Source organism: Haliotis asinina, chromosome 13 (genome assembly GCF_037392515.1).
Source record: "Haliotis asinina isolate JCU_RB_2024 chromosome 13, JCU_Hal_asi_v2, whole genome shotgun sequence".
Classification (NCBI taxonomy): domain Eukaryota; kingdom Metazoa; phylum Mollusca; class Gastropoda; order Lepetellida; family Haliotidae; genus Haliotis; species Haliotis asinina.
The window spans coordinates 27,316,131-27,379,527 of NC_090292.1; the positions used below are offsets into that span (position 1 = coordinate 27,316,131).

Here is a 63,397-nt window from a genome sequence, read left to right on the forward strand (position 1 = left end):
GCATTGATCTGCGCAATTGGGAACCGATGACCACCCGATCCTGTTAGTCGCCTTTTATGGCAAGCAAGGGTTGCTGAAGGCCTGTTGTACTCCGGGACCATCACGGATCTGCCAATTTTGAGCTGTGTTCAAGTGAAAATGTGGCGTTGGTTCCGCGTTCAGAGACTGAGGATATGTTGCGTAAAACTCTCGATTATGACGACTGGGCTATTGCTGTTTGGGGAGCACATGCAGTGGATAGATCTGCATCATGCTACAATAACAACTTGCCATGTATTAATTCCAGATTGTACAACCCAGGATGTGCGATTGTAGTTTGTTTCACAGTCAGCTGGAGTGATGTGTTTAAAGGAGAATACGAGTGAATTGCAATAATTCGGTGACTGAAAGATATAGTAATCATAAACATATTCAGAAATTTTCAACTTGAAAATTCGCATACTTTTGTTTTAATCGCGAAATCAGTTTCAGTGATTGTGAGCTCCGGCGATTATGCATATTTCGCGAGTGCTCACGTGACCTTTCCGCCCGTGACGTCATATGTGACTACAGTCCGCCATATTGTCAAAGATCAAGCGCTTGAGAAGTAAGAATCGTCTCGTGTCTGTCCTGTTTTTAAGTGGTACAATGGTGTACTGCGTCGCCTGGGGGTGTACTGCGTCATCAAATAATGGGAAGAACCAACATTTCTTCAGATTTCCAAGTGAAAAGACCGATTTAGACAGGAGAAAGGTTTGGATTCATAGGTTTCAACGTGGTGAGAAAAACTGGAAACCAAGCAAAAATGCAGTTCTGTGTTCGGATCATTTCGAGTCCGATGCATATGAAAGAGACCCGTTTCGCCTTGCACAAATGGGATATGAAAATCCAAAAGCTCGGCTAAAGAAAGATGCAGTGCCCACGAGATTCAGGACAAAGAATTTCATGGATGGATTGCCTAGTGTTACACGGGGAGCTTTCAGGAAACGACGAACGGACGAGGTAAGTAATTTTCCATAAGCATAGTGTTGCGGTGAAAATAGTTGACCGGAGGTTTCCTTCTAGAATATTTAGTTAATTATGCAACATGACATGTTATAATTAACTTACTGTAACTGGTGTGTGTGACACGCAGATCTTCACTTTTCAAACCTTTATTTAAATCAATAAATGTGCGCTTGAATATAAATTTACCTGTTACTGAAATAAGTAAGTTGCTTCCCATTTAATCATGATCATGATGATATAACATCCACTTTATGTAAACTTATCGTGTTCACTTTAACTGAATGATATATCATAATTATATTCTTTCCAGTAAACTACTTTGTCATTAAAGTAGGGGTAGTTTTTAAGACCTTACATTTACTGGTATGTATGAAGAGTTTAGCTACTTAGGTAAAATTAAGTAGTTGAAACAATACAGTAAATTGTTCATAAATATGATATTTAATGTTGTGCTTTTTATGAACATCTTGAGTGTTTTTTGTCTATCTTTTGCAGATCCTGAAAGATATCTTGAATGATGAACAAACCATTGAAACGAATCCGCCGAATGCCTTTGATAGAGACAGAAATGAACCTTATGAAATAGAAAACGTAAGGCAACATGAAGAGTTTCCAGGACAAGATTCTACATCAACTAATGACATACTCACTGGACCGTCTGCTTCATATGTAAACAAAAGTTCACATTTTGTCAACCAGAAAACTCAGACTATTTCACAGCAGTGTAGTATATCACAACGAACAAGGAGGATTCAAGTTACAAGTCCTTGCCAGTGCAAGCCAGTCACTACCATCTCCAAAGAAGTTCAGTGTGATCTTGCGCCACTTCCACCTCTAGAGCTATTTTCAGCTGAAAATGCATCTATATCACAAGGTAGTTCTAAGCAGCATGAGGTATACAGTGTCATCGAAGCAGTGGAGGACATTGATGCTTGTGAGGACACAATTCTTACAAGTGATGAGGAATACATGCCTTCTGAATACTCAGAATTGGATGACAGTGAAACTGACTGTGATACAGATACTGATAACAATACTGAATCATTTCTCTACTTGTCAGCAAATCCCCAGACTGAAAGACAGTTTCTTGTCTCTGAAACTTCACTTGCTAAACTATTCAAGTATTGCTCACATCAGTCTGGTTCAACTTCAAGTTCACTGTGTGGCATGACTTGTGAAGTGAAACTGGTGCAACATCAAGGCATCATGATAACTGTGGAGGCAGAGTGCTTGAAGGGGCACACAAAAAGATGGCAGAGTCAGTCAATGCACGGGACAATGCCTTGGGGCAATCTTCTGTGTGCCAGCAGTATTCTTTTGAGTGGGGGATGTGCCTCCCAAGTACTGCGAATGTTCAAATTCATGAAAATGCCTATCTTTAGCATGGATACTTTCATCAACATACAACGATGTTATACTGTACCATCTTGTCTAAAAGTTTGGCATGAGCATCAGTCAAGCTTGTTGGAGTGTGTTGGTGAGAATCCACTTGTTTTGGGAGGTGATGGGAGATGTGACACGCCAGGACATTGTGCGAAGTAAGGCACATACACCTTGATGGATCTTCGAGACAGAAGAATTTTGGACATTCAGCTTGTCCAGGTGAGTGGCAATAAGTGAAATCCCAAGATACTGCTGTATGTTATAAACATTTGTGTAAAAAGTAGCAATATTGTGGACATGTGTTGTGCTTGATGCTGTTTGCAGCTTTATTCCTATTAAGAAATCTGGAAATCTGGAACAGACAGTTAAGTGATTGATATGTTCGTGTTTATTGTTTCAGAGCAATGAGGTGAAGAATTCACATCATATGGAACTTGAGGGATTGAAGCGAGGATTGTCATTCCTTGAAGAGAAAGGATGTTCCATTAAGGAAGTCATCACAGATCGCCATGTCTCAGTGAAGAAATACATGAGAGAGCAGCATAAGGACAAGGAACATTACTTTGATGTATGGCATGTAACCAAAGGTAAGGAATTAAATAATAACATAGGTCATTTGTAATGAGGAAAGCAACTCAATATACATAACATATTTTGTGTTCATCTGTTCATAATACAGATTATTGATGTACGTCAATTACTATTTGCTGGCATTCAGATAAAAATGAATTGGCTAATTGTAAATATGTGAAATCTGATGTGAACTGACTGCATATGAACACTGTTGTCTACCACTAAATTACATTTTACTTATTCCAATTGATGCCAGGAGTTGGGAAGAAATTGGAAGCAGCAGCCAAAAAGCCTGGATGTGCTGCAGTTCGTCCTTGGATCAAGTCAACTACAAACCATATGTACTGGGTAGCTGCTTCATGTAAAGATGATCCAGATTTGAAAGTGGACAAATGGCTGTCAGTGATAAATCATGTTGCTAACAAACATGAAGGACACTCGTCCAAGTTCAAGCAATGTGAGCATGGACCCTTGACTGAGGAAAGGCTATGGTTGAAAGAAGTTTCGCCTTTTCAAATGTTTCTTAATATTATTAGCATTTCATATGTGACCAATTAACAAGTTCTTTTCATTATTTATACACAGTTAGGCATTAATTTACCGTTAGTATGCCAGACTACCATAAAGGTACACTTGACATTAACTATGACAACATAAATGAAGACATTATCAGTAGCAATTTTGTTTTTATAGGTTCTAAACCATACAAAGCTTTCATGGAGGTTGTCAGCAGTGGTTACCTGGTGAGAGATTTGCCAAACCTGTCTCCAGTGTATCAGACTTTTGCATTGGAGGTTTTTCACAGTGTGGTGAATCACTTTGCGCCGAAGAATACCCACTACTTTTATGCTGCAATGATGGCAAGGTGAGATATGCATAGAACCCCTCTGCAGACATTCATAATAATTGCTCCAATAATTTCTACAATATATACATTACAGATGCCACTAATAAGTGTGGAGTGTTCTTGATCTCAGCTGCAATGCTTGGTTTACACTTTGTAGAAGTGAGTTCAATAACCATAGCAGTGACATATATTTTTCACTTATCACGCCAACTTTAAATATTTCAGAATGTTCCTTGCTGCTCTCCATTTCAATGAAAATGGAAACCGCGAACAAGCAACAGATCAGGTGGGCAATTCAAGATGGAAGATGATGTATCCCAAATCAAAGAAAGGAGAGGAAGCTGTAGTTAAACCTGTGAAACAACAAGTTACTTTCAGTAAGTCTAGAACTGCAGATTTTTCACATGCAAAATTAAGACTGGTGTAACAGTATTGTTTTTGTTTCATATCATATTTCTGTTGAATTTTAACTCTCACTGTTGATGTAGTGCTTTTTCAAAATGTGATCTGCTGCCATACAGCTGGAATATTGCTGAGTGCAGGTAAAAACTAAACTCACTTTCTCAGCATCCGATATGTTCCCTTGATCTTTTGCACCAAAATACATTTGTACATGAGTACAGTGAAAATGAAGCCTGTGTTGTGTTGTCTATAGTTTTTAAATTGTTTGTATTATAATTATTAATTGCTATTTTGTATCATGCAGACTATGCGGAAGACCTGCAGCGGGCTGTAATAGAAAGAAGAAAAGCTTTGCCAAACTACACATCAGCGAGGAAAGATGCAGACAAGCAATTCCACAGTACACCTTTGCCACTTACCAAGAGCTTTAAACCCGTTGTTAAGAAAGACTTGGTCACCCAACAAAAGTCAAGATTCTTGATGCCGAAGTAGAGTATACTTGAGATAAGCCTTGCAACAGACTCCGAGACTCTGTCAGTTGCACTACTGTTGTAATTTTGAATGGAGCATCTGAGACCTTGTCGTTACTTGCTGTCTAGTTCCTTGGAGCATAGTATATCACATGTTTTACGAATACCTAAGGTGTAGTTTAGATAGAAAAAGATACCACTGGTCATCATAGATAGGTTTATTTACATGAAATATGAAATCAGTCAACAAATACACAAAATTAGTTCGGGATGTTTGGAATTTTTTTTAATTATGAATATTGACTCACTGATGAAATATCAATTGTAAAAATACTAATATCCCTGACATATTTTGTTCAGGAAATTCCTGCTTTATACGTAGTCTGAGTGAAACAAAGTGATCTCTTTTGTTGTTATTCATCAGACGACAAGAGGTCATCCAACCAAAAAATGACAAGGTTATGAAGTACCGGTAAATAAAATTTGTGACTTTTACGAATTGACTTTTGTGTTATTTGCACTTCATAGCTCTATAATACATTCATACAGGTAATACTATTAGGCATTGGTGAATATCTCTGTGTTGGAAGGCATGATGCAAAACCATTGACATGTGGTGGGTGAAAAACATTATCCCCAGGGGTGGAAATTGCTAGTGAACTAAAAAAAAAATTGCTAGTGTACAGTGGCACATGTAAAATCACTTGCCCTGATAGTGAAGTTTGCACATTAGAAACAAAGAAACACTGGCCTGGAATGTTGGGCAATACACTATTTCCACTCCTGAATATGACATGGAATTAATACAATAAAGTAATCTATTAGGGTAAACAGTCACAGCTTATTTAACTGACAAAACAGTCTTGATAAACTGGAAGCCATCTGACTCAGCTCATTCTTCCAAATGTATTTCATAACAGATTTGAAATTGTTGAGTGAAAACATTGAAGATAGTCAAGGTCTTGCATACTTGAAGCCAGTGTATGTGTCTGATTCTGCTGGAAATGCCTCCCTAATTTTTTTTCACAACACGGGAAGGATGAACCTTCCTACATTTCTTAGGAAGCGTATGGTACACCAATCTGGAGAAGCGATGATATGAACAGTATCTGTATGCCCTGCAATTGAAGGAAGCTGAGATCATCATTTTATTAAATAGATACCATCGCAAACTTGTATTTTAATAGTAATCGATGAATTGAGACAAGATGCTCCAATATTGGTGTTGTTTTCACATTTCTATGATTTCCCATTTCCATCTTTACATCAAATAATTCATTATAATAAATTAATTATCTTTTTGAATTATATTGTCCCCTGTGACACATATGTAGTTTACTTGTGCATCAGAATTTATGGCTGTTTACACGCACACATACATACATACATGGGTTCAATTACTTTGAAATGTAATAAATTATATTACAGTTATATTCATTTTCCACAATTAAAATTACACTTTAATTTAAAAAGTAATTAATTTAATTACAAAAGTTGTTCCCCCTGTTGCCATGATACCACGAACATTACAACATATACATGGGTGTGTTGCTAAGGGCATGTTTTTTGGCCGCTTACCACCTGTAATCGATCCTTTATTAAACAGGTGATTGATGACATGCATTTGCCAAGATCGAAAGAAGCACATGTACCTTCAAGGATTAGAGGCGGATTGTTTGGAGAAAATGATTTGTATTTTAATATGTTAGCTTTGGGTGTAGATTTCAGCATATGTTGTATAAGTGATTTTTTTATATACAGATGTGATGTGCAGTGTATACAGAGAGGAGTTTTTGGAATTACCAGATCAAAGTTTTGATACATGGAAACGGTGGGCACATTCTTGTTCAATATCAAAACAATTACCGGTTTTTCCATTACACTGTGCAGTATATTTATTGAATCGTTTGCTCCTGTGCAAAGTGAACTCTGTAGCATTTGTCATATTCTTGTGCTTTGGGGTCTGCAAAGTCCAACGGAATGTTGTCTTGTTAAAATTGCCAAAACGTGTAATTAAGAAACAGCCAATAACTGTTTATTTGTTAGAGAAATTGTATGATGTAACAACGGTTGATCCAAGTCTTTACAGTGTAGTCATACTGATAAAAGTATGTATGTGTCTTCTTGCATAGTCTGGTTTTCACAGACCTACAGAACTATTAAACATCAGAAGATCATATTGTATTTTTTGAGACTCACACCATGGAGCTATAGAGCAGTCTACAACAGATATTTACAGAGATGGTTCGTGGCGTCCTATTAGCAGAACAAAGTCGAAGTTGTGTCCAGTTGTTATGTTTGTTTAGTACTTTCACTTGTCTGGGATTTTGGCGAACTGATGGGAGTATTTTTAGAAGTTTAACTGAGATGAAGGTTGTTATAAGTTGAGGGAGTGTGATTCTCCCATGTCGTATACTCGTCTGAGAGAGTTGTTCATTGAGACTTTCACTCCATTAGTAATATCAAGAGTTATGGTCTTAACGGCTTACGTAGCGGCCAAGCAACAGCTGCGGCAAATAACGACGTCCCGATAATACGTGCAAGAGACATGGGAGATGAAGAAGTGAAAAAGCCAAAGACGGTTACTGTAGGGATCATCTTCAAAAAGGGTTATCTGTTTCGCCTTTCGGCTTTCCTTGAATCTCTGTGTCGGCTCTGCGACCTAACCAAACTGTCATCAATTATTTGCGTTGTATATATGTTGCGATTGCATGGTGTGGGAAGGAGAATTCGTGTCCTGTGCGTCACATGATGTTTCTCTCGGTTGAATGCATTGTGAATTAGAGAGGAACTTTTTTCTCCCCAGCGGTATGCAATGCTCAAGGGAGGTAATTGGCTAGGGTATGACCCCTGGGTGCCACATGGACATATATGTCCTTCCTCTACATCCCTCACTTTGAAGTCCAATAAAATTCTAAATATAGCACGCATATATAAACACCTCACCTTGGATTCTGCGGAAAATTCCCTGTTTCTTGATACCATCCACTATTATCTAAGACCAAGCTAAAGTGCTTAAAATTGCCTTTCAACATAGGTTTCATCGTAAATGTCGTCATTTTTCAAATTGTACAAAATCGAGATTCACAGCGTTATTTGCAGTATGTTTTGAAATGTGAAAATCGGATAATTACTGGGAGTATTGAATTTCTAAAATAGTATATAAATTAATGATAACTGATATCAAGTTTTCATGTAACCGTTAATGATAATTCTGAAACGTTGCCGATGAACCCAGAATCGGATGGGATGTTTTCGACAATACACTTACACGAACGCCGAAGAGCGCTTTCCGCCATATTGGTTAGTGTTTACAAAATCACGTTCCGAGAAGGCCGGTATTGAGACGCCTGTAACATCACGTACACTAGTATTTCATAGTCAGCTGCGACAAATGCATCATTGAATTCCCCACACATAATAGAATCAAATTACAAATGGTCTTTGTCACCAATTCCAACTGTCTAGGTAAAACGAAACATAATTGGTATGAAAACGAACGCTGTGCTCGAAAGACAGCGCCTGTTTGAAACGTAAACATAGAAAAAAATCTAATTTTACACTGCGTAACATTTTTGATAATATTCCAACATCCGGCCGTCTAATCATTGCATACAATGGCTCAGTACGCTCAGTATATTCAGGGGAAGAGTATCGTAGCAAAAATAGCAAATTAAAAATTGATACAATGAAATAATTTGGTAATTCATAAGAAACTGTCCAACTTTTAGCGCAGCGTGACGCCATGACTTACGCAAAATCACGCCGAACGACAACGGTACTTATCGGCATTTCTGGCTTCTTCCGTCATTTACAATGTAAACGATAAAAACACTATAGAACGATAACACTACACAGATAGTCAGAATAATTCTGATTACTTAAATCTCACGTTTATGTACAAAAGATCCCTGAATCAAGGAAAACGTCCTCGCAAAATCCTGTGTACCTTGTCAGCGAAGCCGCCATTTCGGTCATCGGTAGTGATGTCACACGTCAACATTGTTGCACATATTAGGCAATTTCTTTGAGGTGAAGGTCGGTTGAACAAGAGTAAACACAATGCCCATGCCATTCCGATTGCACTTTTAGTATTGTGATGTATAGTTTGCGTATCGTTCCGATATTTTTTCATGAAACTGATTTCAGTGTTTACATATATCCATGTTCAACACCATATCATATGTGGATATAAGGTATGCGTTTTTATTCTTTGAAAGCTTCTGATTGTTTGAATAATATTTACATGGGAAATCGACTCAGTAAGTGAACTATACCACATTTTAAACTTCTACACAAGCGTTGGAAGATCACACGTAGCCATAACTGCAACATGTGCTTTGGTTCCCGTGATGTACAATATTCAATGCTTTGGGACAAATATTGCAGTTTCATATGAACAGGTTAATAAACAGCGATTTCATTCCAACTTATAAGTAAAACTGATAATATTAATGAAAATGATGTGTACATTTTTACGAAATGTAGGGGCACACATACTACTATTTAAAGGAATTGTCCTGTTCATTGTATTGGTTTGTGTCGTTTTTATAGACAAAAAAAATTATGAATATTGATTAACCAGGTGCGAGTTTGTCAAAAACGTTTCATGATTCATTATAAATTTTTCTATAATAAAGTCAATCCAAAATCGATTAAAATATATCTGATGGCAGAATATCTAACTCACACAATATTTATACGAAAATTGTTAAAAATATAGAAACCAGGTCATGTCTTAATTTGGAAAAACCTTACGTCCATATTCTAATACTTCTGTACTGAAAAAAGCGATCTCTTTGTACCTTTCATTGCATACTTATGACGTGAAATGATTTCATAATCATAACAAGAAATCTATAATACTCAATGAATATTCAGATGTCGTGAAATTGTGATTTACGCTAAATTGATGCTAGACAGGTGCGCGTGTTGCTCATAATAAGATATGTAGTAATGTAGTACACTGGCATCTTTTCCTACAAATTGTGAAACTACCAAAAGGCATCCTCTCACATTGGGGAACTTTGTATTGGAATAGTTTGGTTCACTGTGAACAAAACATAACGGAAATATACTGTCCGTATCCACAACAAATTCTCTCCATGTGATCTGAGTTAAATTGACCTAATGTAAACCATAGCTGAGTTATGCCCCCTTATCTTTATACGTGCATGACCTCTGTCGACGTTTGCCGTCATAGAAGAAAATCGATTTTTGACATTTATTGCAGGTTATTTTTGATTTCGTGGGTATGACGTTATGCATTAGCACATACATCCATTTCATATACACTTATGTCGTTCAGATATCAAGCTGTACTTTCTTCGCTCACACTTTCCGTGAAGATGCCAAATAAAAAAAATCGTAGCAGAGTGTTTTTCAACACACAAAAGTTTTTTACAACTTTTAGCAGTGTCTATTCCTCAAACCCCTGAGGTAGCCGCGGTTATATTTATACCAACGGATAGGAAAGTAAATATTTTAGATTTCTCTGCAATTTTATAGCCGTACGCAGATCCAGGACCACGCGAGCGCAAATCTCGCACAACGTTCACTTTTCAAACCTTACGAAAATGGGGTGGGTGGGGGGTGGGGTGTGTGTGTAAAAGGCGTGGAAAGTAGTTCTTCTCACCATCGCAGCAACGTTGTTATATTTGTTACTTGCTTGTACTATATTATATACTTACATAAGTTTTTTTGTGTAGAAGATGTGTTCACCCGTTGTGAAGACGGCCGTTTGGTTCCATTCGCAAGTCGGGATGATTTGCATATATATCTTTGGTTTTTGGTGATCAAAGTATTAAAAATGGAAAAGGAAAACAACTGGTACTCACGCACCTACTTACTAAATTGGATTAGGTCCCTTATCTTTACGGTAATCCTAATATTTCTAATAACGTGACGTGTCCAGTGTAATGCATTCTTACCGCTTCGAAAGATAATTACGAATAAACACTCCATTTCAGTGTAATGGTGCAAATTACTGAATGACAAATATATATATAAATATATTGCGGTGCTGTATTCTAAAGGCAGGCCATGTTAATATAATTATTCTGCTTTCGCGTATTCATGAGCTTTCATAATACGGGAGATCATGTACAGAAATATAGTGCGCCATCATATAGCGGCATGTTGTTGGAATGGCGTTCTGCAAAATGTTTGTGATGGAATGAGTTGAAGAGCCGTTTAAAATTTGGAGATAAACATCATGTGCTGGCCAATTTCCGGGTGTTATTGAGTATTTGAAGCACGGGAATATATTTGGAACCGATGGCGTCGACGGCGAATTGGCCAACACATGATGTTTATCGACATTGTAAACAAAAAGTAAACCTAAGGGTTTTACTGTCTGCTCTCGTTTACATCGAGTACGGGTACAGCAGTGAAGTGTCATCAGCTGGCCGTTTCAGCTGGTTCCCATGGCAGCATCAGGAGTTGATCATTTGTGACGTCATTCTAATTTTACGTCACAATATGATTTGAATGACCTCACCACTGTTGATGACACAAGAAAACAATTGTTTGCGATGTTTCTACCTGTCAATACACAGCGAACAGTCTTGCAGTTTCCGGGAATCAAATACCATTTGATCATGTTGTTCAACCAATCATCTTTTGGTTTACAATACAGTGTGTAACGAACTGAGCGAAACACTCAGTCTAACCGCTAACAGTCTAAAGAAATAACCTGTCAAACAGACTTGACCTTTGTGGAGACTAATACTCCCGTGAGGTTTTCACAAGAACAGTCCACTCAATCAACAGTCGTAATTTCATCTCAGATCTAATCTGAGTCGTTGAGTAGGCGTGACATATTTTGTACCACAAGAGAAATCAACATCTCAATCAAGTGCACATATCAAACAGGGGCCCGTTTCACAAAACTCTCGTAAGCCTAAGGTCTCGTAACTCCTACGATATTTCTTACGATACACCGTTAAGGGCGTTTCACGAAAGTATCTTAGCACTCTCGTTGCTACGAGAAATGTTACGGTAACTTTCAGCTCTCGTAATGCGAACTCTTTTGCCGAGAACACCTGAAAAGAACGTGAATTGCGAGTAACGTCCCTTTGCGTAGACAGACGACCGACAACACGCCGTACAATGGAGGATTTGAAGTCAAAGGGAAGGGCGAGAAAATCTAATTTCTAGTCCTTCGAATTGGATATTTTAACATCTCAAGTGGCGCAAAACAGCAGCTAAATGTTTGGTAAACGTTCAGGACTCGTTCACAGCAGCAGGAAAAAAGTGACTGTGGAATGAGATCGCTGAAAAGTAAGTGATGACGGTCGTAGACGTTTTCCATATTCAACTGCGATTTCAGCTTATTTGATTAAACCGCAGTACCAGAAGAACACAACGACTAGGATAACACAATACATAATTTATTATTCGTTACAAGTGTCATCCACGTAAAGTATGAAATAGTCAAACATAACATCATTAAAAATAATCACATCCTCGCTATATAGCGAAATTAGTGGGCGTGACAAGTTACGGTGTCCTTAGATACAAAATGGCTACTGTGTCGGCATATTATGTGTTAAATTATCGCGGTATTATAAATACCTTCATACGCTCAACATAATTTCTAAACAATTGTATTAATATCGTAAAAGGAATATCATCTGTCATTGTACTATGAACACGTATTTTAATAGGATCAATGCGCATGCCAATGCCATGAGGGATGGTGACGAGGTCCGCAAGAAATGGACTGATTTCAGGTGAGGAAACATTGATCTTATCAAGACTGAACCAAAATATGTGCTATTTTCTTCTAAATTATTATAAATATTTATTGATTTTCATGAGCTTGACAACAGTACGAAATTCAACATCAGTAACAATTTGATCCACGTTTGAGGACAATTTCATTTGCTTCACATTACAATTTTGTAACATATTTTGGTAACATAAATGCATGCTAGTAATTTGTATTTAATGTCCAAGAACCTTGATACCAGTTAATTCACAAAATCTAACATAATTGGTATAAAGTATATGCATGCAAATAGAAAATATAAATTAAAATTACTTTTAATTACAATAAACTCACATACATGTTTTAAAAGCGAGGTGATCATGTTGATAAATCAGTAATGGTATTATCAAAATATCATGAATTTCTATGAGATATCATTTCACTTTATTTTTTTATATATCATGATCATTTACACAAGATTTGAATCTTCACAGATCATTAGTTAAAAAAAGGAAATGATGAGAAGGAGGGAGATGAAGAAAACTGGCGGTGGTCCTTGCCCCCAAACATTGTTCGAAGTGGAAGAGAGGGTATGAGAAGCATTCGCTATATTGCTGAAACGTTGCTGTTATTTGCTACACAGATTCTCTACATAGACAAATTATGAATGACAAAGATGAAAATTTTAAATCTCTACCCTAACGGTGTGAATTAAATTAGGAGATAAATCTACTGTGTGTGAAAATCAGACACATGCTGTACTGAATTGATGGCGACTAAATTTCAATTGGAACCGAACGCGCAGCTGTTTTTTCTGAACAACCAATCAGAATCCAGTATTTTCTTGAGTCATGTTACAATTATTAGTAAATATATTCTTAAGTCACTGTAAGTCCCATTAAGAAAATATTATGTGTCAAGCATGACAATTTATTTAATAGGTAGCAAGTCTCATACCCACTTGCCAGTTAGAAGGGATTGAAGGTGGAATGGAGTCCGAATGCTTTCAAACCAGTAAGAAGTTGCATTGCCATAGGCACAGAATGCCTCACATAAAACAGAACAACTTTAATATAATATTTTCTCTCAACAAAACCATTTCAGTTAGTTTCACATAAAAGCAGTGACACTAATTCAAACTAATGGTCTGAACTTTTTACTGATAATATGTCAACACATGTAATGCATGTCATGAATGTCACTGCAGGTCCAAGAGAGTCATGCACGACCACACAGTCCCCACCGGGACCTGAGGATTCCGTGGACATGGGCAACAAGTGTGTCCCTGATACCCCAGTAGAAAATTATTCATGCGAAGGTTTGTACACTCATCTATACAATGCACCAAATCAAACTAAAGAGGATGTTACTTTTTAGTGGTGATATACCCTTGTGAACTTTTTGAATAATCACCATGTTTTGCCGGAAGATAAGGGTGAACTTTGACATGCCTGCAGACATGAAAAACAAAGGGCTGTCTGAGAGATAAATAGGGCGTCTGACAGATATAAGAGAGCAAGGATATAATGTGTCTAGGGAAGATGTGTATGCTATAGAGGAAATCCAAGGCGAGAGTGACGTATGGGCAGTATTGGACTTTCAGCCCAATGACCATAGGCGAACCCCACACCCTATGAATGGACAGGGGACAGAGCTGGGCTTTCCCAAGAGGCTGAGGGTGATGACCCCGACTATCAGGGTCATTCGTCCGGTGGGAAGGAGTGTGGCAGTGGCAACCCCCCGGGGCAGAGGCAGGGAGCACACGAGGGATTAGCAGTGGTGTTTGCAAAAATGATGAACACCATGCAAGGCCTAGATCGCAGAAGCGAGGAAACAGCTTCTCAGATGCTGGAGACTGAGCGGAAGTATGATAGGATGATGCTCGTCCTGGAGAATATGGAAAAGAGGTGGTCAGCCAACAAGGTGGACATGAGGTCAGCCATGACCCTCTTACAGCAAAGGTCGGAGGACCAGTCAGTAAGGGCCTTGAGGGACTGTCAGCCAGCGGGGTACCCAGAGGAGGAGTGCAGGGATGGCCCATACAGGGGGAGCGATTTTGACAGGCCCCAGGAGGAAGGAGTGGATAGGTCAAGTCAGATGTCAAGGGCGCCCAGGGGGTTAAAATCGGAACCCATAACTCCCACCCTGCCCCAAGTGGGGAATGCATCAAAGCCAAAACTGCCACAAGGGGAGGCTAGGGGGACGGATGTTCGCCCGAAAGCCTGAGCGGATAAGGCAGACGCCAATATACAGTGCATGGGTATGGGCCTCGTGACTGACATGATCAAGGAGCGGAATGCTAAGAAGTCAGAGCGCTATGCACCCCGGGAGAGGCACTGGGCTGTAGAGCGGGCCTGCCCCAATGGGATTCAGGGCTTGGGCAGGCAGCGCTTGAGGAGGGGCAGGATGGCGCGGCGGAACCCTTTATGGGTGGACAGAGCTGGCGAAATAGGAGGCAGGAGCCCCGTCAAGGTGCAGTACAGCACCACCAGGACGAGATGTACCCGGGCACCCCTAGAAGACGGCGGAACCAGGGTCCCCGCCCCGCAGATCAGGGGTGATCCCGGATGACCTCCTCAGCACTGAGCTATGACGGGAAGGAGGCTTGGGCACCGTTCAGGCTTAAGTTTGATAAGTTGGCCGAAAGGGAAGGATGGTCAGAGGAAGACAAGCTCTTTCAACTGTGCTTCTGTGTGCGAGGGGAGGCAAGTGCTTTTTTTACCACATTTCATGAGGGACCCCTACTTGTCCTATGGGCAGATGATAGATAAACTGCAGAAGAGATTTGGCATAGTGGAGCCGCCACTGTCAGTGATATTGAGGTTCCAATCTCTAAAACAGGAGACAGGGGAATCACTGGAAGCTTGGGCAGAGAGACTGGTAGCTACTTCGTCCCGAGCATTCCCGGGTCTTCCGGAGGACTTTGTTGAACAGGAGACCATAACTAGGTTCTGCATGGGGTGCGAGAACCGGGGGGCAGGGAACTTAATCTACAACCTCAAACCTACCTACCTACCTACCTCATTGCAAGACGCAATAGAAGCGGTGAGGCATTATCAACACAACTCCCAGGCACCTTATAGTAAACCCCGTCGGGATTTGCGGACAATGTCAGTAGAGGAGCCTGAAGAGCCACCAAGGGAGGTACGAACCTCTCGCAGGTCTGAGGGGGATACTAAGAACAACGTACAGGTGGTAACAGATTTAGCCAAGAGAGTCTCACTGATTGAGACTGAGCTGGGTACGTTGCACAAGGACGTGAAGTGTAACAGGTCGGAAATATCGCAGCTGCTACAGTCAGTGCAGGAGCTAACAATTGCAGTGAAGAAGCTGGGGAGTGCGAAATCATGCTCCCGTACGTCCAGCCCAGGGAAATCGCAGGGGTGTTTCAACTGTGTTGACACCGACCACTTCAAGGCTGCCTGCCCAAAGTTGATGGAAAGCGGCTCACCGGTAGCCAAGACAGTGTCCTTTGCAGACAAACCGTTAAACGGTCAGGGGACGAGCACATAGACGCAGTGGGTCTGCCTCCCTGGCCACCAGACACTAGCGGCACCAGTCAGGACCAAGAGTGCACTGTGAGTGTAGCCGACAGTAATTCGATACTAGACACTCTGGGTTTGCCGACATGGCCACCACATGCTGGTGCTGAGACCGATAGTACCCCACTTTTAGAAAAGGGGGGAGAGGTGGATAAGGAGACTGGATGGCCAATCATCACGATTAAGGCGTTGGATGACGGGACCTGATACCCGTGACATTTCAAGGGACTGACACCCAGGGGGTGGTAGATACAGCAGCCCAGAACACCATAGTTTCTGACTTGTTTTTTGAGCAGCTGCAGGATAAACCACCCATATCTAGGCCGGTGATAGTAAACAACGCCGGTTGAGACCTAAGAGTGAAAGGGTGGGTAACTGACACGGCCCGTATCCGCATTGGCGGTGTTACATACCAGCAAGAGGTGCTGGTGGCGCCGATCAATGACCAGCTCATCTTGGGATTGGACTTTGTAGACAAACATTGTACCAACATCAATGTGAGGCAGAGGACTATTACGATCAGCGGGTGCGAGATTCCCATGACACTGGAGAAGAAGTCATCAGGTCAAGGGAGGGAAAGGAGAGGTGATCCAACCTCGGGTGAGGCCAGCCTCCCCACCTATGCCGAGGTGGTGGCTCAAGGGACAGGAGAGAGGAAGGTGGAGTTCAGGCCCGCCGGCGAGGAGGTGTCAGAGCCGGCAGGTCGAAGGCAGAGAAGGCCGTCACCCAAGAAGATTGAAGTGACCAGGCGGAAGTCGCCATCCACATCTCCGGGCAGGGGACTGGAGCGTCCCTCACGTCGGAGGGAACGGGAGGAGGTCATTCGGGATGTGGTCCGGCTGACCATTGAGGGGCAGCCTGCTGAAGTAATACGCCGGAGACGGAGGAGGACACCCTCAAGCCCCCAGAGGATTGTACGGCGCAGGGTGCATCCGGAAGCGAAGGCGGACCGGAAGAGGCCGGAGTTCCCCCAAGGGGGGGACAGTGGAGACCTCTCAAGGAGAAGAGAGAGGACAGGAGGCCTGCGGTGTGGGACCGCCAGGAGGAGGGAGGGCAGGGCTCACGGTGTCCTGTGGAGGGGTGTGGGACCGTGACCCGCAAGATGCAGGACCATGCTTACTTTGCATATCTTCCTAGGTCCCCGGTTCCCTCAGGGTCGCGCACCTGAAAGAGATGTGATGGAGAAGGTGGTACAGGGTCTATGCCAGTTGGGGGCGTGGATCCTGGGGCCATGCACGTCCATTGAAGAACTACACCGGTTCTTCAATCGGAATGTCAGGCTGACGGAGAATTGTACCATTCACGAGGGAACCATAGCTGGAATGAGGCACTTGTGCCGGGCGCTGGGGTGGAGGGTGCCGGTCATGTTCTCACTTCACCCCCTGAAGTCGCCGGCCTGTCTGAGGCAATGGAGGGTGTTACTCCACTTGCTAAATTTCATATCGGAAGACCGGAGGAGGGAGTTTCGCTTGTTCCTGGTCCCGACCCCATCGCAGTCAAGATGGACTGCCCGGAGCCAGTCCCCCCAAGTCTGGGACAAGTAGCTCATGGAGGTAGATGCTCCAGAAGAAATGTGTCTCCCGGAAGACAGGCCAGCCCCGGAGAAGGACACTGGGGCTGCCCAGACGGATGGGGCGACTGGGGGCGACATCCAGAGTGGTGGCAGCCTGAGGCGGAGGAGGCTATTGTTCAAGGGGCATCTGCCGATGCAGGAGGCCGATCCCCAGGTGTTGGCTCCGATGGAACACCTAGTGGACTCCCACTTCCACCTAGACAGGACGTGGAAAGCTACCTTTGGCGCAGCACCTCTAGGGACTACGCCGGAGCTATTGCATGCTGCTCCTGAAGTGGATCACAGGATGGCACGACTTCCAGTCTGGGTGGTGGAAGTCTATTGTGATCCTCCCACATACCCAGGCCAGGTCAGTGCAGACCTCCGGTATAGGACTGCTGTGGGGCTGCACCCCAAGAAGGTGGAGGCCCTCACCGACGGCGTCTTCAGGCAGCTGCTGAGACTGTGGGGGAATGCAGCCTGCATCGTAGGGGAAATCGGACTGGACCACTCCGTTCCAGCCAAGGCATATACTTCGGCTTCGCGGGACAGGTGCGGGGATTTAATACAGACCAAGTAGCGGGACTGAGAGCTGTCCCCCTGGACCACCTGCTGGTAGAGACAGACTCCCCATATATACCCCCAGAGGGATACAGGAGGAATTCCTGTGATTGTTGGGGGACTTGGTCGCCGAAGCAAGTGGGATGACTACTGAGGACTTCCTGAGGGCGGCGACCGAGAACGCCACCCGGCTGTTCTGGTGGTGAGGAGCCCGAGAAGTCACCCCGCACGGGAGTGGGGTGTGAGAAGGACAGAAGTTTGCACCCCCAGAGGGGAGGGGGTGTAGCCAAAAACAATTGGAAGAAGAGGGGTGGGGAGAGAAACAAGTGTGTAAAATGACTGAGCCTACCCTCAGGAGGGAGGGGAGGAGGGGGTTTAATGGCGATGAAATCCACGGGAAGGAGCCTAGAAAACGGAGGGGGGTGTGGTGATCGGAGCTGTGCGCCGGAAGCCCCGAGGTCATGACCCCAAGGCGGAAGGAGCCGGAGATTGCCGATCATCAGCAGAGTTCGTGGAATCCATTATTGTGCGTATGTCGACTAGCTGCCAGGTAGACTAAGTTCCCTCAGTAAAGTAGGCATATTTGCCCGGTGGCCTCTGCGACCGACTCAGATACGTGTATAGAGCGTTAGTGAAGGAGGAAATCACTACATCACAAATTTCTCTCACAAACTGACAAGCAGTCTCAGGTTTCAGTTACAACTCATAAATTAAAGTAAGAAATACTTCTCACATTTTAAGGTTTTTGAAGACAACCAATCGTTATTATTATTGTAAAATACAACCCAAATTAACATTTGCCCTCGGAATAATTCCACAGGTGCTTGCATGCGACGAATTTTCCTATATTGACATAGTGGCAGGGAGCGTCATTGCATTTATCCTCAGTCTTTAGATTAGGAGACGTAATACAGTTTGAATGACATTCAATATATATTCAGTGTTATGTACACTCTAATGCATATCCTTGTTACCTCACAAAAACTTATATTTAACTGCCGTTTTGTCAGAGCTATTGCTTCGGCAATGTTATCCATGGAGGTGGTCATATTGATGATGACGTCACGAGTTCATGTGTACACAGTTCGTTGACAAAATTACTTTTGCAAATTCTATATTTTGAGCATCAAAAGGCATTTCCGTATTTATATTGAGACTCATAACGCTCTACAAGTAATAGTACTGCACTCCTACTGCACCAATAGGAAATTAAAATAGTTTGCTTGTTTAGGTAAACAAATTACGTCAAGAGGATTGTGACGTATTTCTCGTCAATTAGCAGTTCTTGACAGTTGGTAGTTATTGACTAACTGCGGCGCATGCAAGTAGAGGTTTCTCCGTTGAGAAGAGGTATTTTTTCGGTACCTACCGAGTGTAACACTACGAATGTAAGTGTTTTACTGCCCAAGCTGTGCTTGAGACTTTTAATCATAGACGATTACACTCGTCGATATTAAAATTTAGTGAAGCATCCCACAATTCTTCTATGATTGACCGTAGAAATTGAAAACTGCTCTTGGTGTTTCGTTTTAATGTTTGTCATTATTAATTCAGATAAATTTATATGTAATAAATTCTTGTTCATTGTTTCAACCATTTGTGATCAAGTTATTTTATCAGTAAAAACTGTAATTAACAGGGTAAAGTGAGAGTGATCCACAGAACCAGCAGGCTACTTAAACTAGAATTTAACTGAAGAATAACTTTCTCATTTTACTCCAGTAAACCGTTTCTTTCAGTTGCAAGTACAGAAGTCCCTGCTGAACTGCTGAAACGCCATTAAAGGTATTGCCCAAAGTGACTCACTCAAAGTTTCACTCACAGTCCATGGGTTCGCTTGGAATACTCAAAAATGTTGTCATGTCAGAGATATGCAACCAATGAATAGTTTTCATGACTTGATTTTAAAAAGTGTAATTTCAATGAGTGAATAAGTGTATTTGTGAACAGAGAACATCTTCACGTTACCAGATGGGAAGTATGCAAGCTTAATGTAGCATAATAAACATGTAATTAACTATCTAACCACGTTCTCGTCACGATATGGCTGAGATATTGCCGATGTGACGTTAAATATGAACTCACTCACTCACTTTAGCCATGTCAGTTCTGTTATGGATAATCTAAGTCATAAGTTTCAGTCATCAGGCCGAACCCTTCTAATATGTGCGCAGCAGACATTTTCCCTATAACCTTTTAATGACTTCTCCGAAACCAGGAAACATCAGGATCCAAAACGTCTTTATTACATGGAGAGTAAAGTTTGTTCATTTGGTTTTGATCTAAAAAACATTGGCCTGGAAGAATGTCCACACCCAGATCTTCAAGCAACTTCTCCCAAGGAACTAGTAACGCAGACATGCGATACATATTGTAACGATTTGAAACTAAAACGGTACTCTAACTGTATCATCGTGTCTATCTGGGTTTGTTTAGATTATCATTTAGCATGAACAATTTTTAAATATTTAGAAACGAAAATTAAATTGGTACAATTGAACAAGTAATGTCAAACATAGTGTCAAATATTTTGAAAATGCAATCAAGAGATCAAAGAAAATATCACATGGTGGCAACAGTGACTTTTCCAACAGTGATGATTCTGGTAATGAATTTGTCTTGGATAGTCACAATGAACGTGACATCACTAATTGTTTGACATGGTAGACGTCCAACCCCAATCTCTAAAATGCTAAAAGGTGACACAACAATAGAGGAAAAGCTAACGAAACATTCCTGGGTGTATAGCTTTATTGGGAAAGATGAAAGAGCCCGAAGAGAAGCAGAACACTTGCCGAAGATGATGACGGTTTTGTGTTGCCAAAGAGTCATCTAATCAGCCAGGACACAACTTGACTCCCGTAAGTTTCAGAACAGTTTACCACTCCCAGCAGCTGAAGATATGCAGAATCTGAAGAATCATCTCCAAGAAGAGCTTTACAAACTTGCTCTCCACCAGATTACGTGCGACAAATTTGCTAGAGTTGCTAGAGTTAGAGTCTCCAAACTTGTGTCATGCAACAGATGGAGAACAGGAAAAGTTGAAGCGGGGAAGAACGTTATTGAAATTATTGTTCTGTCTTGTAAGTAATCCTTGTTGTTCAATTAATATTTGAAGACCAAAATTGATGCTTATAATTTCAAGGGTCATGTGTAGAAAATTTACCATATGCATGTTTACATGTAACTAAATATTTCAGTTTTTGTTATTAATCTTTACATATGTATTGCTAACGATTTCACCGTAAGTTGTTCATTTGAACATTGCAGGATGTGGGGTCGGGGACATTTTTGAACTGATGATAAGGAGGTTAGACGAAAAGTAACGTGTATATGCAGCTTATTTATTGCTTATTAGCAGTATGTTACCTGCTATCAAACTTCTCTTTACAATAGTGTTCCTTTGATTGTTATTATTGTTACAGACAGGAAGAGGTTTCTAGTATCAGGAGTCCATATCTGATTGCAAGAAAAGGTACATAATCTCGATATGATCCTATTCTTTTCTGGTCCCCGTAAATAAGGTAAGGTCTGTAAAAAGTAAGTGCTTCAAAGCTGCTCAATACCCACCTTCAAAAACATTCATGTTTAGGTTCCAATTGCTAATTGCTTATCTACCTTAACCAATTTCAGTGGTGTCAAGTATGCCCTTTAACAGTTTGAAGTTGTCTATTACTAATTTTAACAAGCAACAGAAACTCAAATCAATTAATCACAAGGGAGAAGTGTTTACAGCCTGTCAAATCAAGAATATAATTGGTTTATTTGGATTTATGTTCCGCAATTATGGAATATCTATCAGCTTTGAAGTGCTATATTTTCATCGTATCCGACGTAATGGGAGGTCCCATAAGATTGTGAATTACGCATGCGTGGATCAATGTGAGCAGGCCCATGTACAGGCAGGTTAAAATTTGTCTCAATTACAAATTTGACAATTTGTACAGTTGTCAAATAGATATTTGATCCCGCGGAGATCATTTCACATTACATTTGCGACCTGCGGGGATCATTTCAAACTGCAACCTGTAGTGTTTTTTAGGTTATTTTTTCTGTTTAAATTCAGCCATCGCCGGGGTGAGACTGAGCTCCACGCGATTGACGGCAATAGCGGAGCGGTCTCTCCCTAAGGTGGAGAATTTAGGGGACAAACACTAGAAATGTTTGGACAAAACTAGGAAAGCCATAAAAGCTTCTTCTAAACGTAAACCCGTGAAGGTCCCGGGACAGAATAGGCCGTCAGCAACCCATACTAGCCATAACAGGGTCGCTGACTAGGTTGACACGTCATCGGTTACCAATTGGTCAGATCGATGTTCATGCTGTTGATCACTGGATTATCAGCTCCAGACTCGACTATTTACAAACCGCCACCATATGGCTGGAATATTGGTGAGTGCACCGTGAAACTACACTCACTCCCTAAAATGAGTTCAAGTCACCTACATCTACATTTAGCTACACCTAGTACGTCTGCAGGTTGGGGTCATGAAATGACTGCAGGTCTAACAGAATGTTCAAATTGGTACGTCTTTCAAAGGCGCTGACCCCAGATGAGGGATCACAGATTATCCCCGATTCCGATGAAGAATATGACAAAGACAATTGCATTCAGCCATCGCAATGCAGACACGCAAAGTGTTCTAACACACATTTGACTGATCTCGTCGAAACATATTTCCAAAGTGGACAAACTGGAAAAGAAGTTTCTAATTACGCCGATGACTTTAAACAATTTCGTAATGATCCAGGACTGTTACACGAACTAGTTATATTACGTCCATTACAACCGCAACTGACAGAAACTATTTCAGGAGAGTTTTCATTTAAAAAGCAGTAAACCCAGCAGTAATGCGAATGACGATCGCATGAAAACATATCCATAAAAAACACTGAAAAATGTAGCGCACTGATTCAGGGTGGAATTATTAACAACGGCATGGTGATCTCACAAGCCCGTGAGATAGTGTTCCAGAATTAAACTGACTTGAGGAACAGTCTTGCACAAATACAGCGGTTGCTCGGCGCGATCGCCATGTTGGCCTGTTCAAATTGTACCTGGTCGGTGAACCGAAGCCAGAATTTCGTGCACTCTGTTCTCGAACCTCAACCCCGAGAAATTCTCTTCGGAGAGGATGTTTTGAAAACAGCTTGCGAGATATCGGCTCGGTAACTCGTATTAGTCAAAGAGGCGCCGGATATAAGCAGTTGCCCTACAGGCTGCTGACCACATCCTTTTGAATATTTACAAGGATGCGTGAGAGGGACTTTCTCATCCAGAGATCTTGTCTAGGAAGTTAACGCAACAGGTCTTCCCGAGACGAGGGAGCATCGGAGAAAGGACCGAGACAAAAAGAAGTAGAGGAAACTTCAAGCGTGACATCCAGGTTGCCGAGTACAGCGCTAGCTTCGACGTCAATGCGAACTACCAAGCAGGTACAGAAGTCATGTAAAGATTATACAGATCACTGTAATTTTTAATCTATTTAAGGAATGAAAATCACTTTTTGTAGACAGTGTTCACAGGCAGAGTTCAGAACCAAAATTCTGTTTCCTGTTACAGAAAGTTTCATAAATGTCGATTAAGTTAACAAAAATTGTCTCACAAGGAATTGTAGAGCCCGTCATTGATACGGAGGGATAGTTTAGGTCAAATATGTTTCATTCCAGCGAATGTGATATGATTGCAAGACGCATATAGCATTGATGTATTGTTAATGAGATAGATTTGGTAACATCACACATTGCTGGTGTAAGCAATATATATCTGCTGATAAACATTTCCGCCAGATAGAACAGAACTAAACATTAATACAGGCTCGTTTTCAATAGAATGTATCTCAACTATAAATCTATGTGTTGAGTAGATTCTATTTTTTCTGTGTTTGTGCCATGCAATTACACGTTTAATTACATGTTCAAGGGGATATATATGTATATTTCCTTTAGTTAGTTCCTTACTCCCTTGTTATCAGCAACTATGCTGTGTTGTCCGTATAGTCACAAGTTTTGTAATGATGTTGTTATCATGATAATTAATATATGACTTCTAAATAAGGTACGTAGTTTATTCGCAAAATGTTACATTACAACGTAACTCACTGTGTCATTAAATCTTTTTCGGGTCTTAGACTTAAAGGAGATTCAGATGAACTGGGTCCTTAACCATCTTGGTCAAACATTGGATGTTCACAAAATACAACGTAGAGCAACAAGTAATGTCATTGAAGGGTTGCAAAGATCCTCTTGATACAGGACAACTCTAGGAAAAAGGAGTTTGCAAATAGAGGATTAGGAGGCATTCAGATGAATGGACCTGTCCAACAGGATTTCCGAAATAGAAAACAGGACCCAGAAGGTGATGTACAGACATCCCAGTTCATTCAGAAAGGTTGGATGCAGATTCTGAAAATTCAGAAAAGGGCTTTGAAATGGCTACGACACAGCTGACTAAAAAATCTTGGTCCCATGCCGAAAAGGATGAAATCCCAACTAACTGGAGGAATGTTTTGAAAACCTAAGACGTCCAAGTTTGAAAGAGCTCGGTAAATTTATAAGGAAAAGCGAAGAAAGAGGGACTATTCTTCACCTTCGTACCAAATCAATCCTCAAGAACACGATTTTCATGATTACCCAGCAAGAAAATTGATGAATGACTTGAGTTGACTTACTGTCATGTTAAACTAAATGCACCTTCGTTTTCACGTTTTACCAACAGGTTTCTGAAGATAAAGTACAATTTAAAATATATTTCAGACCAATTGCTTATTTTTACTCGTCAGATAATTGAAAACTTCTATTTTTGGACTTGATTGGTTTTAGAGCATTAGTCATATCGTTTCCTGTTTCACAGTTTTGATACTGTGTTCTGGAGAAAAATTCTTGTTTACGACAGTATCCTATCTTAAACTTTTCTTGTGTAATGTAGGGCACTTGTATCTGTAGGAGTTCATGGAAATGTTTTCTAAGATTTTGTTAAAATGTTTGTCAGACAAAATATTGAAAATTTCATCAGATATTTAAAAGTACCCTTAATTATTTGGAGTTTGTTGTAACGCTATTGTATCTTTCCTTTCACAGTAATGTAATCTAATTAATTTGACTCTGCGACACGAAACTTCGATATTGAAAGAATGCATGCTGGAAATTACCAATCTTCTGTTACCAGGCGCCTGAATGTTAGTCTGAGCAAGATATCATGACTTGCAGCTCAATGCAACCAAACAGGATTAACAAATGGCCGTCCCCGTACAGGCAGACCAGGAGTTCTGATTGTAGCCCCAGATCGGTCCATCCGTGTACTACAGGTGGGTGATTGTACAGTCACGGGTGAGAGCACAGCAGCCAGGGTGCTTGGACTTCGAGGATATACGGTCAGACTGTACGGAACAGGTTGGAAGAGCCAGGAAGTCCGAAGTCGGAAACATGCTACGTCGTCACCATCGCGCTCATCGTCTCTGCTGTTTAAAAGTATCCACTTTGTTGTACAGGCATTACCTTCTTTGAAACTGACTGGTGTACAACTTCATGCACAAAAGACTATTGTGGAAGAGTTACACGTTTGAAAATTCAACAGAATCCTCGTCTATGTGTCTCCCCTATTTAAAATACTTCCCGCAAACATCCATTATTTAATTGAAATTATTGACTTGTATTAAGATCTTGTCGTCTTTTGTTTGTTACCCAGCCACGTTGAATTTTCAGGGAACACAATGGCCAATCTTGCTGCCAAGGCAGCACACAACAATCTGTGACACCACTTCTCGTTCCTTCAAAGTTACCATTAGAGCTTACACCCGTGATCTGATGCAGAAGAAGTGGGTACCCAGATATTGGGCTTTGTTCAAGTGATTCATACATTTAAATGCACTCCCACGGGACTTACATCAGACAAGCTTTAAGGATCAACACCTAACGAAATGTTCACAGTGCCCCAACAAACCACAAATACTTCTAATAGTGCTCGACAATGTTCAAGTAATTCATACCTTAATGTGCACGGCCATCGGTCATTTTGTTCCTTTTACTTGAAAAGTTCAAAAGATCAATGTTGCCTTGAAGCAATTAAACGTTTCGTGCGTTTTATGTCAATTCATTTCAAAATTATTCTTTACCTCTGTAACTCTAACATTTGAAGAGGTAGTCACTCCAAATGAAGTGCACGGGGAGAAGTGAGTGAATGAATGAATGGGACTTTGCGCTGTTTTCAAAATCTTTCAGTAGTTTTTCAGTGGCGTTAATTGCAGTTCAGTGACAAATGTATTCGCAACTTTATGAAATTTCCAGTGACTTGCATGTAATATTTACTGTTGTGAGCTTCGGGGGGAACTTTATGATCATATACGCCAGATGTACATAAGCGCTGTACACAATAACTGTTCGACTTATGACAGTCACATTTATTGACTTGTACAATCATACTTCAAAGGTCACCATGTTGTAATTTATCGATGATGTACACATACGTACACATTCGTTGGTTTCACATTAATTCCAGACTGCATGCACAGAGCGTATATAAATGTCTACTGGTCAATAGGACCTACCGCCGAACTATTCCGCTATGATATGTTTCAGTAGTTGTAATCCATGAAGCCATGACCACCTGTAATGTGTTAGGTACCTATAACCAAAACACTAGACTATATCTATCTATTGCTCCCGATTTTTTGGACGGGGGGATCATAATTTTGCAGCATGACGCCATTTCTGCAATTTCGTCTGAAGACGGGATCGAAACTTAAGACCGTGTTAATACCGGTAGATGATGTCCACAACAGAAATAAGCTGTATTCAGTAGAAAAAAATATTTGATAAATTTGATATCGATTTTCTCGTCTGGAAACTTTCGTCTAACTGCGAGTATTGTCCGGTTTTCGGCTACCTTATGTGTTCGTTCGCTTGGCACGTCATTTTCTCATCATTCCTTTCATACTCACCATAACTGCTGCAGCTTTGCACTGAAGTGAATCAAATTAACAAACCAGTGTGCGAAATCATGAAAAAGTAGTGTCATGCGGTTTGTCTTCATATCAGTTGTAGGAGCAATCGGTTATGTTGAGAAATAAAATTGGTTAAGTCCCAAGAACTTAGCTACCAAGAGTATAATACATATTTATAACACAGGTATTACTTATATGTGACATCCTGTGTCCTGGTCTACAGGTTTTATTAACCTTATTCTTTTGCTGTCATCTTTATAGTAACTGATGGGAGGTATTATGTCCAAGTGTTAAACATATGACACATGATGTCAGCCAAAATTTCCTTCATATGCTTCATTTTTAAATATCATGACATTTTCTGTATTAATATAATTAATTAATATTAACGTTTTTTACATATCATTATGCATATTCTCAAATATTAGTTGCTCAAATTCAATGTCTTTTCAGACTTGAATCATATGAGAGAAATTGTCGGGCCGTCTATCTCCATTCCTTGTCAAGTAGACACAATATGGCCAGTCTCAGGATTTGTACAGCTCATACATTCCCATCGTGGATTGCTGCCTCCAATATCCAAGGAAACGATTGAAGGCCATTTCATCTATCGCCTGGCAGGAGACATGCAAGCCACACAAAATGTCAAGGCCATAGCAAAAGGAATACTGATGCTTGAAGGGGACAGGGTGCTGATTTCTTCAGCTGCATTGTCAGTGTATCCATGAAACACACAAACATGCTTAAATCTTGAAATAGTAACAGAAATGGTGTGTTGAAAACAACATTGAATTTAATTTGTCAAAGATAAAATGCAATGTATGACCACAGTCCTATGGTTGGTTGGGTTCCTCAGTGATTAAGGGGTTTGTTAGTTATGCTGAAGACCTGTTTCTCTTGCGGTGCAGAGTGGGCAAAGCCCTATTCTGGTGTCAATTATAGTATTCCCCAAATCAGTGTGAAATTGTATTTACTCATTCTATCCTAGGTCACTTCTAACTACAAAATAAAGGTGGAGAAGACCGGGGAGCCAGTCAATTCTCACCGTCAGTGTCCAGCAGGGAAGGACCCGCATTCCACATGCAAACACATAGCTGCAGTGCTCTTAATGTTAGAGCACTTCATCTCCATTGGCAGTGTACAAATTGGGAAGAGCACCACAGAGAACTTGCAGTTGTTCCACATACCAAAATAATTTATAAAGGCAGGTCTGTGTTAAACACTAGAGACAAAATGGTCACGCCAGTGCCTCTGCTACCTCATTTATGAATTGATATAACCACAGGCGCCCACTGCGGGTCCGAAAAATCGATAATCTACGAGGGGATGTCAAAAAGTTTAGAACCTTGCATAGAAAAACACAAAATGTTGGTATCAACCACATTTATTTTTCAACATAGTCCCCTTGTGAGTCAAGACACTCGTTCCATCTTTTCTGCCAGGCGCTGATGCCATCTCTGTAGAAGGCGCCAGTTTGGTCCTCAAACCAAGCCTCAGTAGCAACAAAAAGCTCATTATCATCCAGAAATCTACGACCACGCAAGTGTTTCTTGAGATTTGGGAACAGATGGCAATCACTTGGTGCCATGTCTGGAGAGTAGTGGGGATGCGGCAAGATTTCGTACCCGCATTCCTGGACAGCAGCGACTGCAACGCGAGAGGTGTGTACTGGGGCATTGTCTTGATGTAGAAGAATACCACATCTGATCTTGCCCCGGCGCTTCTCCTTGACTGACTGTCGCACTTGCCTCAACAAGTTAGCGTAATTTTCCCCATTCATTGTACTTCCTTTTGGTAAATAATCTATGTGGATGACGCCTTTACTATCCCAGAAGACTGTCGCCATTACCTTCTGCACTGATTTGGAGGCTTTGAACCTTTTGGTCCTGGGAGAAGTGACATGTTTCCATTCCATGGATTCTTGTTTGCTCTCAGGATCATAGTGGTGGATCCAGGTTTCATCACAGGCTACTAGCCTAAAGTGAAAATCTTCTGGATTCTTGTTGTATCCGGTTAGCATGGAGTTGCTTATCGTGACCCTTGTTTGCTTCATTTCATCTGTAAGCATTCTTGGCACCGATCTTGCGCACACCTTAGACATGACGAGATGTTCTTGAAGATTTGTCTCGATGGATCCGTATGAAATGCCTGTGGTCTCCTCTAACTCGTGGAGTGTGATTCGACGATTTTCCAGCACAAGTCTGTGCACTCTGTCAATGTTTTCCTGACTAGTGCTTGTTGTTGGGCGACCTGGACGTCAAGACTCATCTTAAAGACCCTCTCTACCGTGCTTAAATTCATTGACCCATCGTTTGTTGGTAGCAGATGAAGGGGAAGACTCCCATAAACTGCTGAAAGCCTTTCTTCAATGTTCATCGCCGAGTTTCCTTCAGGGAACTAAAAACTTAATTACTGCTTTATACTCAATTTTATTCATTTTCACTGCCGTGAGGGGGGTCTTTCTGTCAATGTGAGCTGTTCAAAAACTTCTGAGAGTAGGATACCAAAACTTATACATCACATCAGCTACACCCCAAGGTTCAATGTCGTACCATAGGCTGTGACACCTGGGTAATAAAAATGCTCAAGGCTCAAAACGTATTGACATCCTCTCGTAAGTACGGTTTACTATCCAACTCCTTTACTATATAAACTGTAAAGGTGCATCACCAAATCACGGCGACGTGACCGGAAACAGGACAACTTCGCACTCTTCATTGAATATATCGTATTTAAAAGTCTCACGAGTATCAGAAGCTTCTGTCCACATTTCGGATATGTGTGGGAGGCATGTACACAGGCATTTCGATGGGATGCACTTGTCGTTTTTGATTAAATCACCACAGACCGAGTTGCTGTGCCGGAAGTATACAAAACTAGGTGGGCGCCTGTGGATACAACCCTATCCTTCAATATTTCAGGAAATGCTTTTGTTGAATATTGGACTTGCTAAAGCTTTTTAAAGTTTGCATTTTGTATGCTGATCAGGATTATTAGTTTGAACATGATCATTATAAGAATTTATGATCTTCATCTTCTAATCAGGATCATCTGTGACAGGCAGTCACTACCATCCAAGAGAAAATGGTCTCAGCACATGTCTGATGATCCAAGGCCTCATAAATACAGACAGATGAGTGGCTACAATGATCGAGTATGCAACATGAATTACTGTGCTGCATCAACTCATGACATCGCCTTCCGATGCCTCCTGCCAAAGGCTGACATACAGACCACTGCTGCTGACCATGATTATATGTTCAAGACACTTACAGAGTACATGGTTGACAGGGCACTGAAGGTACTTCAAGATCTTGTTTGATACTAATAAATTGATACTTACCTATATGTAAATATACTGAACATCAGGTGAGTATTTCATACTTGATGTTTCAGACTGTATATCACTTACTGTTTTGACGTTGCACCGATATCTTGTATAAAATTGTTTTCTTAAGATGGCAAGTAATATGTGTTAGTCGTGTGTTGAATATCAGACCACCAACGTAACAAGTCATGCCAGCTTTTAATTTCCAGCTATGATGATACATTAGGATACATCTGATTGGATAAGGCTAGCCAATTTTCTGTTCAGTGACTACAATACTGGAATGGAGTTTACAGGTTTTCAGTGAACTACGGTTTCAACATCAAACAACTAACCATCCATGTAATGGTTGCTTGTTATGCACAAAATGTCGAGAATTCTGTTTTGTCATACATATCGTATCATGAGGCAACTGCATCATGAAACCCCTACTCTGTAGTTCACAAAAACAAAGGTTATAAGGAAAACCAGCTACAAGAAGTCATTATACTATGTTGTGTATGAATCAGTCAAGTGTAAAATGGATGGAAAATTATTAATCACGTTAATTGATATTATCCAGTAGGTTTATTCCAATGTTGTTAAAAATACATTTTGATTTAATCTACTTCTCAGGTTACTGAAGAATCTGCAAGAGATATTTAGGCAGCAACGCAAGAGCAGAGTAAGAGCCCATTGTGTCACACGGAAAGAAAGTGGCGCATCACAGCATCAAGGTTTGGTGAAGCGACCAAAATGACTAACCGAAGAAATAAAGAGAAATTATGTAAATCAATTGTATCAACAAACATATTAGCATGTAAGCCTCTTATTCATGGAAAGCAATATGAGAAAAAGGCCATTTCTAAATTTGAGTCAATGTACAATATCAAAACCGAAAAAGCAGACCTGTTTGTTTCCTCCTCGGAACCCTTTCGCGGTGCAACACCAGATGCCATTATTGATGAGGACAGCTTGGTGGAGGTGAAATGCCCATATACAGGAAGGGATAACTACATCAAACCTGGTAAACATTTTCCAAATCTTCATTATGAAGTAAACAATGAAATTTGTTTAAATCCAAATAGTCACTACTGCTGTCAGGTTCAGGGACAAATGTACATAGCAAAGCGTCAGGTATGCTATTTTGTTATTTACGCTTTCTGTGACATGTTTGTAGAAAAGATCAGTATTGATAAAGATTTCTGTCAATACTCATTGGTTCCAAAACGTGAACTGTTCTATACCAAACATCTAAGACCATACATTGCTTCTACATTGTAAAATATGATGACCACTGATTGCTATTAGTCAGTATGTGTCAGTCATCAGCTTGTGTGTGTTCCAGTGGTAATAAACGTACTGGTATGTGTTAGATAGCACCTGGTATGTGTCGGTCATCAGCTTGTGTGTGCTCCAGTGGTAATAACCTTACTAGTATGTTAGATGGCACTTTGGTATGTGTTAGTCATAAGCTTGTGTGTGTTCCAGTGGTAATAACCTTACTGGTATGTTAGATAGCACTTTGGTATGTGTTAGTCATCAGCTTGTGTGTGCTTCAGTGGTAATAACCTCACTGGTATGTTAAAAGGCACTTTGGTATATGTCCGACTTGTGGAGGAATGTCAAGAATAGACATAGGAAGAATATTAACAGATTTTATCTAACACTTTGAATATCACTTACTTGATCTCTAGAGCTGAAAGAAATATCGACAATACATTTGAGTAAGTGTTGATGTCAATCTAGTACTGTTTGCTGTGTGACAATTGTCTTTGCAACTTTCAAGCTAACACAAGGGGTGTGGTGATAGCAAAGTGGGAAAGCATTTGCGCACCATGCTAATGACATGGATTCAATTTCTCACATGGGTACAGTGTGAAAAGCACATTCTGATGTTCCCTGCCTTCATATTGCTGTAATATTGCTCAAGGTGATATAAGGCTCATTCACTCAAACTACCATTGACAGTGCAAATAGGGATGTGGCCGGTACGTGTTGTGGAAAATATAACTATAATGAAAATGTTATCGTTATGTTAATGGATGCATATTTGTGGTTCAGTTGTCTACCTTATGTGTATATTTCTGGGGTATGTAACAGATTGCTACTATAAATATAAGAATACCATATACAGTACCCATTCTCAGTTCAACAGCAATTTATGTCAGAATCAGTATGTTATATCTGTTACTATCTTTCACATGAGACTAAAATTTTCTATATATATATATATATGTGTGTATATATATATATATATATATGTATGTGTGTGTATGTATGTATGTGTGTATATATATATATGTGTGTGTGTATATATATATATACATATATATATGTGTGTGTGTGTGTGTGTGTGTGTGTGTGTATATATATGACTGGAGCAGCTATGCGCACAATTGCCTAAGTATGCCTCTCTGTAAATCCACCTATCCTCTTCATTTGAAGGAAAAAATGACATTTATGATGTTGTCAATGACACAATTTTCACGATCAATAATCATTACAATATTTCAGATAACTGATCTATTCAGTCAGCTCTAGTTTACTCATGGCAACAATGCTACAGGCTGAGGTTTAACACTCTGCTAACAATGAAAAGGTATGCAGGCTCCTTCAACATAAAACTGCATGATGTATGAACATGGGAGTATTTTGTAATGAATGTGGCATGCCAGACAAAATACTACTTGGTTGACATGAAAACCTCTCTGGAAAAAAACTTTTTACTGAAGATTTTTCTTTCCATTTGTATTCCCACTCTACAACAAATGTAATACTTAATAATGTAATAATGCTTTACTGATATATAATACACATATACATACATGTGCATACACATTATTTGTAAAGGTACAAACTGTTACACTTACTTACTCTGACAGTGTACAGTTGAATATGTTTGAAGATCTAACACTTAGTGTAGATATTTGAAGCAAGTCTTTATATCATCAATGAAGCTTGTCAATATTTCTGACTATGGAATTGTGACTAAGAATGCCTCCATACCTGTCTGACACAGGGATTTACAGGAAGCAAATTCAAGCATAAGTCGGTGATCTAGAGCGTCGATCCCTATCGGGTAGACGACGAGGGGAGAAAGATCGAGAATGGGAGCAACGCTGGCGACCACGACGAGGACTTATAGAACGACGACGGGATCTAGTAGATTAAGAACGAGAGCACCTGTCACGCCGAGCATGCTCCTCCATAAGCTGTTGATGGAGCAACTCTTCCCTAGAGATAGTGGCAGAAGGCGTGAGCTTAGGGATGGTGTAGGCTGACAAAGGCGTCGGAACTGGCGTAGGCGCTGATAGGGAAATGGCAGACGAAATCGATGGCGTCGGAATAGGCGTTGCTGCTGTGGACAACGTATCCGACAAAGGCGCAGCGACAGGCGTTGGCATCAAGAGCGCCGACGTAGTAATCAAAGTCGACGATGGCGCAGGGTCAGCGCTCGAGCGTAGCAGGGTTCTCAGCAACTGTTGCACCTCCGGGTGAGTGAGGGCGTCCGGGTGAGAAAGATCAACGAAGTCGTCCAAAGAGCGCTGCAGTCCAGGCGCCGGGTCCGAAGGAGGCAAAGGAAGCGTCGAAGGAGGCGCCGACATCGGCGATGGAGATGGTTGATTATCCGGCGTCCTTGCAAGGGAAGACCGTGAGCCCAAAGCAGAAGCAGGAGATTTTCCGTTTCCTTTGGGTAAAACGTTTCTTCTTAGCCGACAAGTAAGCCTTGAATTCCTGTACAGTAAGAGACGAGTAATGATGGCTGCGATCATCAAAACCACAAATAACAACTGCACTGTCCGGACACCAGGGGTGAGGATCCTTTGAAGACTTCTGCACCTTACAGAGTGTGCAAAATTGTCGGGTCTTAATAAAGCTGCAACATGCAGAAAAGCAAACAACATTGAGAACCACGCCATAAAGAAATGGTTAACAAAAAAAAAAACCTATAGTAGAAAATGGAGCAACACCCTGTAGAACAAATGGGCACGCCCTAGCGACGAGACGACAGAAAGAAACCAACATGGCTGCCCCCATTGAAACACGCATGGCGTCGAAAAACATCCGACGATAAAATGGATAATAACCACAATATACACACATGGCAAAGGAAATAGGTTGGGGACAAACCTTTACCCTCAATGTGCGAAGAAAAAAGGCAAACAAGGACAGCTAAGGATAACGATGTGAGTCGAAAACACGAGGTAAGTGAATTTGAGTTACTCACCAACTTCACCACTCGTAATGGAAAAAACGGTAGAAAACCATACCTACCAGTACAAAAAGCATTTTAATATCAAACACAGTAGAAAATAGCGTAACAAACGAAAAAACACGTCTGACGTGTAAGACGCTTAAAGTAAAACTAAAGTCTTGGATTGCTCGCGAGTGCATGTCACTTCCGTTCCTATACACTCGTCGATACATGAGGTAGTCATTCGGTAGAATGGCGTATCAACGACTGTCTGATCTCTTCGAAGCAATGCTTGAGGTAATATGCATAAGCCTTATGGTAAGTTAAGTTACAAATTTAATTAATACACCCACAGGGACGCAGAAATACTTTAGTAAATATTCCCATGAAGCAACAGTAAGTTCTTATTGAGATTAATGGGTCATGTTATCATTTGCAATTTCATTACCGTTACAATAACAATTAATGTGTTGACCATGATACACAATACAATAAAAGTAGTAATGATAACACATAAGTGTCTGGGACCCACGTTTTATTGTCCAGGAACCATGAAAATTTTCAGTCCAAGGGACTCTCAAATACAGGACTCAAGCTAAATCCCTGGATTGAGTCAAGATGATCGTTGAAAACGCACTGCTTTGTGATGTTTGATTAATTTACGTTTCTGAAGGTTATGGTCTGGTTATAAAGCTGTGCACATAGTGAAGTATAATAATGAATTACTCAACCAGAAACCTGTACATATAGTCATGTACATTCACGTTCATGCGTATTCAGTATGGAAAAAACTGTTTTCTTTGCAGATTGATGATATGAAATCATTAACTGCCATCATTAGGTTTACTCGTGAAACAAAGTTTGTGAAAAAATGAAGTAATTTTCAACAAAGTGCGAATCATATCACAGATGATTTTCATGGAACAAAATTACAGTAAAGGGGCCCCACTGAGTTGGGAGATTAAATGACAGATAACATCAGGTTATTGGGCCTACACTTCAGGTCATTGTCAGTTAAACATCACATTTTATCAATACATGAAATTCTGTAAGATGTTGTGAAGAATAGATTCAAGCAAATTCATTAACAATGGAGTTTCTAAAATTTGAAATAGCAAAGCAAACATAAAAAAATCAGTGATCCAAGTACCACTTTACTGGGTGGAAGATGTTTTTTTCAAAATTTTTAAGGTCTTACTTGGACACATTATTCGTTCAACATGCATTCTTTTTGGAATCTTTTAGAAACAATTATTCTGCCCTTCACAACATCCTCTGGTTCTTATTGTGATTTGCCTTTCAATAAAGTTGGAGTGTTGACTTGGACATCTTGGGTTGCAAATAAATCTTGAACCATAATGTCCCTGCCGGCCATAATGCTATCCTGTTTCTCAAGCATACCATGTGATAAGTTAAGCAAAGGAAACTGTTCGACTATCTGCCTGTCACTTGCTGAACCCACTCCCACGATTCACTAATAAATGAAACGAAACTGCCCCTCTAGGTGTGCAGCCAATTATGGTTTTTAATGTGTTTTGATGCTTGTAGCCTGACCATGTCAATCTCTGAGCGTCTACATGCTATGGCTTTTTGATTGGTATATCTGTTGCATCTAAAATAACTCTGGTGTTTGTGAATTTCTTACCGAAGTCATTTGGCATGTGGTCATCAACTGTTGCTCTTGTTGGCCATATCTGTAGGTCTTTCAGTTGGAAATATAAGAAATTGATCCGTGTCATGACAATCTGTGAAACAGTGGAAGATGATATGCCAAACATAAAGCTTAATTCAAGGTCATCTTTGGCCTGTCTTAATTTCATTAATGTTTCAAATAACTGATGCAACATTTCACACTGGTAGTTCAGTTCATAAACTGCTGGACCAAGTAAAAAAAAATAAAATGATCATAATGACGGAAACCAGAGAAGTATTGATATATGCTTCTATAGAAGAAGATCCTAATAAAGAGCATTGTGCAAACTGAGAGTTACTTTGGCATGATTCTACTGGTTTATCCAAGCTAATTGTGCTGGTAGTATCAATGTCCTCTCAGGTACTAATTACCACCTCTTCAGACACATCCAGTATAGCTTGGTCAGCTTCTTCTTCCTTGGTTGATGGGCTCTCTTGGGTCGGGATGGTACTGTGGACATGAATGATGTATGGGAGAAGACAGAAGGAACCACACCTGTCCGGAGACGACTTCGTTCACCTGATTTTAACATACGATACCAAAACATGAAAGGTAACAATTTTATTTGATTTAAAAACACAAATGGCATATATTTTTCGCATTGATCGATCACTAAGAAGCGATAAACAAACAGCTCTTAGTAGTGATTATAACTTTACTACTTATATCAAAAGGCATTGATACTGAAGTAACATTAATGACTTTATATAGATGTAACTCAACTTATCTGAACATTACTTCTAGAGTTTACTAATAATATTAAATACAAAATAGTTTCCAAGGTCTCCTTGAGTGATTCTTCAGTCGGAAGCTTCAGGCTTGTCATCGTTGTTATGAGCCCTTAAAAAGATCAATAAAACACAAAGCAACAAGAACAAACAATAAACAACCAACCATGCAATAATCAGAATGAAATTAATTTGAGAACATGGAATAAATCAAGCTATTTATTTCACTATTCCCGGTCTTTTGTACATACAGCTATAAATATAAGTTGTAATAGACATGAAACCATGTATTTGGTTTGATTTTTCGTTTTCTTTAGAGTGTGTTTACACTATCGGTAAACGTACGACCAAATCGGAAATTGGTCAGAAGGTATTTTTTAACACGTTCTGCGCATGCGCGCAGCGAGTCTGAAATGAATGTGAAACCAACGAATCGATAAGAATTTGATCACTCAAGAAGAACACAACATACTAAAACGTTAAATGATCTAGGTATATCTGCGATGATTATCATCTGATGTGCTAAATTAAATATATATAAGTTATCACGAGAGTGTGTTTTGGGATGGTTAATATCCAGCATTGGGAATAAACATTGTATTTAGCGAGCCTTGGCGAACTAAATACATAGTGTTTATTCCTAATGCAGGTTATTAACCATCCCCAAACACACGAGTGTGATAACCTATTTATCATACAATGTCTTTCTTACGTTAAAACCTGAACAAATGCGATTTCATTTACCACAGATCATGAAACTAAACTTCCTGAGATGTGCCCGCATATCTATGACGTCACAAATATGTGCGTAGTAATACGTGACGTCACGAGCTCGCTGACGCAGGTTTCTGCTGATCACTCATTTGACTGCGTTACGTGATATAGTTCCCAGTCAGCTTTTATGTTAAAGAGCGTATTATTGTCAACCAATATTAATTTAGTTTAAAAAATGACGAAAAACACGTGTGGAATTGGGGAAAATTTCAGATAAACTTCTCAACAGTAATTCTAGTATTCGCGAGGCATTGTGCAAGCGCTCTTGTCAACTGACAAAGTGTCAAACAGTTCATTCGAGATTTTCCTGGCGGCTGTCCGAGTCAATGATTGCAAGACGCCTGCGTTTCGGTGCTCGTGAAGTCGTAATCAGTCCCATCTATCATTACGGGACAACAATTTTCTCTCATCAAGGCAGTCACAGTACCGTAACCACAGTCGTCAATCTGGACACGATCTCCACGTTTGTTTACAGTGTGGAAGTAGTCCCTGAAATTTGCATATGACCTCTCTAATTTGCGTCGGTATCCGTATGTGACCCCAACGGATACCTAAAATATCCGTAGGCTTTATCCTGCCGAGAACACTACCCATTGTATGATAAGTGAAAATTATTCATGTAGGTCTATAGAAATGACGTTAGATCGCGAATGCGTTTTGCTCGGTGCTCTAGCTAATACTTCTACCGTCACAATGTTTTGGACAAGGGACCCACACAAATGATGGACAGGTCCTATTTCTGTTCATAGTAACAACGATAAGATTTTCCAAATGTGCACCCGTAACGTATAAAAGGAAATTCAACCCGTAACTGATAGCCCGACAGGTTATTTGCAGCTCATATGCTTAAAATACACAAATTTCGGACACAGCCCAAATGTGCTGGTTCGAGTCTTTTTCGGACAAAAACAAATCGAAACGTAACGAAATTCTAAGTACAGGTAGTAAAATAGCCGGGGTCACTTTCGATGATATTTCACTCCGTTTTGAGAGGAAAGTACTTTTCAACGTCCGAAAACGTCATTAATGTCCCAACACGTTTTTGTTTTGTTTTTTTTGTTTTGTTTTTTTTAATTTTTGTTTCAAGAGTACGTTTCTACCATCTGGTCGCTACTACACAGTACCAATCACCGAGACTGAAAGAGCTCGAACATCTTTTGTACCTCAAAGTATTGCAATATTAAACAGATGCTTATCGTCCAGTCATCATCTTGTTATTAATATAAGTTTTTTAAAGCACATATTAACTTTTTCATGCTTTAAGTACATTCATATTTTATGCTGTTATTCATTTTGGGATTTTTTCCTCAATCTCTGTGATACAAAACGAATTCCTTTTGAGGTAATATAATATTGTTTATATCTGTGTCTATAGACCAAGATATGAATTTTATTTTGGGTGGATGACACCATGTCCGGTGCAGATCTCTTACACTATTTGTTATAACTTGACCAAATGCTCTTTTCCGTACCAAAACTTTAAGACGGTCCACCATTTCTTCGAATTGGCACATAGATGGGCCTGGTTGTATTGCGGTGCCTTTTGGTTGGCTTGAATATCTGAATATTTTTATTTTCATTTTCATGGCAACATGTTCGACCTCTACTGAATATGGCGGTAGTGTTCTTTTCCGGAGCAGAACTGTAACACCTCACAATACGCTCCTTCCACTAAACCGTTCAAATAACTGACGTGCTGTAGTCATAATTAGTAGGCATATTCATGATGAGTAATTTGCCATTGTGGAGGATTTTGATGACTTTGTCTTCTTGTTCAACGATTCAGTAATTGTCGGGCATTGGTTAGAAATTCACAATTGTACCTGTGCCACAAACGACGATTTGTAAAGAAATTAATTTATCAAGACATAACAAAACATGGTTGCTCCATAATTCCGACATACTACACCTGATGAAGGAGTAAGCATTAACTCCGAAACGTTGTGTTCTCTCATAAAGAAGTTGATATCCATAAAAAATCTTCATTCTTACTACAATGTTATTTTAGTATTCTGCCGAGCGATGTCTCGTTCGGCCTTGAGCGAAATTGGATCTCCCTCCTGGAGCAGATACGTCACGTTCATGTACTCAAACGGAATGAATTGGTCCTCTGGACCTCATGCTTGTCTTAAGAGGCGACTACTTGGCGACCATTTGGATCTGGTGGTCAAGCTTGTTCACGCATTTCATCATGATGTTGACAGGATTGTCTGGTCCAAACTCGATTATTTACAGACCACCCCCACACAGGGGGTTAGTAGAGTGAAGAAATAATTTCAAGCATGGGTACCTGTAGAACAATACCAACCCTGGTGTTCAGCGGCTTGTTGATGATGTAATTTAGAGATAACATGTCTTGTTATGACAGTCCTTTATTGACAGTGGTTAACGCTCAGCCAGTCAGCTTCCAGCTTGCGAGTGAAGTCATGTATATCAGAGGCTTGTGGTATTTTGTGTCAGTCGTTTCTTTTACTGGCGAAATCCATCGCCTTCATCATCCATCTCGCTGTCGCCATGTGCCCTGCCGACTCAAATCGCAGAGGTAGGTTCAGTGAATTTTATTTTTTAACAACACGGTGATAATATAGAAACAAAACAACCTAAATTATATGTAAAATTGATATGAAGAAAAGTGGGGAGAAATATTCAACATACATAACGATAAATAGGGAGAATGAGTGAGTTTAGTTTTACGCCCCACTCAGCAATATTCCAGCTATATGGCGGCGGTCTGTTAATAATCGAGTCTGTACCAGACAATCCAGTGGCCAACAACATGAGCATCGATCTGCGCAATTGGGAACCGATGACGTGTCAACCAAGTCAGCGAGCCTGACCACCCGATCCCGTTAGTCGCCTCTTACGACAAGCATAGTCGCCTTTTATGCGTTTTGAAAAGAAAGCACTTGCATGAAAAGCAACATTTCCATTGTCAGGAAGTAGTTTGACGGTGCAGTGTTTCGGTAAAACTCGACGTCGGTATAAGTTTATTTACCTTCACATCGATATTTATCACCTGCACCTGGCTTTGTTGTTGGAGTTTCCAACATTGTCTTTTGACAGAGATTGCTGTTTCATTATTTCCAGAAACGTCTGAAGAGAAAAGAGAGACATGGGGCCATCGGGTGGATGGCATCTTCACCTTGTTGGGCTACAGTGTTGGGGAAGGAACGTTGCTAAAATTCCCTTACCTGTGCGCAAGGAACGGCGGAGGTATGTACACACATCGTTTTACGGTAACATATTGACTGGCGTATTTATTTATTTTAATATCAATTTTATTTCATTCCCACAATATGTTTATTTTTTTATTTTATGTAAAACTTAATATTTTGTAAAGTGTTGTTTTACATAAATTCTGTTGACTCTCACGCGCATGACAAGCACCGACAGTATTATAAATATTTTGTTAGTGACATAGCTCTTCAAGGTTCGCATGAAAATGCAAACCTTTATGAGCAGAGGAACGAGAATGTGCGACGGGGTGTTGCAGATCGGAGTTTCGCACAGGAACTTTTGACCAAATTTTCCGCTATAAAAGGGAGACCACACGAATGAGAAGTATCTAGTCTTATAGTCACAGAACTGGAAAGCCGAGAGTGGCCACCCCGCAAGACAACATTCATGGTAAATGCTTATACGGAGTCAACGCCGGATGCTCAAAATGACGTTATCAACGTTAACAGCTTTGATCCTTCACACAAGCAGGACGACTGCGCGCTATAGGTATCGCTGCAACATGTAGGTGAACGTGAGGCGTACGATGTATGTGGTGTTTTTGAAACCCGTACACAATGTGATTTGAAAGTCGCAGTTAACATGCACATTTCGGAATTAATCAGGCAACACAAAATTCATAGATCTATGATTATGTGATTTAAGAAAAGAACGGCTCGAAATGCCATATCCCTACGTTGTGTCACAATGAAGTCAAGATTTTACTGATAACTTGGCACATTCTCTCCTTTCAGTTTTGATGTAATATCTGGCATCTAAATTGTCTGAGACAACGAGATGTCAGAGTGTAATTTCCCGGAGACAAATGAGCACAGCTCTGGTTTATCCAGATTCCCTTTGGGGGAAAAGGTCACTCACTGCAGAAGTGCAAGATTGCCCTCATCACCATTCGCGGTAACGTAAATGGGACTCGGGGTCCACAGGAGATCAGTGAGAGCGTTGTTGTCCCACATTTCGATATCCATCCTCTAGCTACGTGATCCGTCTTTATGCCGTATCCACCCGTGCATCCCACCAATGGATCCGCCCATGGAGACAAAATATATTGGTCTCAGTAGTGCTGGTTTTGGAGATGCTTTAAATGTGCTGTTTTCAGGAGCATTCCTGATCCCCTACCTTGTGTTTGTTGGTCTCTGTGCCCTACCCCTGTACTTCCTGGAAGTAGTCATTGGCCAGTACTACCAGAGGGGTCCTGTCGAGGTGTGGAAGTTTTGTCCTGCCATGAAAGGTACAGTATACCTTACCATCTCTGTCTTTGTACTGTTTTCAGGAGCATTCCTGATCCCCTACCTTGTGTTTGTTGGTCTCTGTGCCCTACCCCTGTACTTCCTGGAAGTAGTCATTGGCCAGTACTACCAGAGGGGTCCTGTCGAGGTGTGGAAGTTTTGTCCTGCCATGAAAGGTACAGTATACCTTACCATCTCTGTCATTGTACTGTTTTCAGGAGCATTCCTGATCCCCTATCTTGTGTTTGTTGGTCTCTGTGCCCTACCCCTGTACTTCCTGGAAGTAGTCATTGGCCAGTACTACCAGAAAGGTCCTGTCGAGGTGTGGAGGTTTTGCCCTGCCATGAAAGGTGAAATATGCAATATGACTATTCATCAAGGCTTTAAAACAAATGCTTCAGTAACTGCTGAATCATATTTAGATTTCAAGTTTCATTGAATTCAAGTAATATTTACGAATATGTCTCTGAAGAAGCTGAAATGTTTTAAGAAATTTCACAATTTAATCCAATTTAATTTAATCCTCATGCATCTATTTCATGCATAATTCGAGCATTTACTTCATCATTCTCTTTAATTCAGTGCAGTATTTGTACGCTTATTGCTCACATTTACTCAGAGCACACTGTTTGGTAGTAACATTACAATGCCTTTGGAAACCGTCTTGAAATTTGCTGCAGACTTTGGCATACATACACCTGTTTGTGAGGCATATAGCTATAGTTAAATAAACGTCTTTCGGTTAAACGACGATGGAGTGAGTGAGTTTAGTTTTACGCCCCACTCAGCAATATTCCAGCTATATGGCGGCGGTCTGTAAATAATCGAGTCTGGATTAGACAACCCAGTGATAATCAACATGACCATCGATCTGCGCAATTGGAAACCGATGACGTGTCAACCAAGTCAGCGAGCCTGACCACCCGATCCCGTTAGTCGCCTCTTACGACAAGCATAGTCGCATTTTGTGGCAAGCATGGGTTGCTGAAGACCTATTCTACCCCGGGACCTTCACGGGTCAAACTACGATGGAAAATCATTAAGTTCAAACAACTACTTTATGTTTGATCGAAGCAATGTGGTGGTGTCTAAAACCTGTTATTCAGGCACGCTTCAATATAAGTAAACAGTAAAGACGAGGGTTTGAACTGATCTTTGAACAGCATTTGATATCGTAAGACTTCCTGATGTGGTTGGCACATGCGATCGCATCTATATTTCCTAGACTGATGCTGTTGATCACTAGACATGCTGTTGATCACTAGATATGCTGTTGATCACTGGACATTTTTTGGTCCACATTCGATCAGTGACAGACCACAATATGGTTGGGATAATGCTAAGTATGCATTACGTGTATACTGATATTTTCTCAACAGGTCTTGGTTTAGGCACGGCGTTGGTATCGTGGGTATACGCCATGTACACCTCCATGTACTTCTCCTGGTACCTCTACTACTTCTTCAACTCCTTTTTCAACCCATTGCCATGGTCCACGTGTGGCAACGCCTGGAACACGCCCAGCTGTGTGGAATCGACTCTCTATGGACATACATGGACAAACACTACACTAAATGGTACTGTTCCTCTACAAGGCGTCATGAATGCTACACATTGGGATCATCCGAATGCGTCCACTGGCAAATTTGCTAGTGCTTCAGAAGAATTTTGGAGGCAAGTATTAAAGTTATTGTATTCATAACCTCTTATACAGTAATTTACACCGGGTTCGGATGTTTATACATCAATCTAAATGCTTCAATGGGCATCTGATTTCACCTGTCATTATTTAGTTATTCGGCTGATATGATTACGATGTTGGGCCCCCTTGGTAGTCAATAACAGATACTTTCAGAAGCTGACAGAACATTAACCTCTCGTTCTTTGCAATAACGTTTCCGAGTTACTTCTTGTGCATTCAGGCGTCATGGATTGGCCTTGATATACAAAATATCGTTGATAACAGTTGAACGACAGCAAGGATAACCCTCAGATGTACCACATGAATGAACTGTTTTCTAAGTTACCATAATGTATATGTATTTCGGTGTATATATACTCTTCAACAAAGTAGGGGAACCTGAACGTTGAAGTCCTCATTGAGGAACGTTACAATGACATTCATCTTGGGTATGCAGCGTCATTTCACGTTATCACCACACGCAAACACAATGCATGGAAGCACGTGCACAACGTGGGAGCCACCTACACGTGCATGGGGTGTCATTATGAATCATGACGTTAGGTCGATAAATCTCTGTAGACCATTTTTTTCCGATAATTTTCTTTCATCAGTGCATGGTCAGGATTTTCTGGAACATATCACACACTACTGCCTGAAATTGTAAACCTGAAATTTTCATGTCATACTCAAGTCACGTAACAAGGGGAATGTGAATGAAATCTATGTGGTGATGTATTCTCAAAACATCCATTATTATTGTATCAACATTGATTCAATCTGATATATCTCCCAATTTCGACAATCGTACATTGCAGGTACAGTTTCCCTACTTATTTACCAGTATACAACACACTAACACACACACACATTAACATACACACACACTCAACCCCCATCGGAACAAAACACGAAAAACCAAACTATATGGAAAAATTTAACAAAAAAACCAACAAAATAATACCCCCAATACAAATAAATAAACCGTCAAACAAACAAAACAAAACAACAAAACAGATAAACCACCGAACAAAACAAGAACAAAACAATCGAACGAACGCTTGCCATCTTTGACCACACTGAGAATTTGTTCACAAAACTTAGATACAATACACTGGACATCTCGCGAGGCCTGAGTGATACTGGAGCAGTTCGGTGGCCATTGTTTGGATGTCTGACCTTCACCTATGTCACCATGTACATCATGCTGTTTAAAGGCATCCGAGTGACGGGCAAGGTAATGTCAGTGAATATTAAACGTCACAATAGCCTAGCACATTTGTTCGACGATTCCACGACAACACTGCTGTGGGTTGAAGGCTGGGCGGAAGGGTGGCTGGGAGGTGGAAGTCAGTCTCGATATTAAGTATTTGCAAAAGAGGTAACTAAGTTTTATAATTAGCACACACTAGTGTATGTATATAAAACGTGTGTATTTTGTTTGACGCCGCAGAGCTGTAGTCCTACCAAGAGCCATCAGGTCCGGGTTAGTATTAATCTTCAGCACAACCTTGTCGTAAAAGAACACCGGATCTGGTGGTCAGGCTCGTTGACACGTCATCGTATCTCACTTACCCGCATCGAAGTTCTTGCTGTCGATCACTTTATTGCATCGTCCAAGCTTTCTATCTTACAGACAATGCAATATAACATCATTTCCAGATTGTGTACGTGACCTTTATGTGCCCGGTGCTGGTGTGTGCAGTCTTCCTCATACGGGGCTCCTTGCTGCCAGGGGCGACAGATGGACTGTTTTATCTCATACGACCAGACTTTGGAAAGCTGAAAAACCCTAGCGTGAGTATCAATGCAAACAAAAGGTTTACAAAATTAAAGGTTTACAAATCTGATATAACGTCATAAACCATTGCTCATAATTTCCATGCAAATTGTTCTTTGTACATCATTTAAAAGTTATGGTCGTTTTCTGGTTGAAACAAGAGGTGGCAACAGAACAAAAAAACAAACATTATAGTTTCCATGGAGATCTGTCTGATTTGACATGGTGCTAATCCAGGTGTCAGTTTTAGCTTATTCAAACCATGGATTCTCTCCATGGCCAGCGATGGTATTGGAACACTACTGCTTTCGATCATTGGTGTGCCGGCGCAGAATCGATTTGTCATGTGTCCAGAAATAATACTCTGATACCAAGCAACACTTCTTCAGCATGAGTAAAATCACCAAACTACGCTAGTCATTAATGGCAACTGGGGGTGGAGGTGATCGGGGGACCAGGCTATCGTACTTGGCTGAGCCATGTCTTTCAAGGGACGATGGAGTGGCCTAATGAATAAAGCGTTCGTTCGTCACGCCGGAGATCCGGGTTTGATTCCCCACATTGTACGCCTTTTCTGATGTCCTCCGCCGTTATGTTGCTTGAATATTGCTAAAAGAGGCTTTTACTTACACTCTCTCATGACATACGGCTAAAACACACCTGAGTGCAGAGTTATAAAACTATTAAATTAAGAAGCACTGTGATGTTCATGTGCCGTAGATATGGATCGAAGCATGTGGCTACGCCCTTCACTCCATGGGGACGAGCACTGGGATCGCCAACACCGTTTCCAGTCACAATCAGCGGAACAGTAACTGCTACAGGTATACTAGGGGTTCTAAAATACTATCGCCCGACGCCTGATTCAAGTCCGTTTTCATTTCGGGCAATCATAAAATGGTACCTTACTTGTCTGTGGGATGCTAGATAATTTCCGTTTACGGTTTCAACCTGCAAATAAACTTGGATTTCCTTTCTTATCTGCTCAATTTCGCAATGATAATAATGTAGGGTTATCTTCCTTGCTACTTATCACTTCTCGATAAATGGTCCAATAAACATGCTTCGTATATGCAACAAATACTGACTGCATCCGACTTCACGGCCGAGTGATCTTCTGCAGATGCTTGAATGAGTATTGTGTTTATTGTGCCCTGCCAAGCATGTGCTGCACATTCTGAACAACGTCACGGTGTACCAAAACTAATAATCCCCAGAGTGGTATTTATACATATTTAAATATAATGGATCAATATAGTCTGCTTGCACAACAGGTAGTTGTTAGCTGAACAGTATTTAGAGCAGCGGTAATGTTAGGCTTAATTTAAAAATATTAATATAATATTAATTCAGGGATTGTATAGACGTGTACCGACATGATGGGTGACAGTAGACTTCAGGAAATTTGTGTAGGTATACTTGTTGAATGGGATCGTGTGTTTGGGGTGGGGGTGGGGGGTTAGTTGGGGTGTTTGTTTTCTTTTTGTTTTTTTTTGTTTTTGTTTTTTTGTGTGTTTTTTCTTTTTGTTGTTTTTTTGTTGTTAGGGTTTTTTGGTTTGAGTTTTCTTGTTGGTTTTTGTTTTGTTTTTGGGTTTTTGTTGTTTTTTGTGTTGTTTTTTTTCGTTGTTGTTGGGTTTTTTAGGGGGGGAGGTTGTGTTGGTTTTTCGTTGGGTTTTTTTTTCTGTGTGTGTGTGTGTTTTATTTTTCATCTTCAAATACTGACGGCAAAAGTGCATACTGTTCACATTTTCCAGTCTTTGACGGTACAGAGACGACATTAGGACGCGGGATACGATGGTATCGGCCCAGTGTATGAATGGAATGTTCAATTTTGAATGATAAAACATTGCATCCAAAACATTAATATTGTGTGCTGTTTTCGACATGCCTCCTTATAACGCTGTCTGGTCATGGACATTAATTATTTGTACAGTAACCGAACCTACCTCATGCTAGTCAGTTGTGATGAGAACACTTTTGTTTAATCAGTTTGATTATAATGATTTATTTTTAAAGGCTCAGTGCTGGTAGTTGGCTGATGAGAGCATAAAGTCCACGTTTTACATTTACAATTGTATCAGTTCCCTCCCTCAAACCTCAATGTCTTTCACTTTGATTTTTATGTTGGCATAATATTATCATGCGTGGTGGTGGTGGTGAATGGCTGAGTGGTGCCATGCTTAGGCATTTTAGGAATCAACAGGGACTACCACATCCACCTCCACCTCCACCTCCACCTCCACCTCTGCCGCCACACATCACATCCACCTCCACACACCATTTCCACTTTCACCTCTACCTCCACATCCACCTCTACCACCACACACCACCTCCACCTCTACCTCCACACACTATCTCCACTTTCACTTTCACCTCCACCTCTACCTCTACCACCACACACCACCTCCACATTCACATCCACCTCCACCACCACACACCACCTCTCTTGAATCATAGGTCATCACTGAATATTGTTATCCCAATTCCCAGAGTTGCGATGGTTCTGTGCATCGTTGATCCCCTGATCACCATCTTCTGTGGACTGTCCATCTTCACGGTGTTGGGACACATGGCCTATGTGACGGGGTCCAACATGGACAATTTCCAGTCGTCAGGTAACAGGAAATCAAATAATACTTTCAACAGTAACCGTGACATGGTATCATAATGGACAAGGACATAGTGTCCGCCATTAGTCTGGAGTGAGTGAGTGACTGAGTGACTTTAGTTTTACGCTGCGCTCAGCAATATTCCAGCTATATGGCGGCTTATTAGTCTGAATAAGTAGCAGCACAGGTGCGCGAATGCACGACTGAAGTCATTATTGAAGGAGATAATCTCCACAATTTGATTTTATCTGAACTCCCGTAAGCGTATCTGCCTCTGTTAGGTTGTATCTCTAGTACTTATAATAGTATATATGGAAATAATCCCACCCTAGGGTCTGTGTCAGACCTGTGAGGACGGGTATTGTCAATCCACGAAGATCTGGGTCAGAACTGGTCTTCAGTAACCAATGCTTGTCGTAAAAGGAGACTAAAGGGATCGGGTGGTCATGCTCACTGACGTGGCTGATGTGTGTCATCATATCCCAGCTGCATAGATGGATGCTCATGCTGTTGATCACTGGGATGTCTGGGCTAGATTACTGACCGACACCGTTGACATATTGCCGAGTTTGGAGTTAAACAAGTATAGATCCTCATTAACTTTAAGGCTGCCGTTGTACTGACTGGATATTACGAGAAGCATCGTAGCACAATATTTGCTCACGTCTGTGTAACATACGACTAATGGGATCGGATGGTCAGGCTCGCTTACTTGGTTGGCACGTGTCATCGGTTCCCGATTGCGCAGATCGATGTTCATGCTGTTTATCACTGGTTGTCTGGTTATGTACAGACCGCCGCCATGTAGCTGTACTATTTACGAGATAATCCAAAACAATTCATATACAAACTATATATCTAATATACCGACTCTTGCTGATAATTGCGTTTAAGTTTCTAAAAATAGAACGGATGGTCACGATCACAAACGCTGTCCTGGTCAACTTGTTAAGATAAAGGCTATCTATGTAATGTAGTAAGGTAAAATGCATACGTAAACCATTAGAGATTTACATCAGATTTCTTGGTTTGATTTGAAGTCTTCATCTGAGTCCTACGGGCTGACCATCATAAGGGATGTGTATTTTACTGTAAAACAGTAAAGGGTCATCATTAGTTTTTATAAGGAAATTTATTTCATTGTTGTATTGTGATTAATATGCTCTGTAGACAGATGTATTTGGTAGAATTGTTAGTGACTGTACCCTCAAAGGGGGTTTAAGTATTGTAAAATTATTGTTCTCCTGAGAGGGTGCGTAAGTCCCAAAACTTTCAAGTCAATGTAAACTTATCAGGCTTTTAAAACGTATTATTCTTGTTGTTTTAATTTTGGTTAACGTGTCTTACAATCACCAGCAGATGAAGGGATGATGTAAATCCAACTAGGCTCATCATAAGGGATGTGTATTTTACTGTAAAAACAGTAAAGGGTCTTTCTAACACAGCTAGTGCTCATTTCATCATTAGTTTGTTTTAAAGGAAATTGATTGTATTGTGATTAATATGCTCTGTAGACAGATGTATTTGGTAGATTAGATTAGTGACTAGAATTGTTAGTGATTGTACCCTCAAAGGGGGTTTAAGTATTGTAAAATTATTGTTCTCCTGAGAGGGTGCGTAAGTCCCAAAACTTTCAAGTCAATGTAAACTTATCAGGCTTTTAAAACGTAGTATTCTTGTTGTTTTAATTTTGGTTAACGTGTCTTACAATCGCCAGCAGATGAAGGGATGGTGTAAATCCAACTAGGCTCAATGCAGGAAGGAAAAGTACTGTAAGTCCCCATCCCAGGTAGCATGGTAGCATTGGGCCAGCATTGGGCCACTGTTGGAAACAAAGTGGGCCAGTGCTGGCATTCAGCATTGGGCCAACGCTGATTATCAACGTTGGCCCAGCATTGGCCCAATGATGGCAAGCCAGTATGTAGCCAATACTGGCCAATTATTGGCCCAATGATGGCGTGCCAGTCTGTAGCCAATACTGTGCCTTCCTTTTGCCAATCATATCATCCTGGCTTTTTAATGTACATATATGATTCTTCATTGACTAATGCCAAGAAATCGTATCTTGGTTTTCTCTACCATCCATCCCTTGTGATTGTGACAATCGGCATTTGTAAAGATACTGTAAAACACTTTACAACACTGTATTTACCAACTGTAAGTTAAATTCATAATGTTTCTGAACAAGATTGTTTCAATAAATAAAAGTTTATGAAACGGAACATGTGTTCACATATCATTATATATCTTACAAAAAATAGAACTTTAACAAATATCTACACATTGTCTTACGATATGCAATTCTATAATACTAAAATGTGCGTATGTCGTAATTAGTTGAATCTATGCGGTTGAAAACAGAAAACAAAATAATTAAATGTATCTTCTTAACTTTAATTCTCTCTTTTATAATAATATGTAATGAAATGAGATTCTATGCATCATCAAAAATCATACTTCAATAGTTTTCAATGAAAATGTACAACTGTCAAAACTGTATTACCGTTAGCAATGATGCCATAGCATTGTGACGTCATCAAGTTCATTGACAGGGCACTGTACAAAGTCTACTGTCAAAACGATATCTCCCAGGAGCTGACACACGATCTCATACAAGCGATATCTCCTGTGGAACACAGTTTTTGATGATAGAGTTGTCTATTGTACGTTGGTCGCAGTTTTATGAGGCTTTCCAGTTCACAGTCAGACGCCCTCGTGCACGCTGGGTCCTTCCGTGCTGCTTCTGAAATGGAAATTGAAATTGGACGTGAAAGTACATAAAGCTGCTGTATCAATAATTCTCTAATTTCATTAAACATTTCAATGTATATTATTGTGTATTGTCACATATGAAGTCACAAGTTTGACAATTCTAGATCGCCTTACCTCTGAAGCTCCTTTCAATGTTGATCAATATTTAACTATATGAAGTTTGTATGTTTCAAACACTTATTTTCATAATATAATTTGAAATTTTAACAATCCCAGTCAGTCAAGTATGGAATTGTTACCAAATGTGGTACTGATCGAAAAGCATATGTATTTCTGATTACAGAAAACAGTGACAAGTATAGTACTGAAATGAAATGCTGTAAATCGTAAGGATGGCCACGTTTAACTCAGTGGCACTTACGTATCCAATTACAGCCACTTCCAAATAACCCATTTATTCTTTTGTAACATATTTGCATCTATTTTAAAATTGTGAAAATATGGTAGACTATACCTTTCTTAAATGATCCTGGTATATCACGTGGAAAAGGGACTTGAAATCTGTAAATCCTCGGATAAGTGCAAGAGTGAACACTGGTGTAAGATACCGCTCTAAGGAGAAATTCTTCAGTTGACAGTCTGCAGCAAATGCCTGTTTCAAATGTTTCCATGGTTTGTAGTTTCTATTAAATTATAATTAGACTATAAACTTTTATCATTTGCAAAAACACTTGTGCACTGATTGTGTGAAACTGGACAAGGGCTTTTTAGATATATTTGTAAGTTAATCTTCATGTTTCACAACTAAAAGTAGCTCCGGGCAGATGAACTGATAAAGAGGTTAAATTTAGAACACATGGTCAGTGCTGGGAATCTGCTGGTACCAGCTGGTGGCTGAGAGACAGTGGCTCCCCAGCATTGGCCCAGTGCTGTGCCAATGCCGTGAGCCCCGTTGCCGGCACAAGCGTAACTCGCGGCAGTAATACAGCATTAGGCCAATGCTGTCATGCTACCTGGGATGGTCCCTAGTCTGGTGATCAACCTTCTGTTGTTGCCGATCTATAGCCTGCTTTTATGTTGTATTTTGTTACAAACTGCCGTGACAAAGTGGGTAGGAAATCCCCACAGAACCAGCAAAATATAAAAGTGACAAATCTAAGATTTCCAATCTTTTTGTATTCAGCAAAAACAAAGGCAAGATACAAAAAATTCACAGGAGAGGTTTCCTGTACAATACAACTGAGTCAATTCTAAAGTCATTGGTCATACATATAATGTCAACTCACCGAAGTCTTGATGTGAGAGTGAGAAACAGTTACGCAGAATGTAACACAACGGGCAGTCAGGCAGCGGTTATGTAGATCAAGCGTTGGCGGAGATTGGCAGATATGTACTCCAGTTAATCTGTATCCTTGTCGCCAACACGGCAAATAGCCTTTATATATACAGTCATTGATTCCAGAAGTTTCGAGCACTTACGACCATCGCCACTAACGTCGAATTCTCTCGGTCAGCCTAGTGATTACCTTTTTCAAAGAGAGGTAACTCTGGAGAACTGCATTTAAGACCTGCCGATAAAATGCTAATACCACTGAACATTTATGATACGAAATGTGACCCATAATATTTATCACTTAAAAACCTAAAAGTTTTGACTCAATAATAATTATTACATAATTAATAATACAATTTCCAGAAAATACGCTCCCGTAACAATTGTCCAAATAGACCAAGTGATATTAGTTTTAAGTTTCCACGCTAGTTTTAAATCGAATTGTGATTTTCTAGTTGTTTTACTGTCCTTTGTCGACAGGTTTTTATAATAAACATATATTCCATTTCAGTGTTAAATGTTCTCATTCACGATTTGACTGAAATATTGACGATGTGACGTTAAATATTAACTCACTCATAAGGGTTGGGTACGACATGGAGGCAGAAAGGCTATTTAAAGAGAGACAGAACCCATTAGTCGTGAAAGACATGAGATTAATTTTATACTGAAACAAATAACAATGAAACGGGGTAAGTCATCGAAGATGCTGCCCGATTTTCATCCAGTCACGGGCTCCAGTATTCATCCAGTCACGACCCACATGAGTGCAAGGTTAACGAATCAAACCAATGAGTTGAAATATGTGATAAAAAATCAGAGTAGGTTCGAACTATTCAAAAAGACATATTTGACATTGGGAGTTTAGTGTGTTGGTAATCCGAGCTCTTCATTTCGGAAGCATATCCACGCCACTCTGTTCCCCGTGTGGTGCACGGGTGCCTTGTTGGGTTGAGTATTGCCAAAATATCCGTTTTGCGATACATTGCGATGTGTGTTGGCCTATTGCAATATCGATTGCAATATACCGTGAAAATGCAACACGCAGTTAAGGTAATAAAAGATATTGTTTCCAATACCATTGGCAAATGTATGGGCCTAGATGTGATTGAAAATGTTTCCAAACTGAAAACTGCGCTCTGAAGATTGGAACTCAAGCAAAAAGCGTCTGCAGCAGCGTCCGTCAATTTGGTTTGTTTATTCACGCCTGCCGGTACTAATCTTACGTAATGGTTTTAAAGCCACGCAGATGCAATTAATATGACCAGTAAACATTCTCAAAACTATCAATGTATAATAATATAAAGAAAATACAGCATCACGAACGTTACCGATCATGGTGACGGAAATTGCCGGTTCGCGAAAAGTGTACCGGATTATATCGTATTGAAGTTCGTATTGTAATATACCGGTTAACAGGTATTATCGCCCACCCCTATTGCCTAGTCATCATGTATTGAAGTTGTACTTAGAGAGATAGATTGAGACTGAGTGAACCTGAGTATAGAACCTGGTGTTGCATGTATATATGTGTGTCAGAACATAGAGTCCCCATAGACCAAATGAGTGCAGAGCTAGAGCTTACATTTCCCCCAGAAGAACATCGACTGACAATGTGAGTAGAAAACTCTTAGTGAAGCCCAAACGTGAGTATTAAATGTTGCAACAGTGTGAGACATACATATGCTGATGAATCAATTTCATTTTCGACTTCAGGTCTTAATCTGGCGTTCTCAGTGTTACCGGAAGCAGTGACATATCTCCCTTTGCCCCAGTTATGGTCCGTGCTGGTCTTCATGACGATGATGACATTGGGCCTAGATACGACGGTATATTTTTGCTGTTCTCTACAAAATCATTATTAGGCTTTGGATTCAATTCTGTCATACCGTGTCATACCGTGTCATACCTTGCCATACCTAGCTATCTCTCTGTATATGTTCAAGCCGCCGATATTTTATGCCATTCACACTTTGTGCAGGATCACAACTTATCATAGTGACTCGTGAAGGTCCCGGGTAGGATAGGCCCTCAGCAGCCCATGCTTGCCGTGAAAGGCGACTGTGCTTGTCGTAAAAGGCGACTAACGGGATCGGGTGGTCAGGCTCGCTGACTTGGTTGACACATGTCATCGGTTCCCAGCTGTGCTTATCGATGCTCAGGCTGTTGATCAATGGATTGTCTGGTCCAGACTCGATTATTTACAGACCGCCACCATATAGCTGGAATATTACTGAATGACGCGCAAAACTAAACTCACTCGACCGCTCACTCACTTATCATAGTAAATAGTAATATCAATATACTATTGCCCGAGAGTTTGATGAGCAAACACAACAATAGTGATGAAGATCAATGTTCATTAATATTATGCTGATCACTGGATTGTCTGGTCCAGATCCCTTCACACTCACTTTTCTCTCTCTCTCTCTCTCTCTCTCTCTCTCACACACACACACGCACACACACACACACACACACACACAAACACACTCACAAACACACACAAACAAAGCCAGGTTCTGGTTGAAACCACCTGCCTGCATCATAACATTGGGCAATTTGCAATCTTTGAAACGTCTCTCCTTGTCTACGCTATATTCGGGCTCAACGACTTGTAAACACCAGACATTATTTCTGTGCGTAAGAGAGAGATGCGGACTGACAATAGTCGTTTAGCAAATAGAGTTTTCCAAGAGAGTAGCTGGTAGATAATACAAATTTGTGATCCATAGGTCTGTCTCCGTGTTCTGTTTGTCATAGTTTTTCTGATACAAAAGATGTCATTAATGACCTTTTGATACAGATAGGGTCACCAGCTCTCACCACAGCAGATTACAACGTTTCCCAGAGGTCTCATCTAAACACAGGTGTTCACGCACCTCGCAACCAGATCAGGGTGCTCCGGGATATCTTCAGCTATGTCGTTGAACGACTTCTTATATCACAAAAACATGATCTGTAGTATTTTAGGACATTTGATGATGGGGTTTTGACTGACTGAGTGGGTATGGAACAGAGCAATTTTAGCAATATTCCAGCAACATCTCGACGGGGGAACATGAACATCAGAAATGGACTTCACACGTCCGGGTCGTCTGCGAGACCAGCCTGCGAGCCTCCCCCCACACCATATTGCTAACATGGGCATAGAATCACACTTAAGTATTTAAAACGCTTTTTTCATTGCAGGTTCCGAGTTTAGAGATAACACAAGAGACTATAGCTGACCAGTTCCCATCACTGTCCAAGCGTCGGTGGCTTCTTCTTCTCATTGTGTTTCTTCCTTGCTTCCTCTTGGCTCTTCCTTACACGACGCAGGTAAGACGAAATTGGGATTCCATAAAGTCAGCGAAGGACAGCGTTGCTTTGTTCAAGTTGGTGTCTGATTTAAGCGTTTGCGGGAACGTCTGCCCACTTCTTTTTTGCTTACTACAATGGGTTTTTTTCAGCATAAAGGTAGGGTTACAATAGGTAGGTTGAATTCGGTTTCAAGGCCAGAGTGCAAACATATAAAATGCTCTTAAGTTTCCAGTTAGTCTCGAATTGGCTACACCTGACAGTGTACATTTCGTCTGCCCATGAGTGACAAGTCTGTAACGGCTGGAATTTTCTGCTGGAATAAACGCAACTGTCCAACAAGTACAGCCCCTTCATTACATATTTTGAAGAATGTAAGCGTGTCGATGTCAGCACGTTGTAACACTAGTAGTTTTTATAAGGCTGCATAAAAAAATAAATGTTTCTCGGGCACATTGTTTTTTCAAAAGTGACGACGACGGTAGGACTTTTCTTAGTTTTTAATAGAAAAAACAGTGACGTGGGAGGAGCACATTTTTTTATTTTTTTCGCTCAGAAATACGGTTTGGCACGTTTTAATGAGTTGAAGATCCGGTCACACTCGTTTTTGCACACACTCATTTGTGTACTGGACAAATGGATGATCGTGCAATGTGACAATTATTTGTTTTATGTGGCCATAAAATATTGTTACGCACCTAAACAAAAGTGACGCGCCGACTTTAAACCCCGCCCGTTCATGTCAAGCTCGAGAATTGTAATTTGTGCAATAACCTGCATGCACATGCGTGGTGTCGTTGCTTGCACTAGTCTGGATTAATGAATTCTTATAACTTGTAGCGCTAGCCGTTGATGCATGTTACTCTTGCCTCAGGAACGCCGGTGGCTAGTCGTTTAAGGCGCAGCAGAGTTGCCTCCCTTATGTATCGCAGACGCCTATGATTTCCTAGTTACCTAAGTTCCGATGGACGTATTTAGTCTTGATTAAGTTTTAAAGTTGACAGCACCATTATTCTGTTTTTGACGTAAACGTCTCTCCCTAAAATTGCAAACATGCTCTATGAAGGAAAGAAACCGCTCGCCGAGTGAGCAACGTTTTGCAGTCTTAGGAGATTAGATCGTGCAGAGTGCTTTGCTACGTGTATCTAAAGGGTTTCTTAAACAAACAGCTACAAATGACTGTCTAATATTTCCGTTGGTTGAACATCATTTCCTATGTTCCCCGTTCGACCCTCAGGCTGGTGTCTACGTCCTGATCCTTGTAGACTGGTACGCATCGGTGCCCCCTGTGATGTTGTTCGGGGTGGTGGAGTGTATCGTGCTAGCCTGGGTGTTTGGTAAGTATTTGTTCATGGTGATAGCTAAGATACATGTACCCAGCAGCAAACATTGTATGGTGGGCGTCAGTGACGATTGAAAGAATCGGGTAGTCCGACCGAATAGTATGTTCCTATTTGTTCCCATGTTTATTAGGAGGTGGTGGGGTAGCCTAGTTGTAAAGCGTTCGCTCGTCACACCGAAGACCCAGGTTCGATTCCCCACATGGATACAATGTATGAAGCCCATCCCTGGTGTCCCCAGCAGTGAAATTGTTTGAATATTGCTATATTATATAGACTCAACAAACTAACTTGACTCTCTCACCCATCTATGCTTGTAGTGCCATTCTCTCGTCTGGCATTAATCTGTTATTAGTCTGAACCAAACTCGAACATTATTTGTACCTGACCCAATGACGGTCAGGAAAATATCACTATTGTAAAGTGTGCGAGTTACATTTTACCCAATTTTGATAAATATCCCGGCATTATAACGGCGGGGGACACCAGAAGACAGACTTTACACATTGTATATGAGGAATCAAACCGGATCTTCGACGTAAACAGCGACCGTATAGATCACCACGCTACCCCATGACTAGTGTTCAAAACTCCCCTAATTCCAATCTAGACACCCGTACTGGTGACTTTGAAGAAATACCATTCCGGATACATATTTGCCTCTCCGGTTTTCAACAATAAGAAAGAAAAAAAACTACAAAAATATAATACAATATACTGCATTTATTATAATTATTATAACGTGACGGCTAAGCTGCATGACCTAATTTAGAACGCACAATCATTTCGAGATCTGAATCATAATCGGAGTCAGCATGGTCAGACCGGTCAAAAAGACCACCGGACAGGCTACTTTTGAAATTAGACAGTCCTAGATGAAAATACTCCGTTCCTGGCGGTCGGCAGGTGGGAATTGTAAACGCTGCCATCACCCCATTTTGTGAAATAAAATCAATGTCGGATGTTTCTATTAAAATGATCTTTCCCATCATTGTGTCTTGGTCAATGGCATTAAATGAAATTAACTAATCTGAATTGAATGTGTGTTCGGAGCTTGACCATGCAAACCAATGATTGATAGTTTGAACAAAATCAAAACGAATGACAAATCGACCCTAGTAAAATGTCATTCAGTGATTATGTTCCTTTCACTTGGATCTATTCCTAAGCGAAAAGTCAACAGGGCCTTGATAGAAACAACAAAAAATAAAACTAAACAAAAAGTACCCAACTTACTGTTGTCCTGTGAGTGAGTGAGTGAGTGAGTGAGTGAGATTTTCCTGTTCGGCATCGAACCCGCGCCTGCGTTCTGACCAGCGAGCTATCTAACAACTGGGCAATCACAAGTCCCCAGTTGTCACGTGAATACTTCTATAATACTCCTGTGCATAACGTGACATCTGCATTACAGGTGTACACAGACTGGATAAGTGTACGGTGGAGATGTATGGGCAGAAAATTCCGAAGTGGCTGGCTTTCCTTATGAAGTACATTACCCCTGGACTGCTCGTGGTAAGGCATTCGACTACCAACAAACACTGCTGTGTCGAATTTTATGTTACCTAGTAGATACTTCGAGTTATTATCTACCATTTAGCCTGCTTACTGTGAGAAAAATCACAAAAATGGATTCCAACAAACATGTATGTGAATGTCCCCCGCCAAGACTGGCTGTTCCGTTTCTGCGGTTTCAGCCCGCCGCGACAGATAAGAACGTTTGTATTTTCAGTGATGATAGTTTCTCAAACAACCTTTTCGGTGGAGTCCGGAAAATGTTCAAACATAAGAAAGCTCTTGAGTATTAGTAAATGATAAACATGTGTACTGTTTATATTAATGTGGCAATTTTGTACAATGTTAAAAATTGCATTTCATCGGTCCGTTTCCGACTCAAACGGAGTGTAGGATGCCCAACTACCCCAGAAGTTAAAATGGACCAGCATACATACTGCGAGTTATCCCAAGTGTGTTACAACCTACACGAATGACTACGCCTTGACGCAGTTTTTGCTTCCTGGCAATCGTAACTTCGACAAATCATATTTCGACACAACCGTGTTTAACTGTATTGCTATACCAAGTGTCTGAATGAGCGCCACACTTGGGTTTGATATTTCAAAAGTATCTATTGATTTCATTGCTTGCAGATTATATTCGGGTACGCCTTTTACGAATACCGGCCACCGAAGTACGGCACTTACTTCTATCCTGAGTGGGCAACTGTGATTGGTTGGCTTATATCTGCCTTTATTATTGTTCCCACGCCATGCTGGGTAGTTTACTGTGTATGGAAGTCCAGCGGGGATACATTTAAACGGGTAACTTAAGTTAATTATCCTCCCGAGTGGGTGTGAGTAGTTGGGTGAATGAGTGAGTGTGTGTGAGTGGATGGGTGAGTGAGTGAATATGTTATGCTTTTGATTTCAGTGTGTATACTTGACTGTAAATGCATCTGTTTGTGTGTGTTGCTGAGAGGGTGGGGATTACACGTACACTATGTCGGTGATATACACTATCCCCAAAGAAACGCATACACGAGAAATCTGTTACAAAAATGTTTTATTTTTAAACATGTATAACTCGTCCACAAAATTAATAGTCTTTAGTGAATGAAAGTTTCAACCAGTTTGGAAGGAGGTAATGTCTAAACAAACAAGTGGATACTTTGAGATAGCACAGACGTTGAGCGCGATGATGGCGACGTAGCACGATCCAGACGTCGGATTTCCTGTCTCTAAGACCAGTCTCTTTCAAACTGTCCCGTACAGTTTGACCGGATACCCTCTGAAGTCCAGGCACCTTTCCTGCTGAGCTCACCCGTGGCAGTACGATCACGCAACTGTAGTACCTGGATGTACCGATCTTGGGCTGCAGTCATAACTTGAGGTCTACCTGTACGGGGACGGTCGTTTGTTATACCTGTTTCCTTGCAACGAGCTGCAAGCCATGATATCTACCTCAGACACACATGCAGACACCTGGCAACGGAAGGTGGGTAATCTCCAGCATGCGGCTTTTCAATGGCGATGCTCCCTGTCGCAGAGGCAAGACGTCACAGTAATTTGACCTTGAAAGTCCTTCAAAACGAATGCCAATCTGTGAAAGTAATCTGGATTTTTATTGCCAGAGAATGAATGCTCTTACTGCACAATTTCAACTGGAAGGTGATGTCTGTTGTGTGGTGGCAATGTCTTTCTAATCTTTTTACAAATCAAGATTTTCAGATAGAATAAATTTTGTACTTGCGCAGTTGTGTAAATCCATGTTACCAACACATTTGTTACTTATTTTGACGAATTTTTTAACACAATATGTTACTGGTAGCTTTTCAAAACTACAAATCGCCTTTGCGTTTCCTTTGTGGGACAGTATATAAAAGAAGATCATCATCACATTTTATTTTTCACGGAACAAGTGGTTATGGTAAGTGTCTATACCAAATAGATAAGTGAGTGAGTATGTCTTTACGTCGCACTTATACAAAAAAAAGAAGTTGATCATCCATAAGCACTTGTCACTCTTATTGCTCACAACTTTTAGAATGCTTACCATACAGTTTAGTTTGCTCAAACTATCTTTACAGAAACTGCTGAATGCATTTATTCAGCAAGATGTACCGAAGGATATACCGCTGGACGAAAGATCTGAAGAGAAAGAAACCCTCAACGTCGCCATGTAATCGCCTGTTCCATAATTATTGTCGCCACTCCATGACATGCTGCCATTCTTCTGTGATCAATAATCTAGAATCAACTGCTATCATAGACCAGGAAGTGACGTGCCGGAATCTCTAAGCAATAAACTATTCGTCATCACTCGCCACTGTCCATAAACTCCAGATGCAGCTTGTTCTGGAAAAGCACTAGCGGGGCAAGAATGCTCAGCAACTACGGTCATTGATGTAAATAGTAAATTCATGGGAAGCCTGTTTTCCGTCTCGTATAATACAGTGACAAACCAATTGGCTAATATGTTTAGGGTCTTACCAGATTTTACATGCATTTCCCATCTAAAGTCTAGGCACTCTTAAAATACCCTTTAATTGTTATTTATATGTACATGTATACATGGTTACATCGAAGATTGGTTCCGCAACGAACTTAGGGGAACCAACTGCAGTCTTCGCACAGATGAAGTGCACGAGGATCATGCATGAGATTGCTTGAAAAGCAATGCAAACTAACAAATAAATTTGAACAGCTGTTTTTTAACAGCTGAGTTTGAGTATAAAAGTTTGTTAAAAGTTCGCAAATTGGTTGTCATCTTGAAATTTATCTTTTCAACGTCAGGAATCTGTTTAACTATATGTAAGTTCATGCGCAAACCTTTAAACAATATGGGATATTTTACAAACTTTAGACTAGAACATTTGCTTGAAGGAAGTGGCTATATTAACAAAGTGAGTCTAAACTTTTGATGGGTCAGTATATACTCAGCTTCATTATTGCAGAGTCACGTCGGTGCATTTGATTGTGAAACACACACATGGCAACTCACATGCAAATGAACATTTATTTTCAAGCTTTCATTTTCAAATTTTAATATTTGCATATAAACAGGAACTATGTTTTCCTTTTTGTTTCAGTAATTCTACACACAATTCGTTTTCGAGTGCTTTTGTAATGTACGCAACGATATTGGTTTGAAATGTTTTAAGTTCAAATAATTTGTCTAACATGGAAAAATATTTCACGACTGGAAACAAACATTTTTTAGAGTTTGATTTGTTGAGTCTTATAACAATGTTCCAGCAATTTCCCGGCGAGCACCAGACATGGGCTTCACACGTTGTACCCATGTGGGAAACCGAGCCCAGATCTTCAGCGTGACGGGCCAACGCTTTAACCACTAGCCTACAATACTGTCAACACATTTATTTAGACAAAGCACTCTGCACAGTTAAATGCCCTGACCAGTATGCCTTCCTGACGTTGAATATGTTTTTACGCTGTTTGTAAGCAGCATTCTAAGGGGGGACCAGAAATGTGTTTTTAGCAATATTCCAGCAAAATCACGGCGGGGGACACCAGAAAATGGGCTTCACACATTGTACCCATTTAGGGAATCGAACCCGGATCTTCGGCGTGACGAGCGAACGCTTTAACCACTAGGCTACCCAACCGCCCCGGCACCAGAAATGAGCTTCGTGTATTGCACCCATGTGGGGATCGAACTCGGCCCTTCTGCGGACAATGCATTAGGCTACCCCAACGTCCCAGTAATTATGAAGCATGCTAATGTATCTGCCCCGCACATTTTGAAACTATTTCAGGCATTTTCTATATGTCCATACAAATATGTTTGTAGCGTTAATTAGCATAAAAGCAAAAAAATAAAAATAAAAAAAATATCAGTTTCAGAAACCTCGAGGTTGGTCCTTTCCTGATAATTCTATAAACTACAGATTTCTTTTGTGTGATTACAATGCTTGTTCACTTATGTTTATAATGCTTATTCGCTTATTCATATTCACGTTTTTTTATAGTACGTCTCGACGTATTTTTATGATGCTTATTCACGTATCTTTATAATACTGTTCTTTGTTCTTATTAACCTTGACTCTTGACAAATAAAACATGCACTCTGTGTGTTACGCTTATTATCTTTCACGGTCATATTTGGGGAGTGGGCAGACCATGTCAAAACAGACAGAGGCTGTTGCGAGGACGTGTGGTGCAATTAGGACTGTGTGGGATTTGGCCTTGTCCAACTGGTAAAGGCACCGGGTGACAGTTTCAATGTGTGTGCACACATTTCTCGTCACAAGATAGCTGAAATATTGGCAAGGTCACACACTCATTGCGTGGTAGCTATTTAGGAGATAAACATCATGTGTTTGCCAATTTCCGGGTGTTATTGAGTATTTGAAGCACGGGAATGCATTTGGAACCGACGGCGTCGTATTTGTATTTGTATTTGTATTCGTATTTGTATTTACAAATACTCAGTAACACCCGGAAATTGGCCAACACATGATGTTTATCGACACTGTAAACACAAAAGTAAACCAAAGGGGTTTTACTGTGTGTACACGTTTACATCGAATACGGACACAGCAGTGAAGTGTCATCAGCTGGCCGTTTCAGCTGGTTCTCATAGTAGCATCTGGAGTTGCTCATTTGTGACGTCATTCTAACTTTACGCCACAATATGATTTGAATGACGTCACCACAATTGTTTACGTGTCAATACGCAGTGAATAGTCTTGCAGTTTCCGGGAATCTAATACGATTTGATCATGCTTTTCAACCAATCAGATTACAGAACACGGTGACTTTTGGTTTACAATGTCTATTAGTATATCCGTCTTTCAGTAGTGACCCATGAAGGTCCCGGGGTAGAATAGGCCTTCAGCAACCCATGCTTGTCATAATTGTCTATGCTTGTTGTAAGAGGCGACAAACGGGATCGGGTGGTCAGACTCGCTGACTTGGATGACATATGTCATCGATTCCCAGCTCTGCATATCCATGCTCACGTTGTTGATCACTGGATTGTCTGGTCCAGAC

General features: G+C 40.6%; 2 protein-coding genes and 3 pseudogenes across 2 annotated transcripts; 4 read left to right on the plus strand and 1 right to left on the minus strand.

Annotated features, from left to right (window-relative positions):
• Positions 1-627: 627 nt before the first annotated feature.
• LOC137259481 (uncharacterized) lies at positions 628-4,684 on the plus strand (annotated as a pseudogene).
• A 24,415-nt stretch (positions 4,685-29,099) lies between these two features.
• Positions 29,100-31,561, plus strand: LOC137259483 (uncharacterized; annotated as a pseudogene).
• A 3,985-nt stretch (positions 31,562-35,546) lies between these two features.
• LOC137259484 (uncharacterized) lies at positions 35,547-36,447 on the minus strand (annotated as a pseudogene).
• An 8,562-nt stretch (positions 36,448-45,009) lies between these two features.
• Positions 45,010-48,163, plus strand: LOC137259485 (sodium- and chloride-dependent creatine transporter 1-like; the record flags this gene model as incomplete). Its single annotated transcript, XM_067797128.1, has 4 exons — positions 45,010-45,051; positions 45,477-45,611; positions 46,315-46,418; positions 48,085-48,163. Coding segments are annotated over exons 1-4 (360 nt in total), but the record flags the coding sequence as incomplete, so codon positions are not given.
• On the plus strand, positions 48,164-60,567 carry LOC137260478 (sodium- and chloride-dependent glycine transporter 1-like). The gene is made up of 7 exons (XM_067798144.1): positions 48,164-48,209; positions 53,965-54,077; positions 55,441-55,569; positions 56,786-56,885; positions 58,300-58,400; positions 59,036-59,206; positions 60,472-60,567. Exons 1-7 carry the CDS (start codon positions 48,164-48,166, stop codon positions 60,565-60,567), a joined length of 756 nt encoding a protein of 251 aa, XP_067654245.1.
• The last annotated feature ends 2,830 nt before the right edge of the window (positions 60,568-63,397 follow it).

Excerpts from the sequence above, each read along its gene's own strand:
- LOC137260478 (XM_067798144.1), top strand. The coding sequence starts at position 48,164 with ATGGCCTATGTGACGGGGTCCAACATGGACAATTTCCAGTCGTCAG. Across the intron at positions 48,210-53,964 it reads GGACAATTTCCAGTCGTCAG|GTCTTAATCTGGCGTTCTCA; the intron begins GTAACAGGAAAT and ends TTTCGACTTCAG. Across the intron at positions 56,886-58,299 it reads CGTGCTAGCCTGGGTGTTTG|GTGTACACAGACTGGATAAG; the intron begins GTAAGTATTTGT and ends TCTGCATTACAG.